Below are 72089 nucleotides of genomic sequence, written 5' to 3'. Positions count from 1 at the left end.
GGGGCGAGTATGAAAAACTCAATGCCTTCTTTCAAAAAGTTGGTATCTCACATCATGTCTCATGTCCACACACTCATCAACAAAATGGGTCTGCTGAAAGAAAGCACAGACACATTGTGGAAGTTGGCCTTGCATTGCTTGCCAATGCATCCATGCCTCTGAAATTTTGGGATGAAGCCTTTCTCACAGCTACATTTCTCATTAATATTCTTCCCAGCAAGGTTCTTGATTTTGAGTCCCCCACCGAGCGCCTACTGCGTGTCACGCCGAACTATGATGCTCTCCGCACTTTTGGTTGTGCCTGCTGGCCTAACCTTCGCCCATACAATACTCGCAAGCTTGCCTTCCGCTCCAAACGTTGTGTGTTCATTGGCTATAGTCCCCTTCACAAAGGTGTGAAGTGTCTTGATGTGACTACTGGTCGTGTTTACATCTCTAGGGATGTTGTTTTTGATGAGCGTGTGTTTCCTTTTGCCACTCTCCACCCTAATGCCGGTGCTCGCCTCAAACAAGACATCCTACTTCTTCCCACTTCCACTCCTTTGCACCAAGGGGGTGATGCATGCATTGATGATCATATTGCGCCTATTGTGCCTATTACTAACGTGCAGCAGGTTGAAGAGGCAGCAGGAGAAAATCTGGATGAAAACACTGCTGAAAACAGTGCAAACGGTACATCCAATGATGATACACAAACTACAGAAAACGACGAAAATAGTGCTGAACACGAGGAAGAACATTCCTCTGACGCAACTGATCCCGAGGCAGATCCTCGCTCGCCGCCCGGAGCTGATTCTCCCGCGCGATCTCCCTGGTCCCCCGACCGGACTGCCTCCGCCAGCGCCACGCGGCAGCCTTGCGCTGGCTCCCCGCCTTGTACCTCAGCACGGCGTGTGCCGGCCACGCACCTGTCGCCATCGCTGTCGGCTGGAGGATCTTCTGCGGCCTCCAGCTCTGCAGACAACTCTGTGCCGGACACGTCTGAGGAGGATTCTGCAGCTCCTTCGCCGGTACAAAATGCAACACCAGCTCCACCTCCGGTCCAGCCACGAACACGACTCCAAAAAGGTATAAGACAACCCAAACAATATACTGATGGTACTGTGAGATATGGTATGTTGGCTTCTACAGGTGAACCGCAAAATTTGACAGAAGCTCTTGATGATCCACACTGGCGCAAAGCAATGGAGGAAGAACATAATGCTTTGTTGGAAAACAAGACATGGAGGCTGGTTCCTCCCAGTAAAACCAGAAACCTAATTGACTGTAAATGGGTATATCGTATTAAGAAAAAGGCAGATGGAACAGTGGACAGATACAAGGCTCGTCTTGTGGCCAAGGGATTCAAACAAAGATATGGTATTGATTATGAGGACACCTTCAGTCCTGTGGTGAAAATTGCTACTATAAGGATTGTTTTGGCTCTGTCTGTTTCTCGTGGATGGAGCTTGCGACAGCTAGATGTCAAGAACGCGTTTCTACATGGTGTTCTGGAAGAGGAAGTATACATGAGACAACCTCCAGGTTTTGAGGATCCACGTGCTCCACATTATGTATGCAAACTTGACAAAGCTCTTTATGGCCTGAAGCAAGCTCCCCGGGCTTGGTATGCTCGGTTAAGTGCAAAGCTCTGCAGACTTGGTTTCATACCTTCCAAGGCTGATACTTCACTATTCCTCTACAACAAGTCAGGTATAACCATTTTTATGTTGATATATGTTGATGATATAATTGTCACGAGTCCTTCAGATGATGCCATTGTTGCTCTGTTACGAGATCTCAATAAAGATTTCGCTATAAAGGACCTAGGTGACTTGCATTTCTTTCTTGGTATTGAGGTAAAGAAAATACAAAATGGATTATTGTTAACACAGGGAAAGTATGCTTCAGAGTTGCTTGACAGGGTTGGTATGCGTGATTGCAAGTCAGCACCGACTCCCTTGTCACCTACAGAACCCTTATGTCTCACTGGAGGTACACTCTTGGGTCCAGATGATAACACCCAATATAGAAGCATTGTTGGAGCATTACAGTATTTGACTTTGACACGTCCAGATTTAGCATTCTCTGTTAATAAAGTCTGTCAATATCTCCATGCTCCAACCACTGAACACTGGACAGCTGTAAAGCGCATACTTCGGTATGTGAAGGACACTTTACATGTTGGGATCACTTTTACCAGATCTCGCTCTATGCTCCTTAGTGCCTTTTCAGATGCAGACTGGGCAGGATCACTTGATGATAGACGTTCCACTGGTGGATTCCCTATATTTGTTGGATCTAACCTGGTGTCTTGGAGTGCCAGAAAACAAGCTACAGTTTCCAGGTCTAGTACTGAAGCTGAATACAAGGCCTTGGCAAATGCTACAACTGAGTTGATATGGGTTGAAGCTCTACTGCGTGAGCTAGGCGTAAAACTGAAGGAAAAACCGTGTCTTTGGTGTGACAACTTGGGTGCTACCTATTTGTCAGTTAATCCTGTGTTTCATGCTCGTACTAAACACATTGAGATTGATTTCCATTTTGTCAGAGAACGAGTTGCAGACAATTTACTAAATATCAAGTTCATATCAAGCAAAGATCAAGTTGCAGATGGTTTCACCAAGGCACTTCCAGTAAAAAAGTTAGATGAGTTTAAGCGTAATCTTAACCTTGTTCAAGGTTCAGATTAAGGGGGTGTGTTAGAATATGTATAGGTTCTTTCTGTCTTTATACCGTATACCATACGTCCTGTGTATGGATACCCCCTGATGTACTCATATGCCTATATATATCAACACGTAACCGGTACGAGCCCAAGTACCGTTCAAGCCAAAACTCCAACACGCACAGCCCATAAATCATGAACAACCTGTGTGTAACAGATACTCCAAGTTAGCAATTGACAGTAGCAACTGACAGTAGCCAATACGTCAGTTAATCCCAACCTAATAATTCTTCTGGTCGTGCTATCTTTATGATCTTCCCTTATCGAACAGCTCGCTGCTCAGGCCGACCATGTACTCCCGTATGTGAAGATGTCAGGTCCCATACCCACAAGCACCACCACCTTCAGAGTTTGAGATAACTCTTGCATCAGACCAATAACATTTTCCATTTCTATGTAACATAAAACAAAGAAATATTTGACACTGAGCACAGTATGTAAATGACATTCTATGTCAACCAGAAGAGAGTACATTTTTTATGAATCTTCAGAAGGAAAAAAACAGAGTAGATTTCAGGACAATGCTCTGATTGTATAGGATGTTTCATTGATAAGGAACTACCTTTGCTTTACCATATTGTGGACACGAGCACAACGAAAGATAATACAACAACTGGAGCGATATGTTATTCTGTTATACTCCTAAACAGAAGAGAAAATATATCTAGCAACTGGAGTAATAATATTACACAGGTTCAGTTAAGGAAAATGCTCTGTTTCCGTCGGAGGCTGCGTGATGCGTGGCCGTTCGATGCATCTAGATGGCTCAGTCCCACTACGTTTCTTTTTCTTTACCTCACAAACCCACCGACCGAACGATAACCCCACTACCTTTCCTTTCCTTATCCTCTGGCACTGCTTTTCTCCCATGAAGCTCCACACGCGCTTCCTACCATGGCTGCCCCCAAATCAACCACGCGCCCCACAGTTAGAGCTCAGGACGGCGGGAGGAGCAGCCACGACGCGGCACGTCCGGTGAGGACGCGGCATGGGCGGCTCGCTGGTGGGGGCGGGGCTGGTGTTTTGGGGGGTTGCGAGCGCGGCGGCGGCATCCGAGGCTGCGGCAGCGGTTGCGGCGGAGCCCCGGGCGCCTCGCCGTCGCGTGGAGATGGAGGCTGCGAGCCTGCGACCGAGCCTGAAGCCCTCGTTCCCCCAGCGCTCGCCAGTGCCGGAGATGGACGCCGTGGCGGGGGACCGTAACCCATCTCCCTCGGTGCCCCGCCGTCACTGGAGATGGAGGGCACGGGCGCTGCATCTGCCGATGGAGGGCACAGGCGCTGCAACTGCCGATGGAGGGTGCTACGAATGCCGGCCGCTGTTGCTACATCAGTTGGTCCACTGTGCTACAACCATGATCGGAGCTTTGACCCCTGACAGTGGATGCTAGGACTGCCGATGGCGGATGCTGCGACCGAGCGGCGGCAGTGGCGGACCTAGAAGTTTCTAGAAGCCTGGGCAAACATGCCTGACATGCCATTTTTTTGGACAAAATGTTATAGAACATCATATGATACTAGACGTGCCACCACTGCCAAGCCCGGGCGGCCGCCCGGGCTGGAGGGATGCTGGATCCGCCCATGGGCGGCGGTGCTGCAAGGCTGATGCTGCGACCCGCGGCGGCGGCGCTGCAAGGCTGATGTTGCGACCGGCGGTGGCGGTGTTGCAAACCCGCGCTACCATCTGGCGGACGCGGTGCTGCAAGGCTGATGCTACGACCGGCGGCGGCGGTGCTGCAAGCCGGCGCGGCGATGCTGCAATCCGGCATGGCGGTCCTGCGACCGGTGGCGGGGTGTTGCAAGCCGGCGTGGCGACGCTGCAATCCGGCATGGCGGTGCTGCGACAGGTAGGTGACGGTGCTACCATCTGGTTGAGGCGGTGCTGCAAGGAGGGGGCGCTGATGTTGCAAGGACGGGTGGCGCTGCTGCCCACCGGAGTTCACACTTCTCCGGCGAGGTCACTCGCCGGACTTCTTTCTTTGTTCTTTATGGACCATAGTGCGGCTTGGTCTGGCCGTAACAGTTTCCGTTTGATGGGGATTCGTTCGCATTTTTTTGCGGGTTGAAAAGGAAAATGCTTGGTTTCCTCCGGAGGCTGCGTCGCACGCTGCCTCCGGGTCGAGCGTCGTTCGCTCCGATCCATCGCACGGTCCGCAGCGATGGGGACCCACCAACTGACTCGTTTCTATCCGGAGCTGCCTCCCCCTTCGAGCCACACATCCCTCCACGTGCGTGAGCCAGCGTATCACGTCCCACCTTCTCTCTTCCGGGTCATCTTCCTGCTTGTTCGAGCCCAGGCAGAGCCTCCACGTACCCGACGGCCGCCGACCGACCTCAACCTCGGCACCCTGTTCCGCGTGGGGCCGCGCCGCCCTCGCGCGGAGCTAAAAACTGCAACGACTGTGCTACAAAAGGTCGCGTGGGGCCGCCGCTGGAAGCAGCACTCCCGTCGATGCTGCCGTTGGCGGTCGGTGGTGCTACGGCCTGCGGCGGGGCTGCTGCAAACGAGATGCAACGAGCTACAATCGTTGTGCGGCGTTGCTGCTACGGGCAGGTGGTGGTGCTGCAAGGAACTTCCTCGCCGGCTGCGGTTGTATCTCGACGGAGCTCGCCAGCGGCCGGACTCGGGTGCTTCAAGCGATGGGCCGTGGAGCTACCACTGTTGTGCGGCGGTGCTGCAAATGCTCAACGGTGGTGATGCAAAGGCCGGCCGTAGGTGCTGCAAAGGGCGTCCTGGAGACGGACGCCGCCGGTGACCTCCACCTCGTCGACGCCGGTGACCTCCACCTCGTCGACTAGTGCTCCGAGGGTGTCGCCACCGACGTCCACCGCACCGCCATGAGTGCTCTGCTCGACTCCTCTGCCTCCACAGCGCCGCCCCTGTTCACCAAGTGCCACCTACCGGCGTGGCTAGGTGGATGTCGCATTACCGTCGACTGTGCTTCATTAGTTTAATTTTGGGCTGCATTACTACATTTTGTGAGCTTCATTACTATGAAAATTGGGCTGCATTACTTCATTTTGTTGGGCTGCATCCTTTTTGTGACTGTGCTTCCTTAGTTTATTTTTGGGCTGCATCACTACATTTTTTAGCTTCATTACTATGAAATTTGGGCTTCATAGCAGCAAGACAATTTTGTATCTCCGGCGATGTCTCCGGCGAGTAGTGTATGATGCTACAATAGTATAATTTTTGTGCTGCAAATGTTCTGTTGTTTTGCTACTTAACTACAAAATTGTTGCTTCAAACACTCCGGCGAGGTCTCCGGCGAGGTCGGTTTAGCTTCAATAGCACAAAAAATTTGCTCCGGCGAGTCTTCGGCGGGTCTCCGGCGAGGTCTCCAGCGATCCCTGTGTCCAACAGGTCATTTTCTTTCTTTTTATTCGAACCGTTTTATGCTTCAATGAAGCAAAAGTGGAGCTTTTTGTGCTGCGACGAAGCAATATCAGGTTTTGAGGTGAAAATAGACACGTGGCAGCTGGGGAAGCCGGAGGCTGGAATCGCTCTGTGCCTCCGGAGGATTGTCAGCGTCGTCCTTCAGTTAAACATGCTCCGAAGACGGCTCAATTCACTTGTAACAGCACGGAAGGAAACCCTGAAAGGAAGGAAGAAGCTTACCCTAACGCGGTTACTAACCCCACCTTTACCAGCTTTGAGCACAAACTGCTTGAAGGAGTAATAAGGGATCAAGCGAGAGTGTCAGTCCGCATAAAGCTTGATCAGATTGCTGAGGCCCTCCACCTGACGGCGAGACATCCAAAAGAGATCTGAATAAGCATACATCCAAAATAGAACTGAATATGCACACATATACAGTGAGACAGCAGGTTGTAATTTGTTCATATGCAACACAGACAAGGCATAATCCTCTCACAGAATATTTTGAATTTTAGCACCGCATATGCAGTTAATTACTAAATAATTGCAGATGATATCTACTCCTTTTTGCAAAGCATGGTTGTCAGGAGACTTCCCAACAACTCTTCCTCACTTTTTTTAAAGAGAAGCCCAGCTTTATAAATAAAGCCAACACGGCAACCACGGATAGCAAAGTCATACAAACACACGCCAAATAAACCGACATAGTTCTAACATGGTTCTAGCATAGATATGATCGCCCTGGATCATTACCGACATGGATGGAGAGCTACGGCACACACACTGAGTAGAGATGGAAGATGATCATCCTCAGGTCCGCTCGCCTCTAGTCCGCGCGTGCAGCCTCCTGACGTCGCCCACCGCCGTGTCCACTAGCGCCCGATTCGTCGGTCTGACCAGAACCCTCCAGCGCTGCATGTGAAGAAGCATATGATAGAAGACATCAGCAGGGTTGCCAATCAGTTTCCCTTCTATTGTTAGTTTGTTTCTAATGTTCTAAAGGGATACAATATTAAGCCGCCAAGGTGAACCATACTAGCCTATGTAAGGGCCCGAGAGGCCATTGGCTAATGCGATGAAATCACCTGCCCCTCCAGGGTTCCAGTCACACTGGAGTAGCTCCCTAACTCGGGCCCACATAAATCTAGCCATGGGGCATAGAAAGAATATGTGGTTACAGTCCTCTGGTTCATGGCATAGTGAGCATAGCCCATCTGAGGGCCCGTTCCTCTTAGCCACTTGAACAGAAGGAGGAAGTCTGTTGCGGATCAGCTGCCAAAGGAAAACTTTGATCTTAGGCGGGACGTGTGTGCGCAGACTTTCTTGAAGCAGGTAATGGTCGCCCCACGCGACAAGTGGATGTAGGCCGATTTGGTCGTGAAGCATCCATACGGATCTAAGGACCAAGATACCAAGTCCTCCTCGGTGGAGGGTAGAAGGGCATGCACCTCGCTGCAAAGGTCGTCCCACTCCACCCTTTCAGCCATCCCAAGTTGCCGGCGAAACCCATTGCGCATTTCCCGGGCATTCCCTCTAAGACCCTCGCGTCCTGAACGGTGGCGAAGGGTGACAACTCTTCCTCACTAACAATTGAACATTTTTCCCAACCACTTCTGTGCGAATGAACCAATAAAGCCATGGTTTAAGTGCTGCCCAAAGGCCATTAGTTTGGCAGCAGTTCTTTCCCTAACCTGATCACATGGTTTATACCAATTCAAATACAGTAGCTAGCAGTAAGAATCTAGTAGCTGCAGTAGCTGTAAACAATACCATAGCTGTGCGGAGGTCGTTACACACCTGAACTGAATTCAAAACACCAATTTCAGTTGCAAGTAAATGGATGTTATACACTCATAATTCTCATTGTCATTCATAGAAAGTACTCCTAGAGGTGATGAACACTATTTTAATGACCTCAGTTTGCATTTTCAGCAACTGATAGGTAGCTATAGAAGATTAGAAGCTTAATTCAGTTTTGGTGTAACTAACTAAAACTAACATGATGGTTGCGGACTGAAATCATATACTTTTTGAAAGGGATATTTTATGGTACAATTTACTAATCCTATTGACTAGCAGTATTTTGGATAATAAACAGGGTAAGAAAATATTGACACAAATTTAGGTTGATTTGTTACCATCTAAGTGCAATTGTGCCACGGTCAGAGTTTTGAGATACCGATGCTACTTACCAAACAAGCATGTGACACGACTGAGGGTGACTTCTTTTGGGCTTCTACCCCAACTTCTAGGTCCCAAACCGCTGAAACCCAAAAGATCAGCCTAGTTTCTGCACAGCTTCCTCCCACCGTGAAGCCCATTTTCTGTGTGTAGCTAGAAACTGCTCCCGAGCAGTTTCCCGAGCTTCTCCCCCCGAGCCGAATCGGTAACACCTTCTCTTTCCAAACCGCACACCGCGTCGCTCCTCTCCCTCATGTTGTTCTTCACCCCGAGCTAGGGTTCCGACGCCGCCGCCACTCCAGGGCCGGTGACCCTGCCACCGTCAGCTCTGGCAGGGAAGCAGCGCGGCCGCCCCTCCTTCCCCATGCGTCCCTCCTCTACTCGCCTTGCGTCGCCGCCTCTGCATCCGCATCAAAGACGGTTCTTTCCCCTGCATCCACCGCCGACGAGCTCTCCACTTCGGCCTGGCGACCGACCGTCGACCTCTTCCCCCGCATCAACCTTCCCCACCAACGCCAACTCAAGGACGGCGCCCGCCCCTGCATCCGCATCAAGGATGGTGCCCGCCCCTGCATCCGTCGCCGCCGAGCTCTCCGCTCCGTCCCAGCGGACGACCGGTGACCTCTGCCTCCCCCAGCAGCGACATTCCCCACCGACGCCAACCTCCTCAATGACCTTATCTTGCCCCAACGAATTCGACCTCAATTCGATCGATGTTGTCGTCATAGCCACCGGCAAACTTGTCTGTATCACAATCATCAATGTGCTATAATTGCAGAAGCCCAAAAGAATAGAAGTAACTAGCTTCTAGGAGCTTCTAGCCACCACATTTTCTTCCCACCGAAACAGAGAAGCCAGCTTATGCATAAGCAGAAGCCTAAAAGAAGTCGCCCTGAGTCCATTACCATTTTTTTGTCCACAAGATCTCAATTTACTCACACCGGTTTGGCTCTTTCTGTACCCGGGTCACTCTTCACCTATTACTACACCAAGGACTACTCCGACAACTCTGACATTCCTAACAACACCGGCACGTGTCTCATGGAAATAGGAGCTATGGAGGACAATCTCGACCTCTCCTCCATTCCCAAGAACTCCGACATTTTTCTCAGGGAAAGAAGTTCGAAGGTGATTTCTCCTCCCTCCCTCTCTAGCATCTTGGATGAAAATGATGTTGTCGAAGAGGAAGATATTATCCCGACTTGTTTAAAGTAAGGTGCTCTCTTCATGGTGATGCTCTTGCTAAGTTCGATTACTTAGTGTAAACCGCTGATACGTCTCCAACGTATCTATAATTTCTGATGTTCCATGCTAGTTTTATGACAATACCTACATGTTTTGCTCACACTTTATAATGTTTTTATGCATTTTCCAGGACTAACCTATTAACAAGATGCCGAAGTGCCAGTTCCTGTTTTCTGCTGTTTTTGGTTCCAGAAAAGCTGTTCGGGCAATATTCTCGGAATTCGACGAAACAAAAGCCAAACCTCCTATTTTACCGAGACGGACCCAGAACACCGAATGAGAGACAGAGAGGGGCCAAGGGGGCCCCACACCACCTGGCGGCGTGGCCAAGAGGGGGGGCGCGCCCAGCTATGGGGTGGGCCCCCCAGGCACCCCCTCGCGCCGCCCTTTCGCCTATATATTCCCTCGCGACGGAAAACCCTACATCAACCGACGATATTCCACGAAGAGTTCCGTAGCCGCCGCCATCGCGAAGACAAGTTTCGGGGGACAAAATCTCTGTTCCGGCACGCCGCCGGGACGGGGAAGTGCCCCCGGAATTCATCTCCATCGACACCACCGCCATATTCATCGCCGTTGCTGTCTCCCATGATGAGGAGGGAGTAGTTCTCCCCCGAGGCCGAGGGCTCTACCGGTAGCTATGTGGTTCATCTCTCTCTCCCATGGTGTGATCTTTATGAATATGTAGATATTACTCTTGTCTATTATGCACTCTAGAGGTTACTTTAATATGAACTCCGGATGTTGTGGAGCTTGTTTACTCCGGCTTGAGGTGTGCTCTTGCAGCCCTACACAATGAATGGTGTTTGTTATCCAACAAGAGAGTGTTTGAGAGTAGTATTTATTTGTTCATCTATGTGATCATAGGCTTTGCAATCTAGATGTCATATGCTATTCAAGTGTTTTATTATGTGAACTTTGGAGTTACTGTGACCTCGGTGTAATGGTGACAGTGTGTGCGCCGTGTGTAACTCCCTTATGAATTGTGGTGTGTTAGTACCTCCTATGAATGCTCACGGTGACAGTGTGGGGTGTTTATTAGTACTTGGGAATACGCCTTTGAGGTGTGCTTTTGCACACTTGCCCAGTGAATTTGAGTTCTTTATCCAACAGGAGAGTAGTATGATGAAGTGCTTATATTTATATTCAATTATGATTGCAATATTGAGAGTGGCCACTAGTGAAAGTAGGATCCCTAGGCCTTGTTTCCAAATACTGCAAACATCGCTTATTTACTGTTTTACTGCATCTTTACTTCCTGCAATATTTACTTCAGATCGCAATTACCGTTTACCACCATCTATACCACCTGCGTTTTAATATCTCTTCGCCGAACTAGTGCACCTATACATCTGACAAGTGTATTAGGTGTGTTGGGGACACAAGAGACTTCTTGTATCTTAATTGCAGGATTGCTTGAGAGGAATATCTCTGACCTCTACCTCCCTGAGTTCGATAAACCTTGGGTGATCCACTTAAGGGAAACTTGCTGCTATTCTACAAACCTCTGCTTTTGGAGGCCCAACACTGTCTACAGGAATAGAAGCGTGCGTAGACATGAAGCTATTTTATGGCGTCATTGCCGGGGAGGTAAGGTAAAAGGTATTCACATCCTCTGACTACTAAGCTATTTCCTAGCACTGTTGCCGGTGTGTGGGTGCTCGAAGGTATTTCCTTTAGATCCTGCAATTATATCTTTTTGTTTCTTGTTTTTATTTTCACTAGTTAGACTTAATGGAAAATAACAAAAAAATTAGAGATCTTTATGAACTTTATATTGAATTAGGACATGATGTGTTTGAAGAGAGAATTAAAAAACCCATGGAACTTTGTTTGCAAAATAGTTGTAGCAATGTTATTAGCATGGACTCTTTGAATACTATTATTTCTAATGCTATGGAAGAATTTAAGCTTGGGGAAGCTGGTTGTGATATTTTTAGTCCCCCAAGTTTTGAGGAGAAAATTTTCTTTGATGATACTTTGCCTCCCATTTATGATGATTATAATGATAGTGGTATTTTGGTGCCACCTACTATGGAGGATAAAGTTTATTATGATTATACCATGCCTGCAATTTATGATAATTACAATGATGGTTGTGATAGTTTTACTCCCACTATTACTAATAAAATTGATTATGCTTATGTGGAGAGTAATGATACTTTTATGCATGTGAATAAGAATGCTTTATGTGATAGTTATATTGTTGAGTTTGTTCATGATGCTACTGAAAGTTATTATGAGAGAGGGAAACATGGTTATATGCATCTTAATAATATTAAGTTTCCCCTCTTTATGTTGAGAATCTTGAAGTTGCGCTTGTGTTGCCTTTCTATGCTTGTTGCATTATGCTTACATGACTTGTTTATTTACAAGATTCCTTTTCATAGGAAGTGGGTTAGACTTAAAAGTGTTTCTTATTTGTTTTTGATGCTCTCTTTTGCTTCAACTCTTATTTCTTGCGAGAGCATCATTAAAATTACTGAGCCCATCTTAATGGCTATAAAGAAAGCACTTCTTGGGAGATAACCCATGTGTTTATTTTGCTACTGTTTTGTTGTGTCTTGGAAGTTGTTATTACTGTAGCAACCTCTCCTTATCTTTATTTTATTGCATTGTTGTGCCAAGTAAAGTCTTTGATAGTAAAGTTGGTGCTAGATTTGGATTCCTGCGCAGAAACAGATTTTTACCTGTCACGAATTTGAGTAGATCTCCCTGTAGGAAACTCGTAAAATGCTGAAAAAAATTCATGCGTGATCCTCAGATATGTACGCAACTTTCGTTCAATTTGAGCATTTTCATCTGAGCCTGCTAAGTGCCTCGAAAAAATTCGTCTTTACGGACTGTTCTGTTTTGACAGATTCTGCCTTTTATTTCGCATTGCCTCTTTTACTGTGTTGAGTGGATTTATTTGTTCCATTAACTTTCAGTAGCTTTGGTTAATGTCCAGAAGTGTTAAGAATGATTGTGTCCTCTCTGAACATGTGAATTTTTGATTATGCACTAACCCTCTAATGAGATTGTTTTGAGTCTGGTGTGGAGGAAGTTTTCAAGGGTCAAGAGAGGAGGATGATAAGATATGATCAAGAAGAGTGAAAAGTCTAAGCTTGGGGATGCCACAGCTGTTCATCCCTGCATATTTCAAGAAGACTCAAGCATCTAAGCTTGGGGATGCCCAAGGCATCCCCTTCTTCATCGACAACTTATCAGGTCACCTCTAGTGAAACTATATTTTTATTCCGTCACATCTTATGTACTTTACTTGGAGCGTCTGTGTGCTTTTATTTTCATTTTGTTATCTTAGTTCTCTGAATAAATTGCATCATACCTTGTGTGGGAGAGAGACACGCTCCGCTTTTTCATATGAACACTAGTGTTCTTCGCTTTTACTTTTAATGTTCATGGCGGAGTTGAAAACCGCTTCATTAATTGCTATTTGGTTGGAAACAGAAAATGCTTCATATTGTCTTGAATAATTTGATACTTGGCAATTGTTTTGAGCTCTCAAGTTGATCATGTTTAAGCTCTTGCATCATGTAGTTTAAACCTATTAGTGGAGAACTACCGTAGAGCTTGTTGAAATTTGGTTTGCGTGATTGGTCTCTCTAAGGTCTAGATATTTTCTGGTAAAAGTGTTTGAGCAACAAGGAAGACAGTGTAGAGTCTTATAATGCTTGCAATATGTTCTTATGTAAGTTTTGCTGTACCGGTTCATACTTGTGTTTGCTTCAAACAACCTTGCTAGCCAAAGCCTTGTACTGAGAGGGAATGCTTCTCATGCATCCAAAACCTTGAGCCAAAACCTATGCCATTTGTGTCCACCATAACTACCTACTATGTGGTATTTTTCTGCCATTCCAAGTAAATACTTCATGTGCTACCTTTAAACAATTCAAAAGTTATTATCTCTTATTTGTGTCAATGTTTTATAGCTCATGAGGAAGTATGTGGTGTTTATCTTTCAACCTTGTCATTTACTTCTGACAGACTTTCACCAATGGACTAGTGGCATATACATCCGCTTATCCAATAATTTTGCAAAAAGAGCTGGCAACGGGGTGCCCAGCCCCAATTAATTAACTTGCATTAATAATTCTCTTCACATGTTTTGCCCTGATCTATCAGTAAGCAACTAAATTTTGCAAATAGACACTCCTCCATGGTATGTGAATGTTGGAAGGCACCCGAGGATTCGGTTAGCCATGGCTTGTGTAAGCAAAAGGTTGGGAGGAGTGTCATCAATAATGAAACTAAAATACATGTGTAAACAAAAGAGAAGAGGGATGATCTACCTTGCTGGTAGAGATAACGTCCTTCATGGGAGCTGCTCTTGAAAGTCTGGTTGATAAGGTAGTTAGAGTACCCATTACCATTCGTTGACAACAACAAACACCTCTCAAAACTTTACTTTTATGCTCTCTATATGATTTCAAAACTTGAAAATCTCTAGCACATGATTTAATCCCTGCTTCCCTCTGCGAAGGGCCTTTCTTTTACTTTATGTTGAGTTGGTTTACCTACTTCTTTCGATTTTAGAAGCAAACACTTGTGTCAATTGTGCATTGATTCTTACATGCTTGCTTATTGCACTTATTATGTTACTTTGCGTTGACAATTATCCATGAGATATGCATGTTGAAAGTTGAAAGCAATTTCTGAAACTTAAATCTTCCTTTGTGTTGCTTCAAAACTTCTTATTAAGAATTTATTGCTTTATGAGTTAACTCTTATGCAAGACTTTTTGATGCTTGTCTTGAAAGTACTATTCATGAAAAGTTTTTGCTATATGTTATCTATTTGTTAGCAAGCTATAGATCATTGCCTTGAGTCACTTCATTCATCTCATATGCTTTACAATAGTATGGTCAAGATTATGTTATTAGCATGTCACTTCAGAAATTATTCTTTTTATCGTTTACCTACTCGAGGGCGAGTAGGAACTAAGCTTGGGGATGCTTGATACGTCTCCAACGTATCTATAATTTCTGATGTTCCATGCTAGTTTTATGACAATACCTACATGTTTTGCTCACACTTTATAATGTTTTTATGCATTTTCCGGGACTAACCTATTAACAAGATGCCGAAGTGCCAGTTCCTGTTTTCTGCTGTTTTTGGTTCCAGAAAAGCTGTTCGGGCAATATTCTCGGAATTCGACGAAACAAAAGCCAAACCTCCTATTTTACCGAGACGGACCCAGAACACCGAAGGAGAGACGGAGAGGGGCCAAGGGGGCCCCACACCACCTGGTGGCGCGGCCAAGAGGGGGGCGCACCCAGCTATGGGGTGGGCCCCCCAGGCACCCCCTCGCGCCGCCCTTTCGCCTATATATTCCCTCGCGACGGAAAACCCTACATCAACCGACGATATTCCACGAAGAGTTCCGTAGCCACCGCCATCGTGAAGACAAGTTTCGGGGGACAGGATCTCTGTTCTGGCACGCCGCCGGGACGGGGAAGTGCCACCGGAATTCATCTCCATCGACACCACCGCCATATTCATCGCCGTTGCTATCTCCCATGATGAGGAGGGAGTAGTTCTCCCCCGAGGCTGAGGACTTGATGTGTACGTGTGCTTCTATTCTTGTAGACAGTGTTGGGCCTCCAAGAGCAGAGGTTTATAGAACAACAACAAGTTTCCCTTAAGTGGATCACCCAAGGTTTATCGAACTCAGGGAGGTAGAGGTCAGAGATATCCCTCTCAAGCAACCCTACAATTAAGATACAAGAAGTCTCTTGTGTCCCCAACACACCTAATACACTTGTCAGATGTATAGGTGCACTAGTTCGGCGAAAAGATAGTGAAATACAAGTAATATGGATGATTGTAAGTAGTAATTGCAATCTGAAATAAAAATGGCAGCAAGCAAACATGTAGCAGAACTTGTTGGAAACGGTATTTCAATGCTTGGAAATAAGGCCTAGGGATCCTACTCTCAATAGTGGACACTCTCAACATTGCAATCATAATTGAATATAAATAAGCACTTCATCATACTACTCTCCTGTTGAATAAAGAACTCAAATTCATTGGGCAAGTGTGCAAAAGCACACCTCAAAGGCGTATTCCCAAGTACTAATAAACACCCCACACTGTCACCTTGAGCATTCATAGGAGGTACTAACACACCACAATTCATAAGGGAGTTACACACGGCGCACACACTGTCACCATTACACCGAGGTCACAGTAACTCCAAAGTTCACATAATAAAACACTTGAATAGCTGATGCGCGTGAGACACACGTCCGTTGGGAACCCCAAGAGGAAGGTGTGATGTGCACAGCAGTAAGTTTTCCCTCAGAAAGAAACCAAGGTTTATCGAACCAGTAGGAGCCAAGAAGCACGTTGAAGGTTGTTGGTGGCGGAGTGTAGTGCGGCGCAACACCAGGGATTCCAGCGCCAACGTGGAACCTGCACAACACAATCACAGTACTTCGCCCCAACGTAACAGTGAGGTTGTCAATCTCACCGGCTTGCTGTAAACAAAGGATTAGATGTATAGTGTGGATGATGATGTTTGTTTGTGAAGAACAGTAAAGAACAATTGCAGTAGATTGTATTTCAGATGTAAAGAATAGGACCGGGGTCCATAGTTCACTAGTGGTGTCTCTCCCATAAAATAAACAGATGTTGGTGAACAAATTACAGTTGGGCAATTGACAAATAAAGAAGGCATAACAATGCACATACATATATCATGATGAGTACTATGAGATTTAATCAGGGCATTACGACAAAGTACATAGACCGCTATCCAGCATGCATCTATGCCTAAAAAGTCCACTTTCAGGTTATCATCCGAACCCCTTCCGGTATTAAGTTGCAAGCAACAGACAATTGCATTAAGTATGGTGCGTAATGTAATCAACACAAATATCCTTAGACAAAGCATCGATGTTTTATCCCTAGTGGCAATAGCACATCCACAACCTTAGAACTTTTCACATCGTCACTGTCCCAGATTTAATGGAGGCATGAACCCACTATCGAGCATAAATACTCCCTCTTGGAGTCACAAGTATCAACTTGGCCAGAGCCTCTACTAGAAACGGAGAGCATGCAAGAACATAAATAACATATATGATAGATTGATAATCAACTTGACATAGTATTCAATATTCATCGGATCCCAACAAACACAACATGTAGCATTACAGATAGATGATCTTGATCATGATAAGCAGCTCACAAGATCTAACATGATAGCACAATGAGGAGAAGACAACCATCTAGCTACTGCTATGGACCCATAGTCCAGGGGTGGACTACTCACACATCGATCCGGAGGCGATCATGGCGATGAAGAGCCCTCCGGGAGATGATTCCCCTCTCCGGCAGGGTGCCGGAGGCGATCTCCTGAATCCCCCGAGATGGGATTGGCGGCGGCGTCTCTGGAAGGTTTTCCGTATCGTGGCTCTCGGTACTGGGGGTTTCGCGACGAAGACTATATGTAGGCGGAAGGGCAGGTCAGGGGGCGTCACGGGGGACCCACACAACAGGGCCGCGCCGCCCTGGCGTGTCGTCGCCCCGTGGCCCCACTTCGTTTCCTCTTCGGACTTCTGGAAGCTTCGTGGAAAAATAGGACCCTGGGCGTTGATTTCGTCCAATTCCGAGAATATTTCCTTTGTAGGATTTCTGAAACCAAAAACAACAGAAAACAGCAACTGGCTCTTCGGCATCTCGTCAATAGGTTAGTGCTGGAAAATGCATAATAATGACATATAATGTGTATAAAACATGTGAGTATCATCATAAAAGTAGCATGGAACATAAGAAATTATAGATACGTTTGGGACGTATCAAGCATCCCCAAGCTTAGTTCCTACTCGCACTCGAGTGGGTAAACGATAACAAAGATAATTTCTGAAGTGACATGCTATCATAATCTTGATCATACTATTGTAAGCATATGAGATGAATGCAGCGATTCGAAGCAATGATGAAGATAATGAGTAAACAAATGAATCATATAGCAAAGACTTTTCATGAATAGTACTTTCAAGACAAGCATCAATAAGACTTGCATAAGAGTTACTCATAAAGCAATAAATTCAAAGTAAAGGCATTGAAGCAACACAAAGGAAGATATAAGTTTCAGCGGTTGCTTTCAACTTCAACATATTTATCTCATGGATAATTGTCAACACAAAGTAATATAACAAGTGCAATAGGTAAACATGTAAGAATCAATGCACAAAGTTGATACAAGTATTTGCTTCTGGGATAGAAAGAAGTAGGTAAACTGACTCAACAATAAAGTAGAAGAAAGGCCCTTCGCAGAGGGAAGCATGGATTACTATATTTGTGCTAGAGCTTTTCATTTTGAAAACAAGAAACAATTTTGTCAACGATAGTAATAAAGCATATGTGTTATGTATAAGATATCCTATAAGTTGCAAGCCTCATGCATAGTATACTAATAGTGCTCGCACCTTGTCCTAATTAGCTTGGATTAACACGGATTATCATTGCATAGCATATGTTTCAACCAAGTGTCACAAAGGGGTACCTCTATGCCGCCTGTACAAAGGTCTAAGGAGAAAGTTCGCATTGGATTTCTCGCTTTTGATTATTCTCAACTTAGACATCCATACCGGGACAACATAGACAACAGATAATGGACTCCTATTTAATGCATAAGCATTCAACAACAGTTAATATTCTCATAAGAGATTGAGGATTTGTGTCCAAACTGAAACTTCCACCATGAATCATTGCTTTAGTTAGCGGCCCAATGTTCTTCTCTAACAGTATGCATACTCAAACCATTTGATCATGAAAATCGCCCTTACTTCAGACAAGACGAACATGCATAGCAACTCACATGATATTCAACAAAGGTAAAAGTTGATGGCATCCCCAGAAACATGGTTACCGCTCAACAAGCAACTTATTAAGAAATAAGACACATAAGTACATATTCTTCACCACAATAGTTTTTAAGGCTACTTTTCCCATGAGCTATATATTGTAAAGGCAAAGAATAGAAGTTCAAAGGTAGCACTCAAGTAATGTACTTTGGAATGGCGGAGAAATACCATGTGATAGGTAGGTATGGTGGACACAAATGGCATAGTATTTGGCTCAAGGATTTGGATGCACGAGAAGAATTCCTCTCAATACAAGGCTAGGCTAGCAAGGTTGTTTGAAGCAAACTCAAGTATAAAAGGTGCAGCAAAGCTCACATATGAACATATTGTAGCTATTATAAGACTTTACATTGTCTCCTTGTTGTTCAAACACCTTAACCAGAAAATATCTAGACTCTAGAGACCAATCATGCAAACCAAATTTTAACAAGCTCTATGTAATTCTTCATTAATGGGTACAAGGTACATGATGCAAGAGCTTAAACATGATCTATATGAGCACAACAATTGCCAAGTATCACATTATTCAAGACATTATACCATTTACCACATGCGGCATTTTCCGTTTCCAACCATATAGCAATGAATGAAATAGTCCAACTTTCGCAATGAACATTAAAGATAAAGCTAAGAACATATGTGTTCATACGAAACAGCGGAGCGTGTCTCTCTCCCGAACAAAGAATGCTAGGATCCGATCTTATTCAAACAAAACAAAAATAAAAACAAACAGACGCTCCAAGTAAAGCACATAAGATGTGACAGAATAAAAATATAGTTTCACTAGAGGTGACCTGATAAGTTGTCGATGAAGAAGGGATGCCTTGGGCATCCCCAAGCTTAGACGCTTGGGTCTTCTTAAAATATGCAGGGATGAACCACTGGGGCATCCCCAAGCTTAAACTCTTCACTCTTCTTGATCATATTGTATCATCCTCCTCTCTTGACCCTTGAAAACTTCCTCCACACCAAACTCAAAACAAACTCATTAGAGGGTCAGTGCATAATTCATATATTCAGAGGTGACATAATCATTCTTAACACTTCTGGACATTGCACAAAGCTACTGAAAGTTAATGGAACAAAGAAATCCATCAAACATAGCAAAACAGGCAATGCGAAATAAAAGGCAGAATCTGTCAAAACAGAACAGTCCGTAAAGACGAATTTTTTAGAGGTACCAGACTTGCTCAGATGAAAATGCCCAAATTGAATGAAAGTTGCGTACATATCTGAGGATCACGCACGTAAATTGGCAGATTTTTCTGAGTTACCTACAGAGAACCATACCCAAATTCGTGACAGCAAGAAATCTGTTTCTACGCAGTAATCCAAATCTAGTATTGACTTTACTATCAAAGGCTTTACTTGGCACAACAATGCAATAAAATAAAGATAAGGAGAGGTTGCTACAGTAGTAACAACTTCCAAGACTCAAATATAAAACAAAAGTACTGTAGTAAAATCATGGGTTGTCTCCCATAAGCGCTTTTCTTTAACGCCTTTCAGCTAGGCGCAGAAAGTGTGAATCAAGTATTATCAAGAGATGAAGCATCGACAGAGGGGTTTGGAGTTTTCTCAACTATACATGTTATCTTATCTATGTAAGTTTCAGAGGCTCCTTTTTCGTTATACTTAGGCTTGCTATTCTCATCAAACAAATTTTCGGGAACAAGCCAACCATAGTTATTTTCTAGAGCTTCATGCATTCCTAGGAGCTTACAAGGTATTGTTGTCTTAATTTCCCCACCATCATTAACATTATTAGTGTACCTTATTCTATCCATGTCCATCTTTTCAAGGGTACTAGCAAAGTTGGTATAAGAGCCAAGCATCTTATATTTAATAAAGACTTTTCTAGCCTCTCTTGCTACACCACCAAATTCTTTAAGAAGGGTTTCTAAAACAAAATCTTTCTTTTCTCCTTCTTCCATATCACCGAGTGTAAGAAACATATGTTGAATTATAGGATTGAGATTAACAAACTTAGTTTCCAACATGTGTACTAAATAAGCAACAACAATTTCATAAGTAGGAGCAAGTTCTACCAAGTGTCTATCTTCAAAATCTTCAGTTGTACTAACATGAGTGAAAAAATCTTCTATATTATCTCTTCCAATTATAGACCCTCGGCCTACCGGTATGTCTTTTAGAGTGTACTTAGGAGGAAACATGATGAAATAAACAAAAGGTAAATAAAGTAAATGCAAGTAACTAATTTTTTTGTGTTTTTAAAATAGAGATCAAGACAGTAAATAAAGTAAAACTAGCAACTAATTTTTTTGTGTTTTGTTTTAGTGCAGCAAACAAAGTAGTAAATAAAGTAAAGCAAGACAAAAACAAAGTAAAGAGATTGGAAGTGGAGACTCCCCTTGCAGCGTGTCTTGATCTCCCCGGCAACGGCACCAGAAAACAGTCTTGATGCGCGTGAGACACACGCCCGTTGGGAACCCCAAGAGGAAGGTGTGATGTGCACAGCAGTAAGTTTTCCCTCAGAAAGAAACCAAGGTTTATCGAACCAGTAGGAGCCAAGAAGCACGTTGAAGGTTGTTGGTGGCGGAGTGTAGTGCGGCGCAACACCAGGGATTCCGGCGCCAACGTGGAACCTGCACAACACAATCACAGTACTTTGCCCCAACGTAACAGTGAGGTTGTCAATCTCACCGGCTTGCTGTAAACAAAGGATTAGATGTATAGTGTGGATGATGATGTTTGTTTGCGAAGAACAGTAAAGAACAATTGCAGTAGATTGTATTTCAGATGTAAAGAATAGGACCGGGGTCCACAGTTCACTAGTGGTGTCTCTCCCATAAAATAAACAGATGTTGGGTGAACAAATTACAGTTGGGCAATTGACAAATAAAGAAGGCATAACAATGCACATACATATATCATGATGAGTACTATGAGATTTAATCAGGGCATTACGACAAAGTACATAGACCGCTATCCAGCATGCATCTATGCCTAAAAAGTCCACTTTCAGGTTATCATCCGAACCCCTTCCGGTATTAAGTTGCAAGCAACAGACAATTGCATTAAGTATGGTGCGTAATGTAATCAACACAAATATCCTTAGACAAAGCATCGATGTTTTATCCCTAGTGGCAACAGCACATCCACAACCTTAGAACTTTCTGTCACTGTCCCAGATTTAATGGAGGCATGAACCCACTATCGAGCATAAATACTCCCTCTTGGAGTCACAAGTATCAACTTGGCCAGAGCCTCTACTAGAAACGGAGAGCATGCAAGAGCATAAATAACATATATGATAGATTGATAATCAACTTGACATAGTATTCAATATTCATCGGATCCCAACAAACACAACATGTAGCATTACAGATAGATGATCTTGATCATGATAAGCAGCTCACAAGATCTAACATGATAGCACAATGAGGAGAAGACAACCATCTAGCTACTGCTATGGACCCATAGTCCAGGGGTGGACTACTCACACATCGATCCGGAGGCGATCATGGCGATGAAGAGCCCTCCGGGAGATGATTCCCCTCTCCGGCAGGGTGCCGGAGGCGATCTCCTGAATCCCCCGAGATGGGATTGGCGGCGGCGTCTCTGGAAGGTTTTCTGTATCGTGGCTCTCGGTACTGGGGGTTTCGCGACGAAGACTATATGTAGGCGGAAGGGCAGGTCAGGGGGCGTCACGGGGGACCCACACAACAGGGCCGCGCCGCCCTTGCGTGTCGTCGCCCCGTGGCCCCACTTCGTTTCCTCTTCGGACTTCTGGAAGCTTCGTGGAAAAATAGGACCCTGGGCGTTGATTTCTTCCAATTCCGAGAATATTTCCTTTGTAGGATTTCTGAAACCAAAAACAGCAGAAAACAGCAACTGGCTCTTTGGCATCTCGTCAATAGGTTAGTGCCGGAAAATGCATAATAATGACATATAATGTGTATAAAACATGTGAGTATCATCATAAAAGTAGCATGGAACATAAGAAATTATAGATGCGTTTGAAAAGAAAGTCTTGCATAGAAATTATCAATGATGATATTAGCAGGAAGCTCATGAATGGGGCATTTGAGCATTAAAGACTTCAATCTCCCCCATGCTTGGGCAATACTCTCTCCATCATGAGACCAGAAATTATATATGCGGTTTCGGTCTTTGTGAATTTCACTTGGAGGATAGAAATTAGAATAAAATAGAGGCATAATATCCTCCCAATCAAGAGAATGCCTATTCTTCAGCAATTTATACCAATGCGCCGCTTTACCAGACAGCGACATAGAGAATAGGTTTCTTCCTCACTTCATCCATAGAGATACCTGCACACTTGAATAACCCGCATAATTCATGCAAAAACAGTAAATGATCTCCAGGATGGACAGTTCCATCCCCTTCATAGCGGTTATCCATAACACGTTCAATAATTTTCATGGGTATCTTGAAAGGAATACTTTCAGTAGGTGGATTTAAAATATCACAAGCATCATTAGAGTTATCGCATATGGGAGATAAAGTATTATCAGAGCAAATTTTCTCCCCTAAAGATGGGAAGCTAAAAAGATCATAAAAACTAGCTTCCCCAAGCTTAGACTTCTCCATAGCATTAGCAGTAATTGCGTTCATACTAATAACATTGCTACTAGCATGCAAATAAGGTTCCATAGGTTTTTTAATTTTCGCATCACATAATTCATGTCTTATTTCAGGAAATAGATTAGAAAGCTCACTGTTGTTTTCCATTATGCCTAACTAGTGAAAAATAAAAACAAGAAACAAAAAGATGCAATTGCAGGATCTAAAGGAAATAGCTTCGAGCACTCACACACCGGCAACAGTGCTAGGAAATAGCTTAGTAGTCGGAGGATGTGAATACCTTTTACCTTACCTCCCAGGCAACGGCGCCAGAAAATAGCTTGATGTCTACGTGTGCCCTTACTTCTATTCTTGTAGACAGTGTTGGGCCTCCAAGAGCAGAGGTTTGTAGAACAGCAGCAAGTTTCCCTTAAGTGGATCACCCAAGGTTTATCGAACTCAGGGAGGTAGAGGTCAGAGATATCCCTCTCAAGTAACCCTGCAATTAAGATACAAGAAGTCTCTTGTGTCCCCAACACACCTAATACAGTTGTCAGATGTATAGGTGCACTAGTTCGGCGAAGAGATAGTGAAATACAAGTAATATGGATGATTGTAAGTAGTAATTGCAATCTGAAATAAAAATGGCAGCAAGCAAACATGTAGCAGAACTTGTTGGAAACGGTATTTCAATGCTTGGAAACAAGGCCTAGGGATCCTACTCTCACTAGTGGACACTCTCAATATTGCAATCATAATTGAATATAAATAAGCACTTCATCATACTACTCTCCTGTTGAATAAAGAACTCAAATTCATTGGGCAAGTGTGCAAAAAGCACACCTCAAAGGCGTATTCCCAAGTACTAATAAACACCCCACACTGTCACCGTGAGCATTCATAGGAGGTACTAACACACCACAATTCATAAGGGAGTTACACACGGCGCACACACTGTCACCATTACACCGAGGTCACAGTAACTCCAAAGTTCACATAATAAAACACTTGAATAGCATATGACATCTAGATTGCAAAGCCTATGATCACATAGATGAACAAATAAGTGCTACTCTCAAACACTCTCTTGTTGGATAACAAACACCATTCATTGTGTAGGGCTACAAGAGCACACCTCAAGCCGGAGTAAACAAGCTCCACAACATCTGGAGTTCATATTAAAGTAACCTCTAGAGTGCATAATAGACAAGAGTAACATCTACATATTCATATAGATCACACCATGGGAGAGAGAGATGAACCACATAGCTACCGGTAGAGCCCTCAGCCTCGGGGGAGAACTACTCCCTCCTCATCATGGGAGACAGCAACGGCGATGAACATGGCGGTGGTGTTGATGGAGATGGATTCCGGGGGCAATTCCCCGTCCCGGTGGCGTGCCGGAACAGAGACTTCTATCCCCCGAAACGGAGTTTCGCGATGGCGGCGGCGTCCCTGGAGTCTTTCTGGAGTTTCGTCAATTGTTGTAGGTTTTTCACGTCACGAGAGATTATATAGGCGAAGAGGCGGCGCAAGGGGGTGCCTGGGGGGCCCACCCCATAGGCTGGCGCGGCCAGGGGGCCACCCGCGCCGCCATATGGTGTGGGGGCCCTGGGCCTCCTCTCCGGGTCCCCTTCGATGTTCTGGTCTGTCTCGGTGAAATAAGATGTTTGGCTTTTGTTTCGTCGAATTCCGAGAATATTGCCCGAACAGCCTTTCTGGAACCAAAAACAGCAGAAAACAGGAACTAACACTTCGGCATCTTGTTAATAGGTTAGTTCCGGAAAATGCATCAAAACGATATAAAGTATGAATAAAACATGTAGGTATTGTCATAAAACTAGCATGGAACATAAGAAATTATAGATACGTTGGAGACGTATCAGGGCTCTACGGGTAGCTATGTGGTTCATCTCTCTCTCCCATGGTGTGATCTTTATGAATATGTAGATGTTACTCTTGTCTATTATGCACTCTAGAGGTTACTTTAATATGAACTCCGGATGTTGTGGAGCTTGTTTACTCCGGCTTGAGGTGTGCTCTTGTAGCCCTACACAATGAATGGTGTTTGTTATCCAACAAGAGAGTGTTTGAGAGTAGTATTTATTTGTTCATCTATGTGATCATAGGCTTTGCAATCTAGATGTCATATGCTATTCAAGTGTTTTATTATGTGAACTTTGGAGTTACTATGACCTCGGTGTAATGGTGACAGTGTGTGCGCCGTGTGTAACTCCCTTATGAATTGTGGTGTGTTAGTACCTCCTATGAATGCTCACGGTGACAGTGTGGGGTGTTTATTAGTACTTGGGAATACGCCTTTGAGGTGTGCTTTTGCACACTTGCCCAGTGAATTTGAGTTCTTTATCCAACATGAGAGTAGTATGATGAAGTGCTTATATTTATATTCAATTATGATTGCAATGTTGAGAGTGGCCACTAGTGAAAGTAGGATCCCTAGGCCTTGTTTCCAAATACTGCAAACATCGCTTATTTACTGTTTTACTGCATCTTTACTTCCTGCAATATTTACTTCAGATCGCAATTACCGTTTACCACCATCTATACCACCTGCGTTTTAATATCTCTTCGCCGAACTAGTGCACCTATACATCTGACAAGTGTATTAGGTGTGTTGGGGACACAAGAGACTTCTTGTATCTTAATTGCATGATTGCTTGAGAGGAATATCTCTGACCTCTACCTCCCTGAGTTCGATAAACCTTGGGTGATCCACTTAAGGGAAACTTGCTGCTGTTCTACAAACCCCTGCTCTTGGAGGCCCAACACTGTCTACAGGAATAGAAGCGTGCGTAGACATCAACCGCCACTTCACGTGATGAGACCATTGAGGAATTGACAACTCATATTGGAAATGAGAAGCGGCGATTCAATTCTCTAAGCGATGAGAAGAAAACACATTTCTTCTTAAAAGTTAAAGTCAATAAGGTAAAAGACACGGATAATCTTGATAGGGCTCTTTTAACATCTCAAGAGCTTTATGCATCAAAGAAGGAACTTGAAGTTTCTCATGCTTCCCTCACAAAGGATCTTGACTACCTAGAGCTTGCAAACAAGCTAGTTAAGGGTGATCTCGTGAGACTTAGGGAGAACCATGACCTACTTCAAGCCACGTATGAAGAGGTTCTTGGCACATTAAAGGATCCCATTATTGTTGAAAATATTGCTTGTGTTTCTAACTCTACATTTGATCAAGCACTTATCATTGAGGAGAATAATAAATTTAAAGAACAACTTGAGAAGGAGTGTCTCACACCCCCTACCAAGGGCAAGACTCTTGATGATGTTCTTGCTCATCAAAAGGTGAGAGCTCACAAGCAAGGCATTAGGTACAGCCCAAGGAAGGACAAGCATGGTGCCACTCCACCTAAAGAAGTGAACTTTGTGCAAGAAGGGAACAAGGTGGATGGCGATGCTAAGAAGGCCTTTGTGAATGGGGAGCCACAAGAGGCAACCCCAATTGCATGTTTTCGGGGAAGAATAACCCATCTTATGTGCTATGTAAGGGAACACAAGGGGATGCATATGCTAAATATGTTGGTCCCCGAAATGGCTATGCTTATAGGTGGTACTCAATTTGGGTACCAAAAGATCTTGTTGCTAATTCTATGGAACCCATTACTCAATGGGTTCCTAAACAAAAGTTTTGATTTTTGTAGGGCTATGCCTCCGGTGGTCCAAAATGGGTGTTTGATAGTGGATGCACCAATCATATGACCAGAGGCAAGGGGGCGCTTGATGAATTCGTTAATGCTATCAACTCAACGTCAAGCATCACCTTTGGTGTCAATTCTAAGGGAAAGGTACTTGGGTACAGCAAGGTGGTGATCACGAAAGACTTGTCTCTCGAGAATGTCATGCTTGTCAAATCCCTTGGTTGTAACTTGCTTTTTATTTATCATCTCACAAATGCCGGATATGATTCCTATTTTCTCAACATTATGTGAAAGTCTTTAGGCGTTATAATCTCAAATTGGTCCTTGTTGGATATGTGGAAGACAACCTTTATGTGGTTGATCTCTCAAAAGAGAGTACTGATACATCTCCAACGTACCTATAATTTCTGATGTTCCATGCTTGTTTTATGACAATACTTACATGTTTTGCTTGCACTTTATAATGTTTTTATGCATTTTCTGGAACTAACCTATTAACGAGATGCCGAAGGGCCAGTTGTTGTTTTCTGTTGTTTTTGGTTCCAGAAAGGCTGTTTGGGCAATATTCTCGGAATTCGACGAAATCAACGCCCAGAACCTTATTTTTCCCGGAACCTTCCAGAAAGTCAGAGGGGGACTAGAGGGGTGCCCTGGGGGCCCCACACGTGGTGGCGGCGCGGCCCAGGAGGGGGCGCGCCCCCCTAGTGTGAGGAGGCCCCGTGGCCCCTCTGACTCCGACTCTTTGCCTATTTAAGCCCTAGTGACCTAAAACATCGAGACCGATTGATGAAACTCCAGAAAGACTCCAGGGGCGCCGCCACCATCGCGGAACTCCAATTCGGGGGATAGAAGTCTCTATTCCGGCACCCTGCCGGGACGGGGAAGTGCCCCCGGAAGCCATCTCCATCGACGCCACCGCCTCCATCATGCTCCGTGAGTAGTTCCCCCATGGACTACGGGTTCTAGCTGTAGCTAGTTGGTACTCTCTCCCCCATGTACTTCAATACAATGATCTCATGAGCTGCCTTACATGATTGAGATTCATCTGATGTAATCAGTGTTGTGTTTGTTGGGATCCGATGGATTGTTACATTATGATTAGTCTATCTATATAAGTTTGTGAAGTTATTGTTGCTGCAATCTTGTTGTGTTTAATGCTTGTCAGTAGGGCCCGAGTGGCATGATCTTAGATTTAAGCTCTATACTTATTGCTTAGATTGTATCTACAAGTTGTATGCACATGTCTATGTCCGGAACCAAAGGCCCCAAAGTGACAGAAATTGGGACAACTGGAGGGGAAGGCGTAGGTATGAGGATCACATGTTTTCACCAAGTGTTAATGCTTTGCTCCGGTGCTCTATTAAAAGGAGTACCTTAATTTCCAGTAGATTCCCTAGAGGCCCGGCTGCCACCACCGGTAGGACAAAAGATGTTATGCAAGTTTCTCATTGCGAGCACGTATGACTATATATGGAAAACATGCCTACATGATTAATAATCTTGATGTTCTATCTTAATGCTATTTCAATCCTATCAATTGCCCAACTGTAATTTGTTCACCCAACACTTGTTATTGGAGAGTTACCACTAGTGTAGATAGCTGGGAACCCCGGTCCATCTCTCATCATCATATACTCGTTCTACATGACATTGGAAGTAGTATCAACTATTTTCTGGTGCCATTGCTCTCATATTACTGCTACTGTTGCTGTGTTACTGTTACTACTGCTCTCATATTACTGCTGCTTTCACATCACCCTGTTACTAGTGCTTTTCCAGTGCAATGAATTGACATCTCGGTTGTTAAGGCTTATAAGTATTCTTTACCTCCCCTTGTGTCGAATCAATAAATTTGGGTTTTACTTCCCTCGAAGACTGTTGCGATCCCCTATACTTGTGGGTTATCAAGACTATTTTCTGGCGCCGTTGCCGGGGAGGCATAGCTCTACTCATAAGTTCACCTGGGGAGTACACTCTACCTCTCTCTCTGTTTTTTTTTTTTGCTTAGTTTACCTTTCTCTAGTTTATTTGTGCTTAGTTTATTTCTGTCTAGTATTATTTTGCCTAGTTTACTTTTGTCTAGTTTGTTTTTGTTTTGTTTTACTTTTCTCATATACCCAAAAATCCATAAAAATTTGAAAAACCGGAAAATTAAAAACTGTTGTTATGGAAGAGCCCACAACCTATTTGGAGCTTATTGAATTATATAATAATTATAGAGAATCAAGAACGGGAAAAGTTATGAGTGCTGTGATAGAAAAATTGAATACAATTGCTAAAATCTTGCTTAAATGCCATGATATAAACTGTTGCTCTAAACAGGATACTAAACATCTTAAATTTTAATGTGGCTTTAGTGAGGAAGTTTTAATTAAGAACTATAATTGGAATAACTATATTCATTTTGGGTTTGAAGAGGTAGAACAATTTGTCTTATTTATGGGAGCCTCTGAGATAGAATCCGTCATTGCTAAAAATTATGAAACTTGTGTTGTTTGTAAGGACCTTAAAGATTATGTCTCTTCTATCCTTAATTTTTGCATAGAAAGCTGCAGTGATAATCCTTATATCATTGATTATAACGAGAGACTCATTAATGCACAAGAATGCACTCACAATTTGCAGGAACCAGTAGAAGAAGAAATTGATGAACCTGAAAGCTCATTGGATGAAAAAGAGGAGGAAATTGATGAACCTGAAAGCTCATTGGATGAAAAAGAAGAGGAGAGTGATGAACAAAAGGAGGAAGAATGGATTAGCTACCCATGCCAACCTTCTAATGAGAGTAACTCTTTATCTCTTACACTATTTGATTGTCCTCCATGCTTACCAAAGGAGGATGAATGTTATGTTCCTGTGGATTCTCTTGAAATATTCCCTATGAGTAAAACTTGTGAGAATAATTATGCTACTGTTATCTATGATAATCCATGCTACTTTGATAAATCTTATGATAATGCTTTGTTTATGCCTGATGTCGAAATGCATGGTACAAAAGAGTTTTGCGTAGCAAATGTTTATGATAAATCTCTAGATGATGGTCCTATGTTAATTGATAATATTAATTGTACTACTAATGAAAATGGGATTGGAGAGGTCTTGACTTTATCTAGGAGTCCCATATCTTTTGAGATTGATCAATCATCTTGTTATAGTATTGATAAAAGTGGTTTAGAAAGTTTTGATCCTATTATTTTTAAGCTTGATAAAAATTATGTGTTTATGGATCATGAAAACTATGCTGCATGTGATAGTTATATTGTTGAGTTTATCCATGAAGCTACTGAAAATTATTATGAGAGAGGAAAATATGGTTGTAGAAATTTGCATGGTACTAAAACACCTCTCTATATGCTGAAACTTTTGAAGTTACTCTTGTTTTATCTTCTGATGCTTGTCACTTTGTTCTTCATGAATTTATTTGTGTACAAGATTCCTATGCATAGGAAGTGGGTTAGACTTAAATGTGTTTTGAACTTGCTTTTTGATGCTCTCTTTTGCTTCAACTCTTATTTCTTGCGAGTGCATCATTAAAACTGCTGAGCCCATCTTAATGGCTATAAAGAAAGCACTTCTTGGGAGATAACCCATGTCTTTATTTTTGCTACCGTTTTGTTGTGTCTTGGAAGTTGTTACTACTGTAGCAACCTCTCCTTATCTTTATTTTATTGCAATGTTGTGCCAAGTGAAGTCTCTAATAGAAGGTTGATGCTAGATTTGGATTTCTGCGCAGAAACAGATTTCTATCTGTCACGAATTTGGGCAGGGCTCTCTGTAGGTAACTCAGAAAAATCTTCCAATTTACGTGAGTGATCCTCAGATATGTACGCAACTTTCATTAGTTTTGAGTTTTCTTATTTGAGCAACGGAAGTACCTCTTAAAAATTCGTGTTTACTAGCTGTTCTATTTTGACAGATTCTGTCTCTGTTTTTTGCATTGTCTCTTGTGGACTTTAAGTGAGGCTTTCTAGACGTGGAGAGCTGTAGCTAATGTTTTATTGAGTTCTTGCAATGTGTCACTACAGGACTAAAGTGGATTAAAGTTTTTTGAGTACTAACCCCTCTAATGAAGTTTATGAGAAGTTTGGTGTGAAAGAAGTTTTCAAGGGTCAAGAGAGGAGGATGATATATGATCAAGAAGAGTGAAAAGTCTAAGCTTGGGGATGCCCCCGTGGTTCATCCCTGCATATTTCAAGAAGACTCAAGCGTCTAAGCTTGGGGATGCCCAAGGCATCCCCTTCTTCATCAACTTATCAGGTTTCTTCTATTGAAACTATATTTTTATTCGGTCACATCTTATGTGCTTTACTTGGAGCGTCTGTGTGTTTTTATTTTTGTTTGTGTTTGAATAAATTCGGATCCTAGCAATCCTTGTTTGGGAGAGAGACACGCTCCGCTTTTTCATATGAACACTCGTGTTCTTCGCTCTTACTTTTAATGTTCAATGACAAAAGTTGAAAGCTATTGCTTCATATTGTCTTGAATGATTTGATACTTGGCAATTGTTTTGAGCTCTCAAGTAGATCATGATTAAGCTCTTGCATCATGTAGTTTAAACCTATTAGTGGAGAAATACCGTAGAGCTTGTTAAAACTGGTTTGCATGATTGGTCTCTCTAAGGTCTAGATATTTTCTGGTAAAAGTGTTTGAGCAACAAGGAAGACAGTGTAGAGTTTTATAATGCTTGCAATATATTCTTATGTAAGTTTTGCTGTACCGGTTCATACTTGTGTTTGCTTCAAACAACCTTGCTAGCCCAAAGCCTTGTACTGAGAGGAAATGCTTCTCGTGCATCCAAAACCTTGAGCCAAAACCTATGCCATGTGTGTCCACCATACCTACCTACTATGTGGTATTTTCTGCCATTCCAAGTAAATACTTCATGTGCTACCTTTAAACAATTCAAAAGCTATTATCTCTTATTTGTGTCAATGTTTTATAGCTCATGAGGAAGTATGTGATGTTTTATCTTTCGATCTTGTCATTTACTTCGGACAGACTTTCACCAATGGACTAGTGGCTTCATCCGCTTATCCAATAATTTTGCAAAAAGAGCTGGCGCGGGGTTCCCAGCCCCCAATTAATCAACCTTCATTAATAATTCTCTTCACATGCTTTGCCCTGATCTATCAGTAAGCAACTTAATTTTGCAAATAGACACTCCTTCATGGTATGTGAATGTTGGAAGGCACCCGAGGATTCGGTTAGCCATGGCTTGTGAAAGCAAAAGGTTGGGAGGAGTGTCAACCATAAATAAAACTAAAATACATGTGTGAACAAAAGAGAAGAGGGATGATCTACCTTGCTGGTAGAGATAACGTCCTTCATGGGAGCCGCTCTTGAGAGTCTGGTTGATGAGGTAGTTAGAGTGCCCACTACCATTCGTTGACAACAACAAACACCTCTCAAAACTTTACTTTTATACTCTCTATATGATTTCAAAACTTAAAAAGCTCTAGCACATGATTTAATCCCTGCTTCCCTCTGCGAAGGGCCTTTCTTTTACTTTATGTTGAGTCAGTTTACCTACTTCCTTCCATCTTAGAAGCAAACACTTGTGTTAACTGTGCATTGATTCTTACATACTTGCATATTTGCATTCATCATATTACTTTGTGTTGACAATTATCCATGAGATATGCATGTTGAAAGTTGAAAGCAACTGTTGAAACTTAAATCTTCCTCTGTGTTGCTTCAATGCCTTTACTTTGAATTTATTGCTTTATGAGTTAACTCTTATGCAAGACTTTTGATGCTTGTCTTGAAAGTACTATTCATGAAAAGTTTTGCTATATGTTATCTATTTGTTAGCAACTATAGATCATTGCCTTGAGTCACTGCATTCATCTCATATGCTTTATAATAGGATGATCAAGATTATGTAAGTAGCATGTCACTACAGAAATTACTCTTTTTATCATTTACCTACTCGAGGGCGAGCAGGAACTAAGCTTGGGGATGCTGATACGTCTCCAACGTACCTATAATTTCTGATGTTTCATGCTTGTTTTATGACAATACTTACATGTTTTGCTTGCACTTTATAATGTTTTTATGCATTTTCCGGAACTAACCTATTAACGAGATGCCGAAGGGCCAGTTGCTGTTTTCTGTTGTTTTTGGTTCCAGAAAGGCTGTTCGGGCAATATTCTCGGAATTCGACGAAATCAACGCCCAGAACCTTATTTTTCCCGGAACCTTCCAGAAAGTCAGAGGGGGACCAGAGGGGTGCCCTGGGGGCCCCACACGTGGTGGCGGCGCGGCCCAGGAGGGGGCGCGCCCCCCTAGTGTGAGGAGGCCCCGTGGCCCCTCCGACTCCGACTCTTCGCCTATTTAAGCCCTGGTGACCTAAAACATCGAGACCGATTGACGAAACTCCAGAAAGACTCCAGGGGCGCCGCCACCATCGCGAAACTCCAATTCGGGGGACAGAAGTCTCTGTTCCGGCACCCTGCCGGGACGGGGAAGTGCCCCCGGAAGCCATCTCCATCGACGCCACCGCCTCCATCATGCTCCGTGAGTAGTTCCCCCATGGACTACGGGTTCTAGCTGTAGCTAGTTGGTACTCTCTCCCCCATGTACTTCAATACAATGATCTCATGAGCTGCCTTACATGATTGAGATTCATCTGATGTAATCAGTGTTGTGTTTGTTGGGATCCGATGGATTGTTACATTATGATTATAAGTTTGTGAAGTTATTGTTGCTGCAATCTTGTTGTGTTTAATGCTTGTCACTAGGGCCCGAGTGGCATGATCTTAGATTTAAGCTCTATACTTATTGCTTAGATTGTATTTACAAGTTGTATGCACATGTCTATGTCCGGAACCAAAGGCCCCAAAGTGACAGAAATTGGGACAACTGGAGGGGAAGGCGTAGGTATGAGGATCACATGTTTTCACCAAGTGTTAATGCTTTGCTCCGGTGCTCTATTAAAAGGAGTACCTTAATTTCCAGTAGATTCCCTAGAGGCCCGGCTGCCACCGGCTGGTAGGACAAAAGATGTTATGCAAGTTTCTCATTGCGAGCACGTATGACTATATATGGAAAACATGCCTACATGATTAATAATCTTGATGTTCTATCTTAATGCTATTTCAATCCTATCAATTGCCCAACTGTAATTTGTTCACCCAACACTTGTTATTGGAGAGTTACCACTAGTGTAGATAGCTGGGAACCCCGGTCCATCTCTCATCATCATATACTCGTTCTACATGACATTGGAAGTAGTATCAACTATTTTCTGGTGCCATTGCTCTCATATTACTGCTTACCGCTGCTGTTATTACATTATTGCTCTCATATTACTGCTGCTTTCACATCACCCTGTTACTAGTGCTTTTCCAGGTGCAGCTGAATTGACAACTCAGTTGTTAAGGCTTATAAGTATTCTTTACCTCCCCTTGTGTCGAATCAATAAATTTGGGTTTTACTTCCCTCGAAGACTGTTGCGATCCCCTATACTTGTGGGTTATCAAGTACTTCTCTTCCTACATGCCTAATGGCCAAGGTTGACGAAGGTTGGCTTTGGCATCGCCACCTCGGCCACGTCAACATGAGAAATCTTAAAGAACTCCTAAAGGGTGAACATATTGTTGGACTAACGGGTGTTACTTTTGAGAAGGATCGTGTTTTTCGTGCTTGTGTTGCCGAGAATCAACATGGAAAATGGCATCCCTTCAAGAACGTCATCACCACCTCTCGTCCCTTGGATCTCTTTGGGCCATCAAGCTATGAGTCTCTTGAAGGAAGAAAATTTGGGCTCGTCATTGTTGATGATTATTCAAGATATAGATGGTTGTTCCTCCTCAAGTCCAAGGATGAAACCCACAAGTACTTCATTGAATCTGCCAAGAAAGTACAACGCACATATGAAGCGGAGATTAACACCATCCGAACCGACAATGGTTCCGAGTTCAAGAACTACACCATGAGCGAGTTCTTTCAAGATGAATGGATCAAGCATGAGTTCTCCACACCCTATACCCCTCAACAAAATGGAGTTGTTCAAAGAAAGAATCGGAATCTCATTGAGATGGCGAGAACCATGATGGATGAATTCAAGCCCCCTTATAACTTTTGGGGAGAAACCATCTCTACCACGGTTCACTATGAGAACCGGCTCTTTATTCGTCCATTGCATAACAAGACCCTGTATGAGCTCATCACATGGAACAAGCCCAACATCATGTACATCCGCATATTTGGATGCAAGTGCATGGTCAAGAACAAGGAGTGACTCAGTAAATTAGAATCTAGATCCATCTAGGGTATTATTGTTGGTTATGCGGATGACTCTCACACCTATAGATACTACAACAAGACCATTGGTAATGTTGAAATATCTTGTGATGTGGAGTTCTTCAAGAATAATGGGTCCTAAGCAGAGCAAGTTGTTCCAAGTGATGTAGGTGATGGAGAGTCTTCCCAAGTTATCAAGGCTATGTGCATTGGGCATATCTTGCCCATAGAGGTCCATGAAGTTGTTGACCAAGCAAATGATGAAGAATATTCAAGCTCAAATCAAGTGGAGCCTAGATCTACTTAAGTTGAACCATCAAGTGCGTCACAAGAGGAAAATATCACTCAAGAGGAGCTGCATACCAAGAACAAGCACCAAGCCTTCATTCACTTGAGAAAGATCAAGAAGGAGAACAAGACTCTTCTACACCTCAAGAACAAGATCAAGGTGTTGTCCGTGATCAAGTTCAAGCAAGAGATGAATTTAGTGATCATGAAGGAATCACTCGAAAGATCAAGGCCGCCACGAAGTAAAGTGGGATGCAAGTGGACAAGATCCTTGGAAGCATCTCCAAAGGGGTGGTAACTCATAGGCACATAACTCTTTTAGCAACCATTTGTGAACATCATGCGGTTGTGTCTACTTTTGATCCACTCAAGGTACATGAGGCCTTGGTTGATTCGGATTGGGTGATTGCCATGCAAGAAGAACTACAGTGTTTCACCCGCAATGAAGTGTGGTCTCTTGTTGAGAGGCCCAAAGATTGTCACATCAATTTGATTGGAACCAAATGGGTTTTCAAGAACAAGCAAGACAAGAAATAAAGCAAGGTTCATGGCGCAAGGGTTTGCCCAAATAGAAGGTATGGATTATGAGGACACCTTTGCACCCGCTGCTCACCTTGAAGCTATTCGTCTCTTACTTGCTTATGCTTCTTTTCATATCTTCAAGCTTTATCAAATGGATGTGAAAAGTGCTTTTCTAAATGGTCCTTGAAAGAGGAGGTATATGTTGCTCAACCCCCGGGTTTTAAGGAATCACAACATCCCGACCATGTGTATTTACTCCATAAGGCACTCTATGGTCTCAAGCAAGCTCCACGTGCTTGGTATGAGTTCCTTAGGGATTTTCTACTCAAGGACGGGTTTAGTGTGGGTAGATTCGATTCCGCCCTTTTAACAAGCGGGTTAAAGGGGATGGCTTGTTCATATGTTAAATCTATGTTGATGATATTATGTTTTGTGCAACTAACCAATCTTATAACAAAGCTTTTGAGGATTTGATGACTAAGAAATTCGAGATGTCCATGATGGGGGAGTAGAAGTACTTTCTTGGCTTCTAAGTGAGGCAACTTGCAAGTGACAGCTTCATCTCCGAAGAGAAGTATGTGAAGCACATGCTCAAGAAGTTCAATACGACAAAGGCAAAAATAGTAAAGACCCCCATGCCATTGAATGGGAAATTTGGGTCTTGTGAAAATGAGCAAGGCGTGGACCAAAAGGTATATCGATACATGATTGGATCCTTGCTCTATCTTTGTGCTTCGAGGCCGGACATCATGTTAAGTGTAGGGATGTGTGCTTGTTTTCAATCCGCTCCTAAGGACATCCACTTGGTGGCGGTCAAAACGGAATTTAGGGTATCTTCTTCTCACTCCAATTCTCGGGCTTTGGTATCCAAAGGGGTCAACCTTTGAGCTTGTGTGCTACTCAGACTCCGATTGGGCTGGCAATAAGGTTGACCGGAAGTCGACCTTCGGGGCTTGCCAATTTATTTGCCTATCGTTGGTGAGTTGGTCATCCCATAAACAAAACTCCACTGCACTATCCACCGCTGAATCCAAATACATCACCGCGACATCTTGTTGCGCTCAATTGTTGTGGATGAGGCAAGGCTTGCAAAACTATGGTGTGTCTCTTGGTACGATACCTCTTCTATGTGATAATGAAAGCACAATAAAGATCGCTCATAACCCCGTCCAACATTGCCGCACTAAATATATTGACATCCTCCACCACTTCCTACATGACCATGTCGCAAATGGTGACATTGCTCTCAGTCATGTGGGAACAATGTACCAATTGGCGGATATTTTCACGAAGCTGTTGGATGAAGCCCGCTTTGTTACCTTGAGAGGAGAACTTGGTATTCTTGATCCAAAAAACTTGGATTGATTTACTTCTTGCACTATATTCTGGATCTTAACATGTTGTATAGCTTTGTAGCACCACATATGTAGGATAGTCATCATACCATGTATTGGTATGATGCATACCTATGTGTGCAACATCAATAGAATCAATGTCAAAATTAGGACCCAAGCATGTCTCTTCACGGGCTCATGACATTTGCGCTTTCACATAGGGGAGAAATCCACTGCCCTTTTATTTGCTTCCTATGCATCTTCATTTACCCATCTTTTGAGGCTTTATGATCTTAGTTGCAATATCTTGTCGTTGAAGCTTGTTGGTTCTTGATAAATTCGAAATCATGCCCATTGTTGCAATTTCGCTTTTGTGGATCTTTCCAAATGGGCATGTCTAGAATCTAAACCTCCTCTAATCCAACCTAGTCTACTTTTCATATCTACATGTGCATGCCCATTTTGAAAAAAAACTCACAAAGAGGGTGGTGTGGATTTTCGGCGCTAGGGTCGACATGTCGGGCGCTAGTGCCGGGCTGGTCGGCACCTGGGTTGGCCTGCCGGGAGCTGCTGTTGGGCTATCCGGCACCTGGCCCGGCCCGCTGGGCGCTGCTACCGGGTCGTTCGGCACCCTGTCCGGCACTGCCGAGCTCCATCCCCGTTGTCGCAGTCAAAGGGTATTTACCCCTTGTGAGAAAGGGTTACCCATTGGTTCCGCTTTCTTCCCCATCCATCCCTTCCACCATTGCCATCAATAGCACACCTCCCTCACCTCGAAGGAGATTGATTCAACCCTTGGAGCTCCATATCCATATCCATCCCTTCCCCTTTCTCCCCTCTTCATTTGGAGCATCTCCACCGACGGGATTCAAGTTTGGTCAAGCTATTTGGGAGGACTTCGGGTTTCCACCCACCAAGGCTCCACCATTAGAAGCTCTTCTCTGCCAAGTTAGGGCAAGGAGAGCATGTCTTCGGGTAATTTCATCTTGTCTCCTGCCTCCTCAAGTGTTCTTGTTTTTGTCACACACCATATGAACTTGAGGATTTAGGGTTAGATCCGTGCCATTGGGGAGTCAACCACCTCGTTTCATGACTCTCACTTCATTCTAGTTAGTTTTGCAAAAGTTCTTGAGCAATTTTTGGAGCAAAAAAAGAGCTCCACACAATTGGGGATTTTTTTCGCGTCACCCAACACCACACCCGGCTGACTGGGCTGCTTGCCGGGTCGCTCGGCACCACACCCGGCATGCCGGGTGCTGCTGCTAGGGTATCCGGACTCAGGGCCAGCCTGCTGGGTCCCATGCTGGATGCTCTATGTTTTCCCCGAAAGTTCACTTTGCATCCATTTCTCAGGCATGTACACTTATCCTTGTTGCTTCTCTACGCTCTCTTTTTCACAGGTGACGAGGCTAACTTGGACTTTAATCCTCCAACACGCCGTAGGGGCAAGGCTCCTGTGACTGAGGCAGGTGGCAGCAGGGGTGGTACTCGTACCAAGATCATGGCAAAGAGGAGGAAAGCGTCATCCTAGCTCTGGGGAAGAAGACTTTGTTGAAGAAGACTTCGCTCAAGATGTTGATTGCACTCATCCAAATTATGTTCCTAATGCTAATTAGAAAACCTGTGAGATGCATATTTGGACCAACTTGAGGCAGCGCAACCCGTACACGGCCGAGGTGCCACCCTTCAAAGGGGACCCATGTTTTTGTACAAGAGCCCAATTTGTTATGTGGAGCCAGTTTTATGAGACCATTCAGCCAGAACCTTCTGTGAAGCCCAAGAGCCTGATGTTGCATTCCACAATATGCACAAGCATGCTGACTTCAAGTTTGTAGATGCTGCCTTGAAGAAGATGAACATGTGGTAGCTTGTCACTATTGAGGAAGATTGCCTTCCTGACCTTATCAGCCAGTTTTTCTGCACAACATACTTCCATAATACTCCTCAAAGGCACATCACTTGGATGACTGGCACCGAGCAATTCACTACTTCCTTTGACATGTTTGAGTCTGCCCTTGGATACACAGGAGACTTGCAAGACGACTTTCACATTCATGATGAAAGGTCTATGTATGATTCCACTATTTCCTTTTGCTATCTCATGGACGCTCCCAAGCCTCCAATTCCTCAGGTCAGTGTTATGTACTACTTCTACAACATCATGCCCATGATTTACCGTTGCACTATTGTCATCAAGGCGGGTGACTTTCAAGCTTGCCATCGGTTTGCCAAGAACCTCATGTTTTACACTCACCCGGATCGCCAGAACAAGATTGATGTGCCTGACTATATCTACAATGAGCTGAAAAGGGCAATGGAGCATAGGATGTGTCCCAACTACTTTGCTTATGTGTAGTGTTTGCTTAAGGCGGTTGTTCCTCCCACTATGCTGATAGGGCGTCGTGAGCGGCATGATCTTCTTAACTTGTCTCTTCGTGTGGTGACACTCTTGATGTTCCTTCTATGCTTGAGGCATCTTCTGAGCCTTTTATCAAGAAATGCCACGATCCTATGATGGCCTCTAGCTCCAGTTCTGTGGAGCCCAAGAAGGGGGCTGCCAAGTTCTTCAAGTCTCTCTTCACTATGTGCAAGAGCTCCTATGATGTGAACACCAAGGCTCTTTGGTTGGCTCAAAGCAACCGTGAGATCATTCGAGAGAACTTCAGTGCTTGTGGTCCCTTTATTCCCGAGGACCCCCTTGAGATGGCCCCCGTTGCTCACTTCATCTACCGCATGCCACCCATTGATGATGCCATGTTTACCGGATATAGTGGTAGTGACATTGAAGAAGAAGAGGAGACATCCGAGGAGACCTAATTATCGCTTTGCTCGAGGTTGAAGCTATTCTATATTTGGGATGCACTAGTACCCATCTCACTCCTTATCCCTTTTTGGGGTTTCGATGCCAAATAGGGACAAGGGAGTAGAATCTTAGGTTTACGGGTTCTTTGTCGTGGTTTTCTGGGGTTCTCCGTATGCACAAGCCTTGCTACTTCATCTAATTCTTATTGGCTTGTGCTACCATTTGCTATCTTTAGTAGGAACAATTTTCTTTAATTTGTGTGTTGGACAAGTTTGTAATATGCTAGTTGTATCTTGGATATCTACCTATTATATGCTATGATATATCCCTTTTCTTAGATATCCTTGCTTTATCTTGTCTATGCCATGTTTGTTCCCTAATGATATTGGGGGAGATTCACATATACTCTATTGTTGCACTTTGCATTCAAACACAAATTCTCCAAATGCATACATTATGGGGGAGCTTGCCTAATATTTTCTATGTAAAAAATTGTTTAAGCTCATCATAATATCTTTGTATGAATCTAGCTCCATTTGTCATCGTTAACCAAAAAGGGGGAGCTTGTAAGGGTATACTCTACCCTAACCTATATTTTTGTTAACTATGACACCGTAGCTAAAGTATGGACTAATGTTACCTACTAGTGTATACACAGGTTTTAGTTCATCAATTGTGTTGGAAGGTGATCGGAGACCCCCCATTCATTGAAGAAAAGATGTGCCAGTGTTTCTTCTTATTTCTCTCTTGTTTATATTTGAATCCATAGGAAACACCGCACTATTAAGAGGGGCGGTCTCGATGAGCTTGATGGGGATGTTTCAAAACCATCCATACACATCCTACCACATATTCTTCACACCAAAAAGTGTTGAGAGGTATAGTTGTTCCGAGAAATACATCATTTGAGCAAAGTTAAGAACAATGACATAGAGTCTGGGAGGAAAAACCGTGGTGCCAGCCAGGTCGGCATGCAGCCCGGCATGCCGGGCGCTGCTGTCGGGTAACTCGGCATGCAACCGACATACCAGGTGCTGCTGCCAGCAGCCCGACCTCTGGCCCGGCCTACCGGGTAGGATGCCGGGTAACCCGGCCTACTGCTCGGTCCTGCCGACCCCTATGCGGGGTCACTCGACTTTTCCCTAAAAGGCTCTTTTTTGGGAGGACTATATAAACCACTCCTTCCTTGAAGGGGTAGGTTGACCAGTCCCAAGATCTGAAGATATTTCTCTCTCTCTCTCTCTCTCTCTCTCTCTCTCTCTCACACACACACACACACTCCATTGTTGAGCTCCAAAAGCTTGAGATCTCCCTCATCCACCAACCAAAATCAAATACCTTTGGGGAAAAGCTTGAGGAGGCCTAGATCTACGTTTCCATCAAGCCAAATATCATCCCCCCTAGAGTTCATCGAGCAAGCTTGTTACTCTTGGGTTTGTGGAAACCGTAGGTGGCTAGGGTTGCTCGAAAGCATCCAGATTGTGGATTTGCTCCAAGAAAAAGTTTGTGAGGGTTTGGAAACTACCTTTAAAGTCTACCACAAGTGAGCGAGCTATTCCTTCGTGGGATAGGCTCCGGAGAAGAAGGTGAGCCTTTGTGGCGTTGGAAAATCCTTCGTGGACCCCACACATCTCCAACGTGACGTACCTTCCTCTCAAGGAAGGGAACACGGGAATACATCTTCTTCTCCGCATGCTTTGGTTATTCCTAACCAATCCCTTTACTTGTGTTCTTTACTTTTGTGATAGCCTTCGTGCTTGAAGTATCTTGTACCATCATATAGGTTGCCTCACCTAGTGTGCATTAGGCTCACTTTCTAGTCCGCAAAGCCCAAACTTGTAAAAGAAATTAAAGAAAATTTGTAGAACCTATTCGACCCTCTAGGTTACCATCTCTATCCTTTCAGTTGTCATCGGTGACGCTTACTTGTCCACAGATTTGCGTATCCCGGCCTTCGTCGTTGGCGGATGCCTGCTGTTGCGTGCCACCGCCGACCCCCGTTACAACCCAGGGCTCGCGCTCACCCTTGAAGGATTGCACAACGACCTGAGAGCGATGGTGCCTCCCTTATATGTCGGCATTGTGCGGTCGATGCGTGAGACATGCAACTATGTCGACCTTGATAGCAGCTCAGGAGGAGGAGGCGAAGGCACAAATGTCGGCCCTAGTGGCATCAAGGACGGTTAGGAGGAGAAGTTTGAATACAACTTGTTTTACTAGCTTTACTAGCATCGCCGAAATGATGGGCTTTAGTTTAGGTTAGGTTTAAATTTAGTTGAATTTCATTCATGCTTGTAAAATATAACAAAATATGAAGGAAATTTAAGTTTATGTTTGAATTTAAAATCCTATTAGGGGTGCGGCTTGGGGGAGGCATCCCCATATGCGGCTACTAGTGTTTGCATCCTCTCATATGCTCGATCCCGCACTACTGGTGGACGACGTGCAGAGTTGCTTCATAAGATGTATAGATATGTTATAACAAGTTACATAGGTGTTCGGATAAATAAATAAAATTATATTATGTTTTTAGATTTTAGAAATAAAATTACAATAACTTGGAAAAAAGAGGGTGGCCCGAACCAATAATTATTTGGTCTGAAGTCAACGACATTTACAACTACCATTTAGATAGAAATATCTTCGTTCCAACGAAGTTTTGACCTATTTTAAACTTTGTTTTGCTAACCGTCAACCAACCGAGGATATCTGAAATGTGAGACTGTCCCTCGTCGCCCAAAACTACCGAACCTATCCATGCAAAAGTTAAGTCTAAAAGCAAGCAGGGTGTGTTGCTCCCCCTCAAAGAGAAAAAAAAAACAGACCAAATGCACTCCCTTAAACCCTAAACAAAAGACCAAGTGCACAATCAGTGTGTGTTGCTTAAGACTAGAAGATTGATGCGCGGACCAAGCGAAGTACACGCAGGATAGAGAAGGCCTACAAAAGAAAATACGATTAAACATGCAATGACCACTCCTAAAATTAAATTAGAAACATGCCATGATTGCCCATGGTAGCCGCCGGCTGAGATATCTTCTTTAGTCTCTAGACTAGAAAAGATAAACATCTTCTAATACCGGCCAACCATTCGTGATTTGCTACATTGGTTACATCTTTCTTTTTTGTTGGCATCCTATCATAAGAAGAAACATATTTGTCGACGCGTACATGCGCAGCACCGGGTCCTTGTCGTTCACCAATTTGCAAGGTAATCAAATCGTGTGTTTGGCATATCTGCTGGCTGTCAGCGTACATAGGGGACACATTTCGAGTTACTGAATGTTACTATTTCTCGCGATTGATTTCGCCTCTCAAGAGCTCAAGCTTGTAAAATTGTACGCTCTACTTAGTTTAACTAAAATATCGATCTAATAGAAGAGACTAGGCAATTATATTCAACACATTACCTCACATGGACGTAATGTTGGATATTTTTAGCAAGTCCGCAAATATCTATTACTCCGTATAAATAATGCATTGGCTAGAATTTAAACCCATGATCTTATAGATCTGATACCATGTGAGTTTTGGTATGGAAATAAAAGATGGGTTCCATCACCTAGGAAAACTCACAAAGCCTGAAAGAGCAAATCGATCGATAGATTGAATTCGTGCAACGTCCATCTCGGACCGGAGTTTCTCACTTTCAAAAGTTGAAAGAGTAGCCACCTTAATTCGCGCCCTTTCCAGAAAGAATGGAGAAAACTGAGAAGGCCGTGCTTTATTAGCCTGAAAAAACAATCGGAACAGACACTTTGAGACTTTTGGAGCAAGCTCGCAATAACGATAGGGAAAGAAGTGAAAGAAACACACGTGGTTGGGTCGTTACGTGTACTCCATCAAATCAAATGGGGGCCATCGTGCCATACCTACTGTTGCTGTTCAACGGGTTCGATCGGGGTCGTTTTCTGGTTATTTGTTTTGTCATGCCACGACGCGCGAGCCCGGGCCGGTCCGGCCAGCAACGCAGCGCTGCTCAGCTTAAAAACGTGAGCGCCCGGCACATCACTGCTGCCAGTCTAGCTCCTGTCGCCATGTCCACCGTCGCTCTCGCCAACGCTGCGCCCGCGCCGAGCGTGGAGGAGGAGACGAAGCAAAGCCTCGTCGAGCAAACCATGGGCGACGCGGCAGAGCGGCCGCCGCCGTCCAAGTCGGAGAACATCTTCATGCAGATCGCCGTCCACCCGGACGGCACCATCACGCGCCCCGTCGTCCCGTCCGTCCCGGCATCGCTCGACGCGGCCGTCTCCAGCAGGGACGTGCCCCTGGACGCTTCCCTGGGCACGTACATCCGGCTCTACCTCCCCAGCAGCCCCGTCGACCCGCCATCCACCAAACTCCCCATCATCCTCTACTTCCACGGCGGCGGCTTCGTGATTTTCTCCGCGGACACAGTCTTCTACCACGCCTCCTGCGAGGCCATGGCGGCGGCCGTCCCTGCCATCGTCGCCTCCGTCGACTACCGCCTGGCGCCCGAGCACCGGCTGCCCGCCGCCTACGACGACGGCGTGGCCGCCATGCTGTGGCTCCGCGACGCGGCGCACGAGGACCCCTGGATCGCCGCACACGGCGACCTCGCCCGCTGCTTCGTCATGGGCAGCAGCTCCGGCGGGAACCTGGCGTTCAACGCAGCAGTCCTGACCAAGGGCGTCGACCTGAGCCCCGCCGCCGTGCGGGGCGTCCTGCTGCACCAGCCCTACCTCGGCGGCGTGGAGCGCACGCCGTCGGAGGCCGCGTCGGGGGACGACTTCATGCTGCCGCTGGAGGCCAACGACAAGCTCATGGGCCTCGCGCTGCCCGTGGGCGCGGACCGTGACCACGAGTTCAGCAACCCGGCCAAGGCGATGGCGCCCGAAGCCCTGGTCGGCCTGCCACGATGCCTCGTGTCGGGGAGCGACGGCGACCCGCTGGTACACCGGCAGAGAGGGTTCGCCGCGTGGCTGCTGGACGGCGGCGTGGAGGTCGTCGCCAGGACGGACAGGGCCGGGTTCCACGCCGCTGAGCTCTTTGTTCCGGAGAAGGCCGAGGAGCTCTTCGCCGCGGTGCGAGAGTTCGTCCACGGCGGCGGCGAACCTTGATACTCGCTTGCGCGTCGGACACCGAACTACTCCGTAGTTGACTCGATGATGTCAGTCAGTATCGAGTTTGTGGATTGAACTGATGTATCTTGTAAGCAATAATTCGCCACTGTTCCTAGCGTGGTGATGTGGGCTATCGAAGTTGTTCTTAAAAAATGTTCCTATCTTTAATTGCTTTATTCTGTTTGAGAATGTAGTAACTTTATTGATCAACAAACATCATTAGCAGATATCATCCCGGATAAACCCCGGAACTACACCAGAAGAACGTTTACGAACTAAGGGCTCGGCAAAACGAGCCAATTTATATGCTAACACATTCAAACTACGATGAGAAAATTTAAACGAGCCCAAGATTGAGCGATCTCACTGTTGCGCTGATGAACACTGAACTACAGAGAGACAATCTGAGACCAACAACACTTTCTTCACACCATGGTCTCGAGATATCGTGAGAGCACCTCTAACCGCCAGAGTTTCAGCCAACTCCGGAGAAAGGAAACGATAATAATTCACCACCGTTCGTAGCGTGGTGCTGTGGGTTATCAAAATTGTTCTTAAAAAAATGTTCGTAGCATTAATTGCCTTTTTTGAGAATATGGTACTTTATTGATCAAAAAACATCATTACTGATATCATCACAGATAAACCCCGGTACTACCCAGAAGAAAGTTTACAAACTAAGGACTCAGCAAGACGAGACAATTTATGTGGTAGCACATTCAAACTACCTAAGCCTCACGGTTGTTGGAGATTCGTGCAAAGTCCACCAAGTCAAAGGCTGTGACACATTTTTATTTAAGCCCTCGAGAGGTTAGAAATTAAGGCACAATCAGCCTAGAGTAGATAAACATACCAACCTGACTCAACTGTTCCAAACCCTAATCCTCCCCGCCGCCACGTTCTGGTCATGTCGCCGGCCCGCCGCCTCCCTTTTCTTCCTCCTCGTCGCACGCCCCTCGCCGACGACCATGCACGGCGACGGACCAACACACGACGACCTCACGCAGCGCCTCTAGGAGCTCTCCTCCAGCCACACGCAAATGCCTCCAGTGACTCCCCTCCGGCCACGTGGGGTTGCATGGAGCTGGAAGTTGGCGGCGAACTGCGGGCCTCTCCACCTCCACCAGGTCCACGACAACCAACAGAGGGAGTCGAGCCTTCTTGCCGGAGAGGGCTCCTCCGTCTTGCTGCAGCTCCCGCAGCGAAGGGCTAGGTGACGGCCTCCTGGGGCAGTGACTTCTCCTTCCTCGCCCCCATCCATGGAGGAGCTGATCTCGACCAAGAGTGTTTCTCCATTTTTCTTCTTGGTTCTATTTTGGATCTAGTCTGCATCGTCGGACCTAATAATTGAGGATAGATCTTCGAGCCATGGTATTTGATCTGGGATTCTTGACACAGATCTAGGCATGGAAGCCAAGGATCTTGCCTCCTTTATTTTTTACTTCTTTCTTGATTTTTTGTGTGATGATTGGATCACATTTAATTGTATATTCATGGAAGGTTCTGTGTATTTTGATTCCTCTAAGGTTCATGGATGAGAAATCTCAGAAATAATTAAAATTTATTGTTGAGATTAAATGTTTTGTATGAATATTTGGTGATTCTTCAATGTAAATATGGTCATCATTGTATGATTTTGTATGAATCTTTGGTGATCAAATGTTTAGTATTATGGCAAGAATATTCTATGAATCTTTGATACTGTGAAATTAGTTTGCTTTCATCTGGAAAACAATGGTGACAGAACTGAAACTATGTTCACACAGTTATGAATATTCTATGTATTTTTAAATTGTCAAGTTTCATAGAGGATAATTAATAAATGTATAATTGTCTTATCAATATTGCAAAGTTATAAAAAATGAAACCATTAGTTTCTTGCGAATTATATGATTCACAAAAGTTCCAAGCAAGATTAAAATCTTTATGTGGAAGGCATTACACGGTGCTGTTCCAGGGATGGCTGTGTTAGCGTCTAGACATGTCAAGGTCAACTCTCAGTGTCCGATCTGTGAACAAGGGGCGGAAGACGTCCGTCATTTGCTGTTCTCGTGTGTCCGAGCCAGGAAAGTTTGGAAGGAACTGGGACTGCGGGAGTATATCGATCAAGCTGCTTCTATGGACTGATCAGGTTCAGTAATTCTGGAGAATATTCTACGAAGCAAACAAGGTACATCACCAGTTTTAAATTCGATAAGTTTGCATGAGTCTATTGCTGTGGCGTGTTGGTATATATGGTGGCAGCGCAGGGAGGTGGTACATGATGGTTCTGTGGCGCCACCAAATAGAACTGCCTTTGCTATCCATGCTTTAACAGCAAACTTTGAAGCGGGGCAAAAAAGTGCAGTTCGACCTAAGAAGATTGTGTGGTCAAAACCTCCAGCGGGAAAATTGAAACTCAACATTGATGCGGCATTTTATGTGGATGGTAGCGGTGCTGTGGGAGCTGTTCTGCGTAATGATCGTGGTGAAGTTGAGGCGGGGATGGCCAGCCTGATTGATCATGTTCTAGATGCAGCAGCAGCGGAGGCGCTAGCTCTACTAAGGGGTCTTCAGTTCCTGCAGGGATTAGGCGTTTCCTCAGTTCTAATCGAATCAGACTCACTAGAGCTCATCCAAGCTTGTAACAGGAAAATTGAAGTTTGGACTCCGCATGCAGCAATCTTAGCTGAGAGTTTCATGAATGCTAGTACAATGAATGGGGTTGCTTTCCAACACTGTTTAAGGGAGGCTAATGTAGTGGCGCATCAACTGGCGAAATATGTGTATCAAACAAAGGAGAACTTCATTTGGGAGGGTGATCCCCCCTCTTTTCTTTTACCCTTTGTAATAAACGATGTAACTATTGTGGAGGTTTAAAGGCGGCAAGTTTTCAGACGCACTCTTTCCCTAACCAGGGTACCGAAAGGGACTGGCAGGGTTTTAATGAGGCGGGCTTGCTGACCTAATATATGGTGGAAAAGTTTCAAAAAAAAAATGTATGAAAAATAAATGGTTTGGTTTCTACACATATATAATATCTGGCAAAAATGTTTGTGAGATGTGAGGGGAGAAAATGAAACGGCAGCCAAGGTGGGAGGGAAAATTTGCAAAATCTATAAACATGAATCTTACAGCAACGGACGACACAGATAGTGCCAGGGGACCATCAACGAGAAAGATTCGAAGTCTGTCATACCAACAACACTTTCTTGACACCATGATGCATGTAAAATGCATACATAAACTTTGCACTTTACTGCAATATATTATCACATATTTGCATCTTATATAATGTTATTTTCATGGTTTATGATATTTAGGGGATTTTCTAAACAATCCCCTCTCCCCCGGTTCTAATTCTGTTTGGCAGAAAACGCCTTTTTTAGTGTTTTTGACATTTCAGGAGCCTACGAGACTCCAAAAAGGACAAGGTCACGAGCAACACTTCGGAATTTTCGAGAAGAACAAGATGGGCTGAAGAGGGAGACCAGGAGACCAACAGGCCCGGAAAGAGGTCTGGTGGCGCGCCCTCCCTTCGGGCGTGCCACCGACACTCTTTCTCGCCTCGAGCGTTCGTTTGACCTCAATCTTTCACGAATCGACTTGTTTTGACCTAAAAACCACTATATATACGACCCCCAGTGGTTTCATCAAGGCTACGGAGGTGGAGATCAAAAACACATAAACAGAGAGTCAGCAGGCCGCCGCCGGTGGAAACGCTGCCGGAATCGTCTTCGGTGGACTCCACCCCCCTCCGGTGAAGGCATCAGCACCATCTTCATCATCTTCATCATCATCTACGACATCACCATCTTCATCTACCCCTTGTAATCTCTTGGCAAACATGATGTGTGAGGCAATCTATCGTTTTCCCATGATGTATTGTACCTCAATGTCTTTGTTTGAGTAGTGACTTGTTCTTGGCAATTGTCAGATACTTTGTGATGGTTGCATATAATTATTTGTTATCTTCTATGATAATATTTTATACTTATATATGAGTGCACACATATGTCGGGGGATGCGGTGACCCAGCATACCACTGCATGTTGTAGTATACAAGTCATATCTTCATGAAGAGACTTCTTCACAGATATCACATCCCTCAGAGTGGTACAACAGAAACATTGCAGGTCATAACACTCTAAATATATTACAAACATGGTCTTAACAAGTTGTTATTCTCACAGGTCCGATGAGAACACCTTAAGATACTACTGGTGTACTCTTACAACTCAACTTAAGATCAAACTGAGCTCAGCAACTTATTTAGGTAAGCTATTGCGCTTCTCGGCTCTAACATGTCTAGGGTAAGACACTACACCTCCGCCTCATTGTTATCAGCTCCGTAGACTATTCCGTAGTCCACGCCTTCCACTCCTCCTGGCAGATTAGGCTCCTCGTAGACCAGCTCGTAGTCTCCTTCTGGTGCTTCGTCGTTGGCCTCCACTTCATTGTCACATTCTAGCATGGTATAGAGGTACTCAGCAAGTTCAAAAGAGAAAAGGTGTTTGATGCACTAGCTACGACCATTGATCAGAAAATCTCAGGTCAATGCATGTTTCGAAAATATTTCTTCAAAAGGTATATTTTATTTTGAAAACTATGCCCGTCAGTCCTCACAGGTTGACCAGAACTTCACGGAGTTCCTTTCCTGCCACGTTCGTAGTTCCCTTCCCGGAACAGGGAGTGACAAGCCAAAATTTAATACACTCTGCAGAGGTGCGTTTCTTTTCCCATAAGAGAACTTATCCTTGATACCAACCGAGACGCGTTCTTGTCCACACTTCCTTGGTGTGAGGCCAGGTGTAAGATCCAAGCCAATCACTGCCTTCTACGCGACCCTGCATACCCACCCTTTTGTCCATCCGCACATCCCTGGTAGACATCTCCCGTTCATACGGCTTTACACTCGATGTGCTTCGGACAATCCATCATAGACGGTAGAGCGCTCTCATCCACTTGGATGGGGATTTAAAAGGATTTCCCAACCTACTGTGGTGTTATCACAACACCCAGCCAGGCTCTGTCAAGTCCGTTGATATGCAGAAGGGAGAAGATACAGCTGACTTCCCCAAAGCCATTATAGATCTCATGGTTAACGCGAAATGTACGACGCTAGAATCACTAGACGATATTGGTGATTAGTCCTATATGAGTAGAACCCTTGCAATGGAACCTCCACCATAAACACATACCATGGTTCCATTGCCCACCACATAGTCATATTCATAATTGGAGAAGTAACATTTTATTTTCAATGCAGGAATGATAAGTATAGTACTTTTGCGAGTAAATTGATAGAAAATAATCAAGATGACATGAGCAAGGTGAACTTGCCTGGTGAGTGCGAGATAATGCAGTTCGATGTGTTGGATGGAACCTGGACTTCGGGTTCTGTAAAGAAGCATCATTGTCTGGTAAGGACAATGTTATAAAATCCAAATGATGCATGCATGGGTGCATTATTTTATGTTGAATCCCTTTCCCCAGAATATTTATTAAGATTTAGGTTTGATTTAAATGTTTATGCCTTTGGCAGTAATTTATAAGTCCTTTAAATCCTTAAACATGGTTTTCTTTAAAAACAAAAGGATTTAAGAGTATTAGGATTTTTCTTTAGAAACTATACTTATTTAAAGAATTTGAAATAATATAGTTTTTCTCTTTTTTAAAATAAGAGAAAGACTTTGGAATATTAGAATATTTCCTTTTTTGGAAAATATTTATCCTTTAAAAGAAAGGACTTGGAATAATAGAGTTTTCTTTTGAAAATATTTGATAAACAAATATTGGAGTTTATTTGGAATTTTCCTTGATTTTTATGTCAAAGGAAAATTGAAATTTAAAATTCCAAGTTCATAATTAAATTCAAAAATTCCAAAATTTGAATTTGTGTTGTTCATTTCATTTCTTATTTTATTCTGGTTAAGAATAATTTTCAATACACTAATCCAATTTTTCTTGAATTTTTAGAGGTATTTATAATTATTTGGAATTTTGTAAAGTTCAAGGGTTATTTTAACATGTGAAAAGACTAAAATGCCCCTAGGCCCACCAGTCAGGTCAACTAACTGGTTGAACCAGACCAGCCCAAGTCGATCGGTCGGCCCACCGGCCACTCTCCTCTCTCTCTCACTCACATGCGAACCCTAACCCTAATCGTCTTGTCGAGGGTACTCCTTCGCAATGCCCTCCGATTGGGGCTTAGGGTTGATGGAATCCTGTAGGCTGACACGAGACATCGGTTAACAGACAAGCGGGGAGAGCAATTTACCCAGGTTCGGGGCCCTCTATGAGGTAAAACCCTTACGTCCTGCCTGTCTGATCTTGATTATGAAAATATTGGGTTACAATGGGGTGCAGAAGGTTTCGGATGTGGTCTCGTCAAGAGGCTAAGTTCTACGTGGACCTAGCTCTAGACTTGCGGTGGCTAAAGTTGCTAAGATTGATCGTGTCCCTCGGCAGCCCCTCTCCTGGCTCTTATATAGGGGGCCAGGTCTCAAGAGATCTATCCGGGTACGACTAGGTTATGAAAGACCTAGCTCTAAACTTTCCTTGTTCGGTTCCTCTTTGTCTTGTTCTTCAAGGAATCTTCTTCGGCACCGCCGTAGCGGCCCACCTTGCCATCGGATGTCTTCATGGGCCTCCAATTGGGCCGTACAGGATAGGGTAATAACAGTTACCTGAAGGGTAATGCCCACGTCAGTAGCCCCCGAGTGTCTAGCCGAAGATATTTCGGGTAGAGACTAAAACATGCTTCCACCAAATGTTCTTCTCTCTTGATAGTTCTTGTCCATTTTGTAACAACATCATCTTCTTCTATCGGGTGCGCGCCCAGCGCTCCCAATGGGAGTAGCTCCCGAGTCTAGGTACGGATGCTTGCAATCCATGCGTAGACTCAAGTTGAGCCACTCGAATGTTTTCTTCTGCCGAAGTTTTCGACAGGTCTTCATAGGCCAACCAATGCATTTGCATTGGAGCTTCAATTTTCCAAGTAAGATTTTAATGCTTAAAGGATATTGAGCAACGTGTCCAACTTTGCTGGTTAACTGCCGATGGCAAAACAACGTTACCCTACACAGAATCAAGTCCCCGGGCATGATCCTGGAGTGCAAAAAAGTTTGTCGGGTGCGCGTCTAGCGCTCCCGATAAGAGTAGCCCCTGAGTCTGGGCACGGGCGCTTGTGACCGGGTGCAGACTCGAGCCGAACATTCCATCCTTTTCTTCTAAGATTTCTTCACGCCCTTCTTTGTAGGAGAATCTTCGAGTCCATGTTTATCTGGTGCGCGCCTAGCGCTCCCGATGGGAGTAGCCCCCGAGTCTAGGTACGGGTGCTCATAATCTGTGCATAGACTCGAGTTTACCACCCGATGGTTTTGCCTTTTTTTTCTTCGGATACCTCCAGCGAACTTCACAATGTCACTGATGACGTAATTACTGTTGCAATTCTGACTGACAGGACACGACCTGTTGGGCCCATCCTGCTTCTGCGCGGTTCTGTTTTAAGAAATGTCCACCACTTGCGCGCAGTTACCAAGGTGTCTCCTCGATTTCCGTGACCAACGATGAAAAGAGGTCCCCTTAATAAATCGGAGACAACGACACGTGGACGCTCAATCCTCAGGTTTCCTTGTACTTTATAATCTTTCGGGGCAAACTCTCCCCTTTCTACACTCCATCCTTGCATCCTTTTCTTCTTCATTCATCTTCTTCACCCACAACCACTGCGCCACCGCCGCCGTTTCTAGATCTTCCTCAGATCTCAAAATGGTGAAAAAGAAGAGCTCCACTCTTGCCACCAGTGCTGCGAGCAGCGGCGCCGCCGCCAAGACTTCTCCAAATCCATCGAAGAGAGGCGCTCCAGATGCTCCTCCTCCAGCTCCGGCGCCGCCAGCACCGTCGAGCTCCACGGCTGGGCCCATCCCCGGCGATTGGCTGGCGTCTACTACCACAAAGCGTGACGAGAAGAGGGCTCGGAGCCTTGGATTAATCTCTTCCGACGAGGGGAATGTTATTCTCCCAGGTGCGATTTCACGGCCCAATCCCCCTGCTGGTTTTACCGTGATGTTCTTATCTTTCTTGTATCGAGGTCTTTCACTCCCTGCTCACAAATTCCTTCATCACCTCCTTCGAGTTTACGAGATCCAACTGTGGCAGTTGACTCCCAATTCAATCCTTCACCTTGCTATTTTTATCACCCTCTGCGAAGCGTTTTTGGGTATTGAGCCCCACTTTGGCTTGTGGAAGAAAATTTTCTTCGTGAAAAGGTACAACAGTAGTGGCGGATCCTTTGTCATTAGCGGATTTGGGTTTGTCACTCGCAAAGAAGTTAACTACTTCAACTTTCCGATGAAAGAGTCTGTGCAAGGGTGGAGGCTGAAGTGGTTCTATATTAGGGACTCTTCAACAATCGAATCCCAGCTCCCTTGCTTCTTCGATGTTCTCGAAGCCAAGCCTAAGAAGTCTTGGAAAATATCCTTTCTCCCGATGAAAAACCAGCAGTCGACAAGTTGTTTGACATATTTCTTCGGATCAAAGAAGCCGATGGTCAGAACATGATAGACACGGAGGTAGCCGATGTGTTCTTGAAGCGTCGAGTCCAGCCGATCATGGTTATGGCTCATCCAATGTGGTTGTATTCGGGTCCCAAGGACGAGACTAGGATAAATATCGATGAATTATCCGAAAAGGAACTGCTTGATGAAGTTCGGCACCTCACTCTCTTCAGCCAGGAAGATTCAATCCCACTGATATCTTCCCATCCACCATTTGATGCTGATCATCAGCCAATCGAGGTAAATTTTTCCCTCCATACTCTCATCGTGCTGTTTTTCTTCATTAATGTGACTGCCATTGTCCTTACTTGTTTACTTCGACAGATCCCCATAGCTCCTGAACATTTGCGACACCTGTCGAACGATACCTCCGAGAGAAGAGATTCCTCAGCCCCCGTAGGATCTCATAAGGAAGAAAATGCAAGCCCAAAAGATGAACGTGATGACCCAATGAATCCTGAAGCCGTTTTTATCAATCCTCAATCTTCAGCCGGTGACATTAGCGACACAGCGGGATCAATGCATGATGACGACGCTGATCGTGTTGCCTTTGTTGATGCAGCTGTGGAGGAGGTCGAAGCACTTCCTTTGAAGAGACCATCCGGCGGCTTCGCCGACGAAGATGATCTTTTCGACTTGTAAGTCCTTGCTTGTTTTCTCAGAATTGTGTTCTGGCTTTGTCATCCGCACCTTCTTTTGACTTTGCCAATTTTTCACTTCCGTAGTGACGAGGGTTTCTTCGAGCCTCTGTCCAAGAAAGCCAGACCTTGCACCGTTCTGCCGAACCCCGCAGCCTCCGAGGCTTTGGCCCCTGCTGCGGCCTCAATAGCCCAGATGTCGACTGCTTCTTCCCTTTCCAAGGGGAAGGATATTCCTTCGGCAGCCGCAACTCCTTCTTCAGAGAAACCTGTAAGTCTTTTTCTGTTTTAAAGCAACATCTCCTGAATGGACCTTGATTAAATTACTAGTTCTTCATCTGATAACCGTTTTTCCTTATTTCTTAAGGATTTGCGAGCTGTCATATCTTCTCTAGAAACTTTCGCCTCCCAATACACTTCTCTGGAAGCTGACAAGGCCCAACTGCAAAAGGAGGTCAAGTCTTCTTCCTCGAAGTTGGAGGGCGCAATAAAAGTGGCTGCTGAGGCTCGCCAGGAGGTTGACTCCTTGAAGGTGGAGCTCGAGGGGCTGAAGAAGAGGCTAAAGGATGAGGAGGCATCCAGGCTAGCCGCTGAATCTCGGGTGATTGAGAAGGATGATCTTCTTCGCCAATCTTCCTTGGCCTTGCTCAGTAATTCCCTTTTTGCTCTCTTATTGATTATTGCTTCGCGAATTCAATCTCTTCATTAATGAGCTCCTCTTATTTCGTTCTTCACAGAGGCTGCTGATATCCCTGTCGAGGCTCTGGACAAGCTCCCGAGCAATTCTCCGGCAAATGCTCTGTCGATTACCCTCGCTTCTCACCAGCTCGTTCAGGATCTCCTCCAGAAGGGCAAGGGAGCCATGGCACGGATGCACTCGATGATTTTCCCCAAGATCAATCAAGACAAGACTTTGGGGCAACTAATCAACGCTTTTGCCATCAACACAAAGGAGATTATCGAGGTATTCAAACGTACTTCGCGTACCTATGGCGCCCTCCTAGCCTTCCAGCTTATGATGGGTCATGGCTTCAAAGCCGATATTGAAGAGATGTCCAAAGAGCTGCCGAAAGAGCAAGATGGGCAATTTGTCGACCTGGGTGTCTTTAAAACCTCGGCTCTTAAGTGTGCTCGCCAGCTCCTTGAGATGGTCTCGGCAAAGAAATCATCAGTTGGTCCAAGCTTGTCAAACCAGACCCAGGCCCCCTGATTCTTGTAATTCTGCTTGATTAAGACAATGTCCTGTCATAAGACTTGTGTGGTTGTAATGAATTCCATGTTGGCAATGTTGCCAGTGTACTTTTACTATAACATTTTTATTTGCATGCTCTCGATGGGAGTAATTTCCAGTGTTGAATCCATATAATCCATCATGCCCTTTTGATGATGTTTTGCAGGTTTTTCCTGTGCCTGCATTTGTCGATGATTCTTCGGGTGCTTGCTCTGAAAGTGACCGACTCCAGCGTATGAAGGATCGGATCGCACAGATGGAAAAGGATATGCGCAGTACTTATGCCTTGACTGCTATTATCAGAAAGAAGAACGAGCTTGCGGCTGACGTAGAGCGCTATGCTCTTACCGAATTGCATAGAGCCACAGAAAGTTTGAACTGTAAGCTCCCTCCTCCTCTTGCTCCTTGTTTTTCCACGAAATGCATCTTCTTATCTTTCCTTGTTTTCTCTTTCTAGTCATAGCTCTGAACCCCGCTGAGGAGAACAAGCGGATTCACGAGCGTGTAAACGCATTGACTCAGCTATCATCATCAGATGAAGTTTTCTGGAAAGAACACTCGAAGGCTTCTACTGTCGCGAAGTTCCAAGATCGGGTCCAGCAAGTCCATCATTTCTTCGGCAAGTGCTATAAAGGGCTGAGAGTAATATGGAAGACGATGTTCCCTTTGAACGTGGTCCCTCCCACGCTGTTGACTTTAATGTCAGAATTTAGTAACACCAAGAAGATCCGAAGCTTGGTTCGAGCACAACTTCTTGCAGGAGCTAGAGTTACACTTGCACTCATCCTTGTACGTTATCCCTCGGCAAACCTGCTGGCAATTGCCAATGCGGTAGGTGATTTGAAGCCGCTTTACCCGAAGGTGGACCTACCTGCCGCCATTATTGTCGAAAGGCTTGAAGGAACCTCGATGGCATCCGAAGAAAAGGAAACTCCACAGGAGTAATTCAGAGTCACGTCCCTATTGTAAATAGAAGACTTGGTTACTTACTACATCCGAGTGTTTGGATGATTATGGTTGAACTATTTTTATCGGTAGGTGCATATATGCACCTTTACCATGTTAATGCCATTGGCAAATTTTGAAGGAGCAAATCTTAATTACTCGTTTTAGCGTATATTTGTTGGTCAGCAAATTATTTGAGTGATCAGCTCATGTTGCGGGTCTTTCTAAACCCGTTGTATGTGCAACTTTGCTTTCAACCGATGCATGTCTTGACAGCAGCTCCCGAATATATCGGTCGCACTAGTTCTGCCGATGACTCCATCGCTCTTTGATACTTTTATAATTAAAGTACCGAACGTGGGTCGTTAGTATACGTGTTTCATGATCCTTGCTATTTGCGGCACTCTTTGAGGCATCTATAGCAAAGGAAAAGAGCAGGGTCCCCGATAATTTTGCATCATAGCACTCGTAATTTCAGAGACTTTTTTGGAGTGCAATCTCCGGGCGTGTTTTTCATCGCACCAATGTTCGCTGAAATATGCAAACAAGGTTCATGATGATGTGGTTCGGGTGTCCCGAATTACTGCAATGCTTCAAAGAAACAAAACTTAAGTTTTTATTAATAAAGTAAGCAAAAAACTAAGGGGCGAAAAAGAGCCCTGCCGAAAAGAGAAAAACTAAACGCTATCCGTCCTTTTAAGCAAGAGGAGGGTTCTTCTTATCTTCGAGCTTGTCCATCGCGTCAGCGGTTTTGGAAGCGTCACTGGTTTCACTAGGAGTCCTGGCGGTGAATGCCAGGGTTTTGTTTTCTTCTATGACTGTCGTGCCATCAGCTGCCAAAGTTTTCACTGTTGGAGCTTCTAAAGCAAGATCGGCTGGCTTCTTCTTCATCTTCCTGACGCGTTCATCTTCCTTATTATCGTGTGCCGACGATTTTGAGGGGAGGTCGACAGCTTCCTGCCTTAGCCCAAACTTTGCAGCGATCCTCTGAAACTCACGATCACAATTATCCGAGCGTGAGAAACTTCCATAGACTGTGATGTTTGTCCCATTGTTTCCAGGCATTTTCAGCTTGAGGTATGCGTAATGTGGCACAGCCATGAACTTGGCATAAGCTGATCTTCCGAGTATAGCATGGTACTACGATTCCCAGTTTACAACTTCAAACTCGATCTTTTCCTTCCTGAAGTTGTCGGGTTTTCCAAAGACAACGTTCAAGTAAACTTTGCCAAGAGAGTACGCCGGTAAGGTGGGGAGAATCCCATGGAAACATATGTCTGTTTCTTCTAACATCCTCATTGTGATCCCCATACTTTTGATCATGTCGAGGAATATCAGGTTTAATCCGCTTCCACCGTCCATGAAAACTTTTCTCATCTTGAACCCTCCGATTTGCGCCTCAACTACTAAGGCAGTGTGCCATGGTTTTGGGATTGTCATCGGATGATCCGCCCTGCTGAACATAATGCTCTGAGAAGACCATTCGATATATTCAGGAATGTTGGCCATAATGCTTTCCGCCAAATTGATCTCTTGGGTGAGCTTCTTCATCTCCCTTCTCGAAACACCGGTCCTGTGGATCATGCTCATCTGCCCACGTGGTGGCGGAAAGGACTCGTTGGGGTTGTGAGGCTGAACTTGCTGGACCTGGTGCTGAGGTGGAGGCGGTGGTGGAGTCGGTTGCTGCTGCTACTGAATGAGCTTCTGCATCTCGATGAACTGCCGACAATCTCTGAGCAGGTGACTCGACTTCTTCTTGTTGTCCTTAGAATCAATGTACGCGTGCAGGTAGCAAGGAGCGTTTATCTGCTCAGCGAAGGGTAACTCGGGGGTCCTCTGCGGCCGTGGTTTGTAGTTGCCACGGTTTCCAGAGTTGCTCCGGTTGCCATCCTGTCGATCGTCTCGCATGTCGTCGTATCGATTGTCCTGCCGATCGGAATATCCCGCGGCTACCAGATTGCTGTCGTCGTAACTGCGGTCTTTTCTTTTCTTACGGCGATCCCGTCTACCACCCGAATCGTGCTTCGGCTGATCATCGTCCTCGTCGTCACTGCGTTGTCGCGGTCTTCGTACGTTGTCTTCGCCATCAGCCCAGCTATTGGCGATTTCCATTAACTTGGTTATGGTCTTCGGCTTCTTGCGCCCAAGTTCCTCTATATAGGTTTCACGTCAGATGCCGTCGCTGAAGGCATCAATTGCTCTGTCGACGGAAACATCTTCGGCAGCGTTCAGGAGTTTGGTAAATCTTCCGATGTATGCTCACATCGACTCCTTCTGCTTCTGCTGGCAATGCCGTAATTCTTCGATCCCAATAGGCCTTTTGTATGTTGCTTGGAAATTCGCGACGAAAGCGTCCACCAGGTCATCCCACGATTTGATGGAACCCTTCGACATGCCTCTCAACCAAGCTCGTGCCGAATCTTTTAGGTAAAGCTGCAAGCACTGCATTGCTGCTATCTGATTTCCTTTGTGCAAGATCACAGTCTGCAGGTAATCGTCTATCCATGACCTCGGCTCCTGCTGTCCATCGTACTTAGCAGCGTCAGTGGGGGTAGGTTTGAATTTTTTTGGGCGGCATCGTCTCACGGATCTTGTAGCTCAAGCAGTCAGCTCCCCTCAATTCGCCGTCGTACTCTTGGCTTTCATCTAAAGCATCGCTATCGTACTCTTCCCTAGCGGCGCGTCGTCCCCTGGCTTTGTCGATTCTACTCTGGGTGATTTCGTCTCGAGCATCCCTTGAATGATGCTTTGAACCGCTGGCTTGGAGTGCGGTCTTTTCCTTCCGTGGGACCGGGTTGTCTCCCAAGATTGCGAGGCTTTCTAAGGCGCCCCGGTGAGCTTGAGCCATAGAACCTTCAGGTCGTTGGTTGATGAGGTATGCCGCGAGGTTGGCGGTGGCTCCCTCGATGGTTTTCGGTCTTAGCATACCCGCAGTGTCCGTGGTCATGAAGGACTTGGATAGGTTTGAAGTTATTTCCCTAGCATCATCTTCTGATAGCCTGGATAGCCTCGATCGGTGCTTCCCCACACCTTGACTACTTCGGAAAGCGCTTCCTCGCGAGCCCCTTCGTCGTTCACTAGATTGTTCTGCAGCGAATAGACGTTTCTCGAGGGTGGCTTGCTCTTTTCGTAGACGCTCCCGATTTTTCTCCAATATAGAGCGATAGGCATTGAGGGTTCCAACCGACGTTCCGGCGGGGAGCGACGTGTTATTAAGCACGGCTGCCCTGGCTGCTGCCCACTCTTCCTCCGCGATGGTGTAATCGCTATTGTTGTTACTGGCACTGTTTTCGAAGCTTAGACGCCTGCTGGAGCAAGGGGTGTGATCTCCATCTCCTCTATTCCTTGCGTTTCCTGTGTTATTGGCGGCATAGACTTGGTGGTGCACCGCTTTCCAGGTGACCTCCTTGACAACGTTGTCGACACTGTCCCCTCCCGATGAATACTGGGCACTGCAGATGAACGGTGTGTCACTCGATCCCAACCCGTGCCTGGTGTCGCTATTTGGGCAGTAGTACGAGGTCATCTCTGATGGCACGGGGTTATCGGATCCAACCGACATCGAAGACGTCGACCGAGGGGTCGACGACGGGATAGAATTCGTCGAATCTGTCAAACCTGCCGAAAGGTCGACTGATGATGACATGATCGACCCTGCAGCCGATGGAGGCGATTTCCTTGCTGATCTGGGGGCGAGCGGTTCCAACAGACGTAAGACTCCTTCCGCGTTGACGTTGTAGTGGACACTCCCGAACGTCAACTCCATGTTTCCTTGTAGATCCGAGAAAGTCGAGCGAGAAGAGCTGTTGTGCGGGGTGAACTCATAGGAGCCGAATCGGATCGGACTTCCAAAGACTGGCAATGATGATGGCGTCGACGAGGCTGCCGACGACATGGCTGGATCTGCCGATGACGGATCTTGTGCCAACAGGCTTCCCACAGACGGCGTCGAGGGTACTCCTCGGCAATGCCCTCCGATTGGGGCTTAGGGTTGATGGAATCCTGTAGGCTGACACGAGACATCGGTTAACAAACAAGCGGGGAGAGCAATTTACCCAGGTTCGGGGCCCTCTATGAGGTAAAACCCTTACGTCCTGCCTGTCTGATCTTGATTATGAAAATATCGGGTTACAATGGGGTGCCGAAGGTTTCGGCTGTGGTCTCGTCGAGAGGCTAAGTGCTACGTGGACCTAGCTCTAGACTTGCGGTGGATAAAGTTGCTAAGATTGGTCGTGTCCCTCGGCAGCCCCTCTCCTGGCTCTTATATAGGGGGCCAGGTCTCAAGAGATCTATCTGGGTACGACTAGGTTACAAAAGACCTAGCTCTAAACTTTCCTTGTTCGGTTCCTCTTTGTCTTGTTCTTCAAGGAATCTTCTTCGGCACCACCGTAGCGGCCCACCTTGCCATCGGATGTCTTCATGGGCCTCCAGTTGGGCAGTACAGGATAGGGTAATAACAGTTACCCGAAGGGTAATGCCCACGTCACGTCTATTGATCCAGTGGCGATGGCGTCGTCGCCACGGTCGCCGCCACTCTCCGGCCGTCTCCTGCAGTCCTAGGGCTCGCCACCGATCGCGTTCGACGCAGCGCGCGATGATGCTCACTTCTATCCACGTCGATCTGGTTTTCCCCTCCTCTGCTGGACGTGCGCGTGCTCGCCCGTGCCAGGTGCTGACGAGTTCATCGACGAACTCCGTCAATCTCCGCCTCCTGGACACGCTCGTGTGTTCGATGCCTCCTACGATGGTGGTGCGTGGCTTGGCACCGACCTGGCCGCGGTTTGGCGCCGCCGTGGTTGGCCTGTGCCACCGTGCCGCCATGGACGCCGCCATGGACACCGCTAGGTAACTCTGCTTTCATCTTTTACCTCTCTCTCTTCTCCATCTCCTCCATCTGCTCGAGCTCTGCCTACTGAATCATCCTATGCGTATGCTGATGCTACTGTTGCTCTAGCCATGCTCCCTTGATGCCCTGCCTATGCCTACTGCAACCATGCTCTTGCTTATCTATGCCTATTGGTGCTATGTTGATGCCTATTTAACTCCTACTGGTTGATTGAGCTAGGTGTATCATATCTGTTCATGCTCTGGTGCTGCTCATATGCTTACTAGTTACTTGTGATATTCCTATCCTATCTGTTTGTGCTTCTATGCTTCACAAATGCTTACTGGTGGTCTTGCTGTCGACAGTGGCTAGCATCTCTTGACACTTGTGATGCATGTGATGCTCTCCTATGCTCTGTATATGATCTATTTGATCCATTTGGATCAATGCATGCTAGTGATGCTCTTCTGTGTCTTGTACATGATCTGATTGATCCATTTGATCAACAGATGCTACTGGCTAGGTTGCAGGTTTAATTCTTGGCTAATTGGTGTGCTTGCCCTAGCTACTGCCATGGATTAGGCTTGCTCTAGCTGTTGTTAATGTGTTAGTGAGCTACTGTTGCTGTCCATAGCACATTGAACAAGATTCAATGGCTAGGATGCATTTGGTTATCCTAATGGTTGCCTCTCAGTGATGCTATTGCTTGTCAATGGATTGATTATCTTGTATTCATGCTTTGGTGGATTATTTATACATGAACTGCTTATGTAGTGTTGATTATGTGCATGGATTTGTATGATGTGATATCTCCAATGACAATTGGAAGATAAATAAAGTCTGAATCCATTTCTGGATAATGATGACTTATGAATTTGGCTTATGGAATGGCTTGTGGTTGTTGTGACCACATTAGCCTTGGTACTGCTTGGGTTGCTGTCACCGTTGGATTATTTCTTGTTGACTACACTCATCTTTGCTTGCACAGTAGGGTATCATAGCTCATATGAATGCCACTGTGTTTGCATGTGAAGAAATATATGCATAATCTGATGGTTTCTTGGTTAGAAATTTGCTAGGTGGTCTCTGTAGCTTCTAGTATCTAGGTATTACTCTACCGATTACTATCTATGCATCTATACTTGTCTATTTGCACAAGAATAGTATTTGTATGATATTTGGATCTAGTTGCTCTATTTCTGCCAGTAATCCTTGGTCAAAACCAAGTGATGATAACCCTCATGAGCATCTGCTCATGCTTATGCCTTGTGTCATGATATGAGATGGATTGGATCCATTGGATCCACTCCAGGTATTAGTTATACCTTGTTCCAGCTCCTAGATGGTTATGTTTGTTTGCTGTTGAGCTTCTGCTTGATGGTTTTGATCACTTGCCCTTCTCCTCCTAGCTTCTGGATGATCTTGCTTAGGTTCCCATGACTCTGCCTGGTTTGGTTGGTTGGTTTGGATGAATGGATGATTTCTATGGTTGGTCTTGGTGTTCTCGAGCAAGAACATGGATGAACTAACTACTGTTCATTACTGGTTGCTGGTTCATGTCTACTGGTCGACTAGGTGAATTATTTCAGCTGGTTCTGTCCGATGGTTCTCTCTGGCCTTGAAACAGAACATGTGCCCTTTTGGTGACTATGCAATGTTTGGCTTGCTGTTGAGCATGCACAACAGCTTGTAAGCTGTGTGTGTGCTTATGATGGAACTTGAGCCCATCATTGCTCTAATTCCTGGTCTTCTGATGCATATCTTGCTTCTGGCAAGATTTTGGACAATGACAAGTGTCATTGACACTTGTATTAACCCCCCTGACTAGTTTCTTTTCCTTTTTGCAGGTTTCAAATTCAATTTGATCCAGAGACAAAGATTCCAAGACTAATAGTTTAGGACTTTTGTATATGATCCAACACTTGTAATCTTATTTTGTTTTATTTATTATTCCGTCCATTCTTGTATAATGAATATTGTAAAGACAATGTAATTTGTGTGTATGATCAATAAAGCTCAAGGTTTTACTTATGAGCTCTTATGTAAATTTAATATTCACTTTTGAATTATTTGTGTATGTGTGATGTGATTTGAATTATGAATTCATAATTCATTTATATATTGTTTACTTATTACTTCTTTTGTTTGAAATCAAATATGAAATGCCAAATCAAATATTCTCCCAAATCTCTAAGTTTCAAAAGAGGTCATGTCGAAATTCATAACACTCACACTGCTCTAACCCTAATAGCAACGATAGAGAAACCTCGGTTCCTCTTAGGTTTTTATGTAATAAGGCGCGAAAATTTCCCCCGTTTTGCGATGAAATGCACATCCCATTTCTGGATCTACCCTTCGTTGATCCTATGTTCTGGGATATTACAGTGGATGCATAAGGTTGTCACCATTGTATGATGATAGGGAAGGGATAGCGGGAGTTGACAGAAAACTTGTCCTAATTCCTAAATATGCATGTAGTATTTATCATGATTAATCAAACAAGGAGTTCCATTATGGGGACCTTTAAAATTACAACGGTGGTTGGACTTTATGTCTTAATAATTTCCTTGTTTGCTCTTAAGTGGCCTTGGGATCAATCACTAGGGGCATATTTCCGCATATCCATATCTATGGCTAATCTCTGGAAGAAACAATAAAAATACCATCTTTGTGCTTCACTAATTATGACGACCACACAAATGAAGTAGCATTTTGCTAGAACACTTACTCCCTTGAGTTACTCCACTTTACTTCACTTCACTTCATTATCACTTTACTTTATTGCACTTTACTTTCCTTGCATTTGCTTTACTCATTGCATTTTATTTCAGCACTTATAGTTTATAGTAAAAACCTCTACACACACACCATATCTCCTAGCTTTGCATAGAAGGCCATATAAGTGGGTTATAGGGCTTTAGAGAATAGGGGTTATCACACCATGTCAAAGCATGTCTAACCACCACAGCTTTGGCAAACTCTGGAGAAGGGAAGCCATCAGCTCCTTCGCTGAGAGAACAGAGAAAATGGCTGTTGTGATCGCTCACACTGCCTCATATCCCATCAAATGGAAACATGGCTAAATAGACGGAAAGGGAATTTGATATAAGGCTACACAAATCGAATGGAAAGGTGATTTGATCCCAGGCTAGACATATCGAGAGAGTCAGCAGTTTCCTAGGGGTGTAAACGGATAGGATAATTTTCACGCCACAACCGGCCCTGAATCCGTTTTAAGGTGTCCATATACGAATTTAAAGAATCCGGTGAATAAGGATATACGATTCCAAAGTGGTGCTCCGGATACGGTATAAGATATGGTATAGCAAATAGCAGGAGGATATGGATTATCTGAAATTTAATTAGGATAATCTGATAGTTTTAAACCGAATAATCTGATTTTAAGTCAAAAGCCAAGGCCAATCACAGAAGGTTAGTAGTTATTGAGTTACCAAATTCAGAGCATGTATAACTCTAAATTTTATCAATACTTGAGCTTTAGCGTAAATTATGTCTCTGTTTTCTTAACTACACAATATTAAAAGGTTAAATTCCTCTCAAAATTTGCAAGAACTATATGTATCTATCTACTGATGAGAACATTTATCTGACTATTTTTTGTTTCTGGTTTGAGTCCGTCCCGTTTCCGATTCGAATCCATAGTCTGGTACCGCATTCAAATCCGTAATCGGTCAATATTCACTCTAATCCAAATCCGAGAAAAATAGGTGGTAAAGGATATGGTATAAGCAAAATCCGATCTGATCTGTTTCCATTCCTAGTAGTACCACTATCCATTGGGTTGATGATTGGCTTCTTGTTGGTTTGGATGCGAGCATAAACTTGAACCAACAAAATGGAAGGCTGCAAGGATATACTAAAAACAAAATGTTATCCATATCCAATTTTAAAGAATCCAGTGGATAAGGATATCTGATTCCGAAGTGGTGGTCCGGATACGGTATATGATATGGTATAGCAAATAGCATGAGGATATGGATTATCCGAAATTTAATTAGGATAATACGAAGGTTTAAAACCGGATAATCCGATTTTAAGTCAAAAGCCAAGGCCAACCTCACAAAGTTAGTAGTTATTGAGATACCGAATCCATTTGGTGAGCATGTATAACTCTAAAATTTATCAATGCTTGAGCTTTAGCGTAAGTTATAAATTTGCAAGAACTGGATGTATCTATCTATTGATGATAACATCTATTCGACTATTTTTGTTTCCGGTCCGAATCCGTTCTGTTTCCGATTCGAATCCGTAGTCCGGTATATCCGCATTCGAATCCGAAATCGGTCAATATTCGCTCCGATCCGAATCTGAGAAAAATATGTGGTAAAGGATAATGGTATAAGCAAAATCCGACCCGATCCGTTTACATCCCTAGCAGTACCAGTGTCCACTAGGCCGATGATTGGCTTCGTGCTGGTTTGGATGCGAGCATGAACTTGAACCAACAAAACAAAAGGTTGCACGGATAAATGAAAAACAAAATGGCTCTCAGAGAAAATATGTTGCAAAGGATATGGTATAAACGAAATCCGATCCGATCCGTTTACATCTCTACGACACCACTGTCCACTGGGCTGATGATTGGCTTCTTGTTGATTTGGATGCGAGCATGAAATTGATCCAACAAAACGGAAGGTTGCAAGGATAAACGAAAAATAAAATGTGTCCATATCAGATTTTAAAGAATCTAGTGGATAAGGATATTCGATTTTGAAATGGTGCTCCGGATACGGTATAGGATATGGTATGCAAATAGCATGAGGATATGGATTATCCAAAATTTAATTAGGATAATTCAAAGGTTTTAAAACATCTATCCGACTATTTTTGTTTCCGGTCCGAATCCGTCCCGTTTTCGATTCAAAACTGTTGTCCGGTATATCCACACTAGAATCCGAAACCGGTCAATATTTGCTCCGATCCGAATCCGAGAAAAATATGTGGTAAAGGATATGGTATAAGCGAAATCCGATCTGTTTACATTTTGGGATGATGATTGGCTTCGTGTTGGTTTGGATGCGAGCAACGGAATGGATACAAGGATAAACGAAAACCAAAATGGTGTTGGTTTGGATGCGAGCATGAACTTAAACCAACAAAACGGAATGGATGCAAGGATAAACGAAAAACAAAATGGTGGTTGTTTTGGGTGACATTGGGATTTGATCTCCGGATCACCTGCTTAGAGAAAAGGATGCTGGTTTGGGTTAGTAAGAGATGTAAAGTCACATCCTACCTAACCTACAGTTGCTACCGAAACTGAACTTTTAACTGAACCAAACCGACAGATAGGTTCTGGATTGAGACAAACAAGGGGAAAAACTTCGCCGGATTTGATCTTGGGTTTCTTGGTAGCACCGAAATGATTCAGTCGGCTCGGCTATGAATCTGTTGTGATAGAAAAGAACGCGCTTCAGTTTTGAAGCCAACGTGATAGACAACGTGGAACTTGAGCGGCGGAACTGCGTGTTCGTGGGGTGCTCCGTGCCGCGCGATGTGGAGAACGTGGTGCGTGTGTGTTAGATTACATCGACAAGAAGCAACAACAGAATTGCAGAACATCACGCCATTGAGCTTGCTTCATGGTGGCTGTGTGGAACTTGTACGGACGGAAATAGAAGGGTGGCTCCGGAGCAAAATTTAGACGGAGGGGAGATGGTGTTTATGGACCACAATTGGTCGAAACATTCTAAATTGGCGCCCTAGCTGCAAAACCAGGCTGCTCAAGTTGTCTCCCATCTTCTGAAACACCAACTCTGCGCCTTGAGAAGTTCATATCAGTGCTTGCGTGTATGACTTCTTCTTTTGATGGCACAATATATTTTTTTCCGCAATCACGTGAGAGCAGATTTGGTGCGAGTGCTCCTGATTTTTAAATTATTTGAAATTTTTATTTATCTATTCTAAAAATTATAAAAATTATTACATAATACATTCACATGTTGTGAATACTCGTGTGAAATTTTGGTAGAAATTACGCATTGTATTTTAAGCTACAAAAGAAAAAAACAAATTTGTGGTTGTATGCATAGTTTCTTTTTGCGAATGGTTGTATGCATAGTTGAGAACTCACTTTTTTTTGTCAGAAATTTGTCTTTTTCGGACAGTTTAAAATATAATATTTTTTAATAATTTCTACCGTGCCTTAGAAATGGGTATATGTATGCACGTATTTAATTTTAGAATTTTCAACTCCTAAAAATATGTTTTAATTTTTTTTAAAAGAACCGGAAACACTGGTGGTCATGTGCCAAACGCACTTTCCGCAATCATGTTAGCTTTCGTTCGAACAAGAAACAGAGAACGGAAGTTCATAGATCGGCGGATCAGGCGGCGGCTGATGCTCAGCCCCGCCGGACGCAATGAATTACATATGTTGGAACTGTCGTGGCCTTGGGTCGGACGCGACAGTAGGAGAATTACGTTGGCTCATTGCGACGTATCGACCCTCCTTCGTTTTTCTGTCCGAGACGAAGATGAAGGATAAGTGTGTCCAAAAGTTTATGTGGACTCTCGGTTTTACTGGCAGCTTTGCTGTTAGTTGTGAAGGCCTTAGTGGAGGTCTTGCACTATTTTGGTTACAGCCTTTCTCAGTTGATCTCAAAGGTTTCAATGCCCACTGTATGGATGTTGTTGTCTCATCCGCTGATTTGGCTCCATGGCGCGTTTCGTTCGTCTATGGGGAGCCTCGACGGGAGAAGAGACACGAATTCTGGAGTTTACTGAGGCGGCTGCATAATCAGAGGAAGGGACCGTGGCTTGTTTGTGGCGATTTTAATGAGGCCTTAACTCAGGACGAACATGCTGGTTTGGTTCCCAGAACTGCGACACAGATGGAGCTTTTCAGAAGCTGCTTAGACGACTGCGGTTTGATGGACCTGGGGTTCTCGGGACCGAGATTTACTTGGTCGAACAAGCAGCAAGGGGACGCTCTTGTCCGTGTGCGCTTAGATCGGGCGGTGGCAAATGAGGACTTTATCTCCAGGTTTGAGGATGTCTCTGTGGAGAATATCATCACGACCACATCCGATCACTTTGCCGTTCTTATTCGGCTCCAACTTAACACAGCTACCAGTAGTCGGAGGCCGGTGCAATCTGGTTTCAAATACGAGGCTGCCTGGTTGCGCGCGCCGGATTACAGGGAGACGGTGGAGAAGGCGTGGTTGTCACTCAGCGATGGTCCTCGCTCACTTCAATCAACCTGGAGTAATCTTTGCTCTGTGGCATCTACGCTGCAATCTTGGAGCATTGAGAGTTTTGGCTGTGTGCGAAAGGAGATCAAGAAGCTGGAACGAAAGTTAAAGGCTATTAGGCTTCAGACTCGTACTGAAGACTCTGATCGTGTGGCGGCCTCAGTTGAGCGGCGATTATGCGAGCTCTTCGAACGTGAAGAAATCATTGCCCGCCAACGGTCGCGTGTCGAGTGGCTCAAAGCAGGGGACAGAAACACGTCGTTTTTCCATGCTCGCGCCACTGCTCGACGTCGGACTAACAGAATCCGTTTTCTTGTCCGTGAAGATGGGACTAGATGTGAGGATCCTGAGGAGATTAAGGCCAGGGCGGAGGGTTTTTATGGTGATCTGTTTACTTCCGAGCCTTGTGATTCTTCGGTGATTATCGAAGCCATCCAACCAAAGGTGACAGCCGACATGAATTCCGACCTCACGGCACCTTACTCGGATGATGAAATTAAGTCAGCTCTCTTTCAGATGGGACCGACTAAAGCCCCGGGCCCAGATGGTTTTCCCGCACTGTTTTACCAGACCCATTGGGAGACCCTGAAAGATGATATATGCGCTGCGGTTCGAGGTTTCCTCCTGGGAGAAGGCATCCCTGAGGGCTTCTGTGACTCTGTGATAGTTCTTATCCCAAAGCTTACTAATCCAGACCATTTGAAGAACTTCAGGCCAATTAGCTTGTGCAATGTGTTGTACAAAATTGCATCCAAAGTCCTCGCAAACCGCTTAAAGGTGATTTTACCTGTTATTATTTCTGAACATCAAAGTGCATTCGTGCCTGGCAGGTTAATTACAGATAATGCTTTGATAGCATATGAGTGCCTCCATACTATCCGCAAGCAACGAGCAAAACGCCCATATTGCGCGCTCAAGATAGATATGATGAAGGCTTATGACCGTGTAGAATGGTCTTATCTACACGGCTGCTTGGTGAAGTTGGGTTTCTCTATGGATTGGATCAACACCGTTATGAGATGTGTTACTAACGTAAGGTATGCTGTCCGAATAAATGGAGAACTAACATCACCTGTGGTTCCATCGAGGGGAATCCGACAAGGAGATCCTATCAGTCCCTACCTCTTTCTGCTGTGTACGGAAGGGTTGTCAAGTCTGCTATTTCATAAGGAGTCACTGGGGGTGCTACATGGGGTTCGTAACGGCCGATCTGGTCCACCTATTTCCCATCTCCTGTTTGCAGACGACAGTATCTTTTTCGCACGGAGCGATGCTAGAAGTGTAGATGCTCTGAAGGAAACCCTGTCTCTCTACTGTCAGGGGTCTGGCCAGAAGATCAATCTGGAAAAGTCCTCTGTCTCCTTTGGTCTTCATTGTCCAGTACAAGTGAAGACCGAGGTCATGAATCGCTTGGGAGTGCACATTGAGGCTTTACAAGAAACCTACCTTGGTATGCCCACGGGTATTGGGCGCTCTCCGACGGTATCTTTCCGCTCCTTGGTTGAACGTGCATGGAAACATATGAATGGGTGGTCGGACAGACCCACATCCCGGTCTGGGAAGGAAACTCTCCTCAAAGCCATCATACAAGCCATTCCGACGTACATCATGAGCTGCTTCCAAATTCCGGTCTCCATCTGTGACTCGCTACGCAAGGCTATTGCGGACTTCTGGTGGGGTATCGACGATGGAAGGAAGAAGATGCACTGGAAGAGTTGGGAGTGGCTGTCTACTCCGAAAACTCTGGGAGGGATGGGCTTCCGTGACCTAGTTCTGTTTAATCAAGCTATGCTTGGTCGGCAAGCATGGAGACTCTTAACAGACCCATCCTCGCTCTGTGCTCGGGTGCTAAAAGGGCGATACTTTCCTGACAGAGATGCTTGGGACGCTATACAACCACGATCATCATCCTTTACCTGGCGCAGCATCTGTTTTGGCATGCAATTGGTGAAGGAAGGAGCTCGATGGGCTGTGGGCAATGGGCATGCAATCAAGATCCTCTCTGACCCCTGGATTCCCGGACTGAAGCCGGGCTCGTTCTCTACTCTGACGCCGTTACCTGACGGCGCTACTGTTGACTGTCTGTTGGCGGACGATCACGGTGCATGGGACACTGACGTTGTGCATTCCATTTTTGAAGAGGAGATTGCGACTCGGATCCTTCAGATTCCGGTTAGCCGACGGGTTGATGATGATTTCCTATCTTGGCCCTTTACAAAATTTGGTGATTACACGGTTGCTTCTGCCTATAATCTGGCGAGAACGGAGAAATTCTTCCTGGATAGAAGCAAGAATGGTGGCGGCCTGAGTTCAGCGACGTCCGTGGACGCTGCGCTTTGGAAATGCCTTTGGGCGATCAGGGCTCCGGGGAAGATGAAGGTGAACCTCTGGAGGCTTGCTCACGATTGCTTGCCCACTGGACAACAGATGTGGCGCCGCCACATTCCTACATCCGCCAACTGTGCTGTGTGTACGAAGGAGGAGTCAGCTGATCACGTCTTCCTCCGTTGTCAGTATGCACGCGAGGTCTGGCGTGAAGTCAAGAAGACTTGCGGTTTGCAGCTGAGGAGGAAGCATTTCACTAGCATCAAGACGTGGTTATTTGATTTCCTCGGGAGATCGACTGAGAGGGAACGGATGTTCCTCACAGTTACTATTTGGCACCTGTGGACAGCTCGGAATGATGTTCGTAATGGTCAACCGTTGAGAGCACCGCACAGCGTTGGCCAGCAGATTCAAGCTTATGCTGAGATGATAGAGTTGCATCTTTTCAAACCACCCCCTTCTACTAGGCGTGATACCTCTGGTTCTGGTGTTCGTTGGTCTCCGCCGCCTGAAGGTACGGTTTATATCAACTGTGATGCAGCTCTGTTCTCCTCGTCTCGTCGGATGGGATTGGGCGTCGTGATCCGGAACCACATTGGTCGATGTGTCGCTGCCTGCAGCGAACTACACGAGGAGGTTACGGCGCCGGAAGTTGCTGAAGCGTTGGCGATGCGCCGCGCTCTATCCCTTGCCGGCGAAGAAGGTTTCAGCAAGATCATGGTGGTCTCGGACTGCCTATCCCTGATCCAGCGGGTGCTTGCGCCTGGTGTGGATCGCAGCAGTGTTGGAGTCGTGGTGCAGGATATCAAAGCCCTTGCTCAAGACTTCGAAGATGTTTCTTTCAGCCATGTTTTCCGTCAGTTCAATGAATCGGCACATATCTTAGCTCGCTCCGCGGAGCGTTTTGTTTTCTCTGTTTTTAGAAACTATGCACCGGAATGTATCCGGGAGACTCTTTGTAATGTTTTGCTGTGATCAATAAAGTGCCGTATTCCCTCAAAAAAAAAGTATTAAACTGGCGCATACTGTTTGGAAAGATGCATGCCCGACATGGCAGCTAGTGCAACGAAGATGATGAGTCGATTATAGTGATGACGCCCATTATGGGTATCCCCATTTCTAAAAAAAATCTAATAGCTTGGGCAGCGTCGTGGCTCCCAGATCGCCATGGCTTAAAGAAACGGAGATGCTGACTTCCTTAAAATAATATTATGCGACTTGATTTACAAATTTATGGAGGCGATTCTAGCAGTTGACAACTTGACATGGAACTGCAAAATAGTTGATCCGCAATTTGCCAACTCCCATAAAATTATTTTTCCTATCACTTTTCCTCGGGTGGCGGTCAACCGTGGTGTTCCTCTCGTGCACCATCATCCTCGGGTCGTTATCTTGGCCCAGCTCCATGCTCATACGTCCGGATGGCAATGGGTACCCGCCACCCGTTAACCCGTCGGGTACCCGCATCAAATGGAGGAGGGTATGGTGAG

At 44.8% G+C, this 72089-nt stretch overlaps 2 protein-coding genes across 2 annotated transcripts; both read left to right on the top strand.

Annotated features, from left to right (window-relative positions):
* The first annotated feature begins 43792 nt into the window (after positions 1 to 43792).
* On the top strand, positions 43793 to 45049 carry LOC127318316 (probable carboxylesterase 8). The gene has a single exon (XM_051348783.2). It carries the CDS (start codon positions 43835 to 43837, stop codon positions 44876 to 44878), a length of 1044 nt encoding a protein of 347 aa, XP_051204743.1. The 5' UTR covers positions 43793 to 43834; the 3' UTR covers positions 44879 to 45049.
* Positions 45050 to 67914: 22865 nt separating this feature from the next.
* On the top strand, positions 67915 to 71574 carry LOC139833654 (uncharacterized). Its single transcript, XM_071823991.1, has one exon. The coding sequence runs from the start codon at positions 67915 to 67917 to the stop codon at positions 71572 to 71574; it is 3660 nt and encodes a 1219-aa protein (XP_071680092.1).
* Positions 71575 to 72089: the final 515 nt, after the last annotated feature.

This window comes from Lolium perenne, chromosome 7, assembly GCF_019359855.2.
Source record: "Lolium perenne isolate Kyuss_39 chromosome 7, Kyuss_2.0, whole genome shotgun sequence".
NCBI lineage: Eukaryota > Viridiplantae > Streptophyta > Magnoliopsida > Poales > Poaceae > Lolium > Lolium perenne.
The sequence above is the reverse complement of the archived record's forward strand: the minus strand, read 5'-3'. Positions and strand labels throughout refer to the sequence as shown.

Excerpts from the sequence above, each read along its gene's own strand:
- LOC127318316 (XM_051348783.2), top strand. The coding sequence starts at position 43,835 with ATGTCCACCGTCGCTCTCGCCAACGCTGCGCCCGCGCCGAGCGTGGAG.
- LOC139833654 (XM_071823991.1), top strand. The coding sequence starts at position 67,915 with ATGGAGCTTTTCAGAAGCTGCTTAGACGACTGCGGTTTGATGGACCTG.